Source organism: Magnolia sinica, chromosome 1 (genome assembly GCF_029962835.1).
Source record: "Magnolia sinica isolate HGM2019 chromosome 1, MsV1, whole genome shotgun sequence".
Classification (NCBI taxonomy): Eukaryota; Viridiplantae; Streptophyta; class Magnoliopsida; order Magnoliales; family Magnoliaceae; genus Magnolia; species Magnolia sinica.
In genome coordinates, this window is record NC_080573.1 from 54,554,462 (window position 1) to 54,626,550 (window position 72,089).

Here is a 72,089-nt window from a genome sequence, read left to right on the forward strand (position 1 = left end):
GGCTCTACTTAACCTGGACGGTCAGGATTTCACATACATCACATTAGGCCCCACCGTCCCTTGCTGGACGGTGTGCTTCATGGGTGCAACACACATTTCAGGTGGGTCCCACGTGGTGTGGGCCACCCCATACAATACAATATTTAATTATATAATATTTTATATAAGTATAAGTGTCTTAATCTCCAAACGCCCAGACTCTGGACGTGTTTTAATCTCCAAACGCCCAGCCTCTGGACGTCCATTGACGGACGGTCTGGATATCACACGGCTGCCCTGTGGGACCCACCGTCCTCGCCGCTGGACGGTGGAGTCACACGTGGGAAATCAAGTGAGTCTACACGTGCAACTCACAGCTCTGGACACGAGTTGATATTTATGTCTTTCCCTTTAAACAGGGCAAGCGGGTTGGACGGTCTGCATTGCTGGATCTGGCCAGACCGTGGGCCCAAGCTTGAAATGATCTCTCCACGTGGACAGCGTGGATACAGTACATACTTCATAGCAGGGTCCACGCAGGTGGGCCACCCCACAAAAGGATAAGCTGATATTTATGGTTTTTCCTTAATACAGGGAGTCAATCAACAGGTGGACGGTCCTGCTACTGCTGTTGTAGTGCGGCCCACCAGATGGCTGGATCTGGATGTACAAATGGACGGCTTAGGATATAGCACATATATACGTGATGGGCCACGTGATGGATGGACAAAGTGGATTAAAGCCACAGTCACGCAGTAGATCCAACAGCTGCTGGACGTCACTCCAGTAGCAGGTAAATCTGCCTGACTTTAGACCGTTGGATCTGCCCCTGTGGCCCCGAAACGGGACTGTGTAGATGCTCTACACTTCCAGCAAGGTGGGGTCCACGTCAGTGTGGCCCACCAATCCAACGATTTTGAATCAAGATGATATTTGTGATTCCCTCCCCATTAACGTCTGCTGCTGGACAGCAGTAGGACAGTTGGAAATGGGCCGCCTATCCCATGGTCTGGGCGATCAGGGAGAGGGGTGGACGGTGTAGATAAAACCCATACACCACAGTGGGTCCATGTGGGGTCCACACGGTTGGAGATCAAGCCAATGTTGGTGTTTTCCTCACCATCCAAGCCTGCCTAAAATGACAGCAATGTGGCCTTGGGCGGTCCAGCAATTCTGTCCCATTTGTGGACAGCGTGGATCTTAAATATACATCCATGGTGGGCCATCAAACCAGAAAAAAAAGGAGAAGGGGAGAGAGAGAGAGAGAGAGAGAGAGAGAGAGAGAGAGAGGAAAGAGGAGCACCCACCTATCCTTCTTCTTCCTCCCTAGCCTTCCAATGCTCCAAAAGTGCTCCTTCAACGGTGGAGATGATGATCCAAGGGTGGAGATGGGAAATAGGATGATAGGGAGTGGGCCACACATGGCTCTTCTCATGGAGCCTTAGACATGAGTTGCTTGGGAGGAAAAATGAGAGAGAGAGAGAATAGAAGAGAGAGATGAGAGAGGGATTGAAAGAGAGAGAGTGATGGGATGAGTGATGGGGGTGTGTAAGAGATGGGATGGGAAAGTTGACTTTGGGGATGGTGTTGTGTACTTTGATTGATTGATGGGATTGATTTGACATTTGGTAGAGATTCTCTCGAAGTTCGCAACGCGCAGTGTTTTTCTCGAATTGAACGCAGGCCGACATCTTCTAGCCTGGGTATTGGGTCAGTGCATGAGTCACGGCGTCGGAACCGTGGCGACGGCGCGGTCGCACTGGTACAAGTCTCGGGTCGAGCTGACTCTGGAATACAAAATACGAATCGGGGTCGCGCACAACTGCCGATAAAAGATCGCGGGTTGCCGGAATTCCCAAGAGATTGAGATCTACTCTAATTGTGAAAGGCCTACGAGGTATGAGACCATTGTTGATGATGTTTTCGGCTCGCCCCCTTTGTGGCCCTTGGACCTGCACAAGAAGAAGGAAAAAGGTGACCCTGGCTTTACCAAGGGACCCTCCGATGCTTAAGTCAAAATCTGGGTCTTAGAATAAGGGTTCTATGGTGAGAGTTTTTTCTTATCTTTCACCATGAAGGTGTTCATATTTATAATGGTCTCGTGCCCCGCAGGACTTTTGCAATTAGAATAGATCTCAATATCTTGGGATCCGCAATCCCTAATATTCCTAGATTTTCAGGGATCATAGTTTATCCCCGAAAATCTCGAGTGGAGATCCAGAGTTTTACTAGGTAACTCCTAGATATGGAGCAATATAGCTAGGCAGACTCTTATCTCTTCAACACGTTCGTGCCGAGATAGGTTTTACAGCTAATCTCCGCCCACTATATTGGCCGGCCCAATTTATGGGTCGAACTAAAGCTCGGGCGGCTCCAGGGTCGACTGATCACAGGCTGGTTTAGGCTTTCCTCTATGAGGCTTTTATTAAGCCTTGAGGTGCACTTCCTCCCTTAGAGGTTTTGCCTTATGGATCCGGACATTCAGGCTATAGTCGGGCTAGGTGCCTCACGATCCGAGCTACTACTATGCCAAAACTTTGAAAAAAGGACGGTTCAAAACTGTCTCAAATGACCAAAAAGGACGGTCATGGACCGTCCTTAAAAAGGACTGTCATAGACCGTCTCTGATGAGCCTTCAAAAGGACGATTATGGACCGTCCTTAAAAAGGACTGTCATAAACTGTCTCTTATGGCCCTTCAAAGGATGGCTATGGACCGTCATTTAAAAGGACGATCATAGACCATCCTTAAAAAGGATTGTCATGGACCGTCTCTTATGAGCCTTCAAAGGACGGCCACAAACCGTCCTTAAAAGGGAATGTCATGGACCGTCCCTTATGAACCTTCAAAGCATATTTTCAAATTTGAGAGGATCAATATACACTTGTTACAATATATTTCATTGTATTTTCCTGATATACACCTGTTATATAATATATTTCATCATATTCACATTCATATCCATCTAAACCCAAACTACGTAAATCCAACATAAACTACATTCATCTAAACTAAACTACATCCATCCAAACACAAACAATCTTATCCACATTACATTCATCCACACATAAATACATATAAGTTTAACATCATAAATAAAAAAAGGAAAAAAATCAGCAACAATTTTCTTTTTGTGTCTTTCATCTGAAAAAATAATATTAAACCAACAAAACATTATAATTCAGAATCATGAAGAATTGCATAAACTTCTTCCAAAAAAGTGGGCACTTTTTAAAAATAAAATTGATCATTAAAATAAAACTAATGCAAGCAAATAATGCAAAAAAGTGTTTCAATTCAAGTTAATAGAAACAACAACAAAAATTAAAGCTCTGTAAAAAGGTGCATGTGTTAAAAGGGATACATTCTTGTTTGTTGCCATGTGTTGGGCTACAATTCAAGTTAATAGAAACAACAACAAAAATTAAAGCTTTGTAAAAAGGGGCATGTGTTAAAAGGGATACATTCTTGTTTCTTACCATGTGATTGGGCTACATTATTACAACAATTGGGTTTGGGTTCGGGATTGGGTTTAGGTTTGGGTTTTCAAGCTTAGGTTTAGGTTTAGGTTAGGGAGTTGAGATTAGGATTAGGTGTAGGTCTAGGTTTAAGGATTTGAGAATACATTTAGGTTTTAGGTTTAGGTTTAGGTTATAGGTTATAGGTTATAAGTTTAGGGTATAGGTTATATAGGTTATAGGTTAAGGTTTAGGTTTAGGTTTAGGTTAAGGTTTAGGTTTAGGTTATAGGTTTAGGTTAAGGGTTAGGTTTTAGTTATAGGTTATAGTACATAGGTTATAGCTTTAGGGAATTAAGAATAGGTTAAGGTTAAGGTTTAGGTTTAGGAAATCGGGTCTAGGTTCGGGATCAGGTTTAAGTTTGGGTTTTCAAGTTTAGGTTTAAGTTTAGGTTAGGGAGTTGAGATTAGGATTAGGTGTAGGTTTAGGTTCAAGGATTTCAAAATACATTTCAATTTTAGGTTTAGGTTTAGGTTTTAAGCTTAGGTTTAGGTTATAAGTGCAAGTAATAGGCTTAGGTTTAGGTTAGGTTATAGGTTAAGGTTTAGGTTTAGGAAATCGGGTTCGGGTTCGGGATCGGGTTTAGGTTTGGGTTTTCAAGTTTAGGTTTAGGTTTAGGTTAGGGAGTTGAGATTAGGATTAGGTGTAGGTTTAAGTTTAGGGATTTGAGAATACATTTAGGTTTTAGGTTTAGGTTTAGGTTATAGGTTATAGGTTTAGGTTTAGGTTTAGGTTTAGGTTAAGGTTTAGGTTATAAGCTATAGGTTTAGGGAATTGAGAATAGGTTAATGTTTAGGTTTAAGAAATTGGGTTTGGGCTCGGGATCGGGTTTATTTTTGGGTTTTCGAGTTTAGGTTTAGGTTTAGGTTAGGGAGTTGAGATTAGGATTAGGTGTAGGTTTAGGTTTAGGGATTTGAGAATACATTTAGGTTTTAGGTTTAGGTTTAGATTATAGGTTATTGGTTTAGGTTAAGGTTTAGGTTTAGGTTTAGGTTTAGGTTATAAGCTATAGGTTTAGGAAATTGAGAATAGGTTAAGGTTTTGGTTTAGGAAATCGGGTTCGGGTTCCGGATAGGGTTTAGGTTTGGGTTTTCAAGTTTAGGTTTAGGTTTAGGTTAGGGAGTTGAGATTATGATTAGGTGTAGGTTTAGGTTTAGGGATCTGAGAATACATTAGGTTTTAGGTTTAGGTTTAGGTTTAGGTTTAGGTTTAGGTTTAGGTTATATGCTATAGGTTTAGGGAATTGAGAATAGGTTAAGGTTTAGGTTTAGGAAATCGGGTTTAGGTTCGAGATCAGGTTTTGGCTTGGGTTTTCAAGTTTAGGTTTAGGTTAGGGAGTTGAGATTATGATTAGGTGTAGGTTTAGGTTTAGGGATTTAAGAATACATTAAGTTTTAGGTTTAAGAAATCGGGTTCATGTTCGGGATCGGGTTTAGGTTTGAGTTTTTAAGTTTAGGTTTAGATTTAGGTTAGGGAATTGAGATTAGGATTAGGTGTAGGTTTATGTTTAGGGATTTGATAATACATTTTGGTTTTAGGTTTATGTTTAGGTTATAGGTTATAGGTTTAGGTTTAGGTTTATGTTAAGGTATAGGTTTAGGTTTTGGTTTAGGTTATAAGCAATAGGTTTAGGGAATTGAGAATAGGTTAAGGTTTAGGTTTAGGAAATCGGGTTCGGGTTCGGGATCGGGTTTAGGTTTAGGTTTAGGTTAGGGAGTTGAGATTAGGATTATGTGTTGGTTTCGGTTTAGGGATTTGAGAATACATGTAGGTTTTAGTTTTAGGTTTAGGTTATAGGTTACAGTTTTAGGTTTAGGTTAACGTTTAGGTTTAGGCTTAGGTTTAAGTTATAAGCTATAGGTTTAGGGAATTAAAAATAGGTTAAGGTTTAGGTTTAAGAAATCGGGTTCGGGTTCGTGATCAGGTTTAGGTTTTGATTTTCAAGTTTAGGTTTAGTTTTAGGTTAGGGAGTTGAGATTAGGATTAGGTGTAGGTTTAGGTTTAGGGATTTGAGAATACATTTAGGTTTTCGGTTTAGGTTTAGGTTATAGGTTACGAGTTTAGGTTTATGTTTAGGTTAAGGTTTAGGTTTAGGCTTCGTTTTAGGTTATAAGATATAGGTTTAGGGAATTGAGAATAGGTTAAGGTTTAGGTTTAGAAAATCGGGTTCGGGTTCGGGATCGGGTTTAGGTTTGGGTTTTCAAGTTTAAGTTTAGGTTTAGGTCAGGGAGTTGAGATTAAGATTAGGTGTAGGTTTAGGTTTGGGGATTAGAGAATACATTAAGGTTTAGGTTTAGGAAATCGGGTTCTGGTTCAAGATCGGGTTTAGGTTTGAGTTTTTGAGTGTAGGTTTAGGTTTATGTTAGGGATTTAAGATTAGGATTAGGTGTAGGTTTAGGTTTATGGATTTGAGAATGCATTTAGGTTTTAGGTTTATGTTTAGGTTATAGGTTACAGGTTTAGGTTTAGGTTTAGGTTTAGGCTTAGGTTTAGGCTAAGGTTTAGGTTTAGGCTTAGGTTTAGGTTATAAGCTATAAGTTTAGGGAATTGAGAATAGGTTAAGGTTTAGGTTTATGAAATCGGGTTCAGGTTCGGGATCGGGTTTAGGTTTTGGTTTTCAAGTTTAGGTTTAGGTTTAGGTTAGGCAGTTGAGATTATGATTAGGTGTAGGTTTAGGTTTAGGGATTTGAGAATACATTAGGTTTTAGGTTTAGGTTTAGGTTTAAGTTTAGGTTATAAGCTATAGGTTTAGGGAATTGATAATAGGTAAAGGTTTAGGTTTAGAAAATCAGGTTCGGGTTCGGGATCGGGTTTAGGTTTTGGTTTTCATGTTTAGGTTTAGGTTTAGGTTAGGGAGTTGAGATTATGATTAGGTGTAGGTTTAGGTTTAGGGATTTGAGAATACATTTAGGTTTTAGGTTTAGGTTTAGGTTAAGGTTTAGGTTTATACTTAGGTTTAGGTTATAAGATATAGGTTTAGGGAACTGAGAATAAGTTAAGGTTTAGGTTTACGAAATCGGGTTAGGGTTTGGGAACGGGTTTAGGTTTGGGTTTTTAAGTTTAACTTTAGGTTTAGGTTAGGGAGTTGAGATTAGGATTAGGTGTAGGTTTAGGTTTAAGGATTTGAGAATACATTAGGTTTTAGGTTTAGGTTTATGTTATATGTTAGAGGTTTAGGTTTAGGTTATAAGCTATAGGTTTTGGGAATTGAGAATAGGTTAAGGTTTCGGTTTAGGAAATCGGGTTCGGTTCGGGATCGGGTTTAGGTTTTGGTTTTCAAGTTTAGGTTTAGGTTTAGGTTAGGAAGTTGAGATTAGGATTAGGTGTAGGTTTAGGTTAAGGGATTTGAGAGTACGTTTAGGTTTTAGGTTTAGGTTTAAGTTATAGGTTACAGGTTTAGGTTTAGGTTTAGGTTAAGCTTTAGGTTTAGGCTTAGTTTTAGGTTATAAGATATAGGTTTAGGGAATTGAGAATAGGTTAAGGTTTAGGTTTAGGCTAAGTTTTAGGTTATAAGATATAGGTTTAAGGAATTGAGAATAGGTTAAGGTTTATGTTTAGGAAATCGGGTTCGGGTTCGGGATCGGGTTTAGGTTTGGGTTATCAAGTTTAAGTTTAGGTTTAGGTTTGGGAGTTGAGATTAGGATTAGGTGTACGTTTAGGTTTAGGGATTTAAGAATACATTAAGGTTTAGGTTTAGGAAATCGGGTTCGGGTTTAAGATCGTGTTTATGTTTGAGTTTTCGAGTTTAGGTTTAGGTTTAGGTTAGGGATTTGAGATTAGGATTAGGTGTAGGTTTAGGTTTAGGGATTTGAGAATACATTTAGGTTTTAGGTTTATGTTTAGGTTATAGGTTACAGGTTACAGGTTTAGGTTTAGGTTTAGGTTTAGGTTAAGGTTAGGTTAAGGTTTAGGTTTAGGCTTAGGTTTAGGTTATAAGTTTTAGGTTTAGGGAATTGAGAATAGGTTAAGGTTTAGGTTTTGGAAATCGGGTTCGGGTTCGGGATTGGGTTTAGGTTTTGGTTTTCAAGTTTAGGTTTAGGTTTAGGTTAGGGAGTTGAGATTAGGATTAGGTGTAGGTTTAAGTTTAGGGATTTGAGAATACATTAGGTTTTAGGTTTAGGTTTAGGTTATATGTTATAGGTTTAGGTTTAGGTTTAGGTTATAAGCTATAGGTTTAGGGAATTGAGAATAGGTTAAGGTTTAGGTTTAGGAAATCAGGTTCGGGTTCGGGATCGGGTTTTGGTTTTGGTTTTGGTTTTCAAGTTTTGGTTTCGGTTTAGGTTAGGGAGTTGAGATTAGGATTAGGTGTAGGTTTAGGTTTAGGGATTTGAGAATACATTTAGGTTTTAGGTTTAGGTTTAGGTTATAGATTTATAAAATCATCTGTAAAAATGTTTAAGATACAATAAATTGCAGTCCAACTGGTTGGACTTGAGACTTCTTAATTCTAAATATTTAAGATGCATTAGATACTTTAGTATCGTTGGTTTTTCTCAATCCTTTTGTCATCCTGTCTCTGCAACTTGAAAGTATTTGGCCCATTCATCAGGTGTAACCAACTGAGAACATGCCTTGGAAAAAAAAAGAAGAACACTGGTTTGCTATCAGGTGGGACCCACATGTATGAGAAAAATAGACATGAGTAAGATGGTTCATTGAGTGTTATCCTTTCTAAAGTGGGCCACATGCATACTTTGCTTACTTTGGCGGGAAAGGAAATTTCATGATTCAAGCCCCACATGTGTTCTTTTGGTGCCTTCTTTTATTATCCTCGATGAAGCAATCTTTTTGTGGGGCCCGTTTGGATGAACCAGAAATTTCAATCCTTTGGCCTTATCGTGGGAATGATTTTTTTTCCCAATGTGCTTTTGGAGCAACGCAGAGTAGAAACCAAATTCCATGGATTATGATTTTCTATCAACTTTGATAAAAAAAAATGACTATAAAATGTAAATAACCCAGCAGTTGTTCTTTTGATTTTTTGTAAATGCTAACATCCTGTTTAGCATCTTAGATTTGGTAGTAAATGGGTATATTTCAAATGCAAGTAACTATTTTATTTTTATTTTTATTTTTATTTTTATTTTTAATGATAGGAAAGTCATATGTGTAACAAAAGTGACTTTATGCTTCTAATATATTATACATATAACATGCTAATGATACTTTAATTCTATCCAATTACTCAAACTCTTTGTTGGGGTTAACTGTAAATCATTTATAACTTAAAGCCAAACAAGATAGGTTGTAAAGATGTAAATCATTTATAACTTAAACCATTAACATGCATCCAAAGCTCAGCAATCTCATGTGTCATCTCATCAGGTGTAACCTGCTGAGAATATTCCTTGGAAAAAAAAAGAAGAACGCTGGTCTACTATCAGGTGGGACCCACATGTATGAGAAAAATAGACGTGAGTAAGATGGTTCATTAAGTGTTGTCCTTTCTAAAATGGGCCACATGCATACTTTGCTTACTTTTGCGGGAAAGGAAATTTCACGATTCAAGCCTCACATGTGTTCTTTTGGTGCCTTCTTTTATTATCCTCGATGAAGCAATTTTTTTATGGGGCCCGTTTGGATGAACCACAAAGTTCAATCCTTTGGCCTTATCGTGGGAATGGATTTCTTTTCCCAATGTGCTTTTGGAGCAATGCGGAGTAGAAACCAAATTCCATGGATTATGATTTTCTATCAACTTTGATCAAAAACGACTATAAAACATAAATAACCCAGCAGTTGTTCTTTTGATTTTTTGTAAATGCTAACATCCTATTTAGCATCTTAGATTTGATAGTAAATGGGTATATTTCAAATGCAAGTAACAGTTTTTTTTTTTTTTTTTTTTAAATAATAGGAAAGTCATATGTGTAACAAAAGTGACTCTATGCTTCTAATATATTAGACATATAACATGCTAATGATGCTTTAATTCTATCCAATTGTTCAAACTCTTTGTTGGGGTTAACTGTAAATCATTTATAACTTAAAGCCAAACAAGATAGGTTGTAAAGATGTAAATCATTTATAACTTAAACGATTAACATGCATCCAAAGCTCAGCAATCTCATGTGTCATAGTAATAAATTATTGATCATTGTATTCGAAAAAAAAATAAGAACGCTGGTCTACTATCAGGTGGGACCCACATGTATGAGAAAAATAGACGTGAGTAAGATGGTTCATTGAGTGTTGTCCTTTCTAAAGTGGGCCACATGCATACTTTTCTTACTTTGGCGGAAAAGAAAATTTCACGATTCAAGCCCCACGTGTTCTTTTGGTGCCTTCTTTTATTATCCTCGATGAAGCAATCTTTTTGTGGGGCCCGTTTGGATGAACCACAAATTTCAATCCTTTGGCCTTATCGTGGGAATGATTTTTTTTTCCCAATGTGCTTTTGGAGCAACGCAGAGTAGAAACCAAATTCCATGGATTATGATTTTCTATCAACTTTGATAAAAAAAATGACTATAAAACGTAAATAACCCAGCAGTTGTTCTTTTGATTTTTTGTAAATGCTAACATCCTGGTTAGCATCTTAGATTTGGTAGTAAATGGGTATATTTCAAATGCAAGTAACTGTTTTTTTTTTTTTTCTAAATGATAGGAAAGTCATATGTGTAACAAAAGTGACTCTATGCTTCTAATATATTAGACATATAACATGCTAATGATACTTTAATTCTATCCAATTGTTCAAACTCTTTGTTGGGGTTAACTGTAAATCATTTATAACTTAAAGCCAAACAAGATAGGTTGTAAAGATGTAAATCATTTATAACTTAAACCATTAACATGCATCCAAAGCTCAGCAATCTCATGGGTCATAGTAATAAATTATTGATCATTGTATTATTGGTTAAAATAAAATTGTATGTTGGTCTACTATCAGGTGGGACCCACACGTATGAGAAAAATAGACATGAGTAAGATGGTTCATTGAGTGTTGTCCTTTCTAAAGTGAGCCACATGCATACTTTGCTTACTTTGGCGGAAAAGGAAATTTCACGATTCAAGCCCCACGTGTTCTTTTGGTGCCTTCTTTTATTATCCTCGATGAAGCAATCTTTTTGTGGGGCCCTTTTGGATGAACCACAAAGTTCAATCCTTTGGCCTTATCGTGGGAATGGATTTCTTTTCCCAATGTGCTTTTGGAGCAATGCGGAGTAGAAACCAAATTCCATGGATTATGATTTTCTATCAACTTTGATCAAAAACGACTATAAAACATAAATAACCCAGCAGTTGTTCTTTTGATTTTTTGTAAATGCTAACATCCTATTTAGCATCTTAGATTTGATAGTAAATGGGTATATTTCAAATGCAAGTAACTGTTTTTTTTTTTTTTCTAAATGATAGGAAAGTCATATGTGTAACAAAAGTGACTCTATGCTTCTAATATATTAGACATATAACATGCTAATGATACTTTAATTCTATCCAATTGTTCAAACTCTTTGTTGGGGTTAACTGTAAATCATTTATAACTTAAAGCCAAACAAGATAGGTTGTAAAGATGTAAATCATTTATAACTTAAACCATTAACATGCATCCAAAGCTCAGCAATCTCATGGGTCATCTCATCAGGTGTAACCTGCTGAGAACATGCCTTGGAAAAAAAAATAAGAATGTTGGTCTACTATCAGGTGGGACCCACACGTATGAGAAAAATAGACATGAGTAAGATGGTTCATTGAGTGTTGTCCTTTCTAAAGTGAGCCACATGCATACTTTGCTTACTTTGGCGGAAAAGGAAATTTCACGATTCAAGCCCCACGTGTTCTTTTGGTGCCTTCTTTTATTATCCTCGATGAAGCAATCTTTTTGTGGGGCCCTTTTGGATGAACCACAAATTTCAATCCTTTGGCCTTATCGTGGGAATGGATTTTTTTTCCCAATGTGCTTTTGGAGCAACGCGGAGTAGAAACCAAATTCCATGGATTATGATTTTCTATCAACTTTGATAAAAAAAACAACTATAAAACGTAAATAACCCAACAGTTGTTCTTTTGATTTTTTGTAAATGCTAACATCCTGTTTAACATCTTAGATTTGGTAGTAAATGGGTATATTTCAAATGCAAGTAACTATTTTTTTTTTTTTAAAGGATAGGAAAGTCATATGTGTAACAAAAGTGACTCTATGCTTCTAATATATTAGACATATAACATGCTAATGATACTTTAATTCTATCCAATTATTAAAACTCCTTGTTGGGGTTAACTGTAAATCATTTATAACTTAAAGCCAAACAAGATAGGTTGTAAAGATGTAAATAATTTATAACTTAAACCATTAACATGCATGCAAAGCTCAGCAATCTCATGTGTCATAGTAATAAATTATTGGTCATTGTATTATTGGTTAAAATAAAATTGTTCATCTCCATTCTTTGTTCATATGGTTCTTGCTCAGTGGTGAGTAGTAATAGTCATGTGTAGAATAAACTTGCTCTCATGAAGCTTGATGATCTGAAATTGTTTCTTTGATATTCCATGATTCATCTCACTACTAGGATTCCCTATTATTATATATCATGTGGAAATGCATCCCTGATATTGATTGTTGCAATACCATGGATGATATTACTAATATTACATTTGTTCTACATGATAGAAAAGAAAACCGATAAACAATCAGCACTAAAAATGAAAAGATGAAGAAAATTTGTGTTTTGATTTATATAACATGTTAAATTCATTGGCATTTTGGTTTCCCCGGTGATTCAAAAGAATTTATTTTATACCATCTAATAAGAATTTTCTTGAATCAGTTCACCCTGATCATAACTAGCGGAAGGAATATACCTAATTCACATTCTACATTGGCAAGCTCAACAAAAAGAATTTATTTTGTACAGACCAACAGAGACCAGCAATCCTCATTTTATCCAAAACTCAGCTGGACTACACACAGGAAAGAGTGGGGAATATAACATCCACCGTTGAGACTTTCGTAGGGCCCACAGCGATGTTTATTTGTCACCCAACTTGTTCATAAGCTGACACAGACAAGGAAAACACAAATATCAGCTTGATTCAAAACTTTTGCTGCCCTAAGAAGTTTTCAACAGCGGGTCTTCGATTCCCACTGTTTCCTGTGGTGGGCCCACTTGAGCACTAGATATGCTTCCATTTGGGCTCATGCCATAAAATGAGTTGAAAAATAGATGGCCTGCATAGATAAGACACACACATCGTAGCGGCCCCATAGAGTTTACTCGCATGCTTGAGTTACAAAGTATGCAATCCACTTTCTCCAGCAGAGACATTTCATCAAACACATGTTGTTCACACCTTAAACATTCATAACAAATGATGAGTGACAAGACTATTCTATGTTTGCATACATTGTATACATGGTATACATCTATAGCAACCCAGGCTATCTAGATAATTGGTCCCATTATTTACCAGACATGGCCAACGAACCCCCACTGCGGATTTACAGATCTAAAAATTAAAAACCTAAATAGAGAAATGAGTACCTGGCTGGGGAAGAGATGAAGGGTAGGGACTGCTGGCCGCACCAGATCTAGAGATGATGCAAGTGAGGAAGAAAGAGAGAGAGAGAGAGAGAGAGAGAGAGAGAGAGAGAGAGAGAGAGGAGGGAGGGAGGGAGGGCGGGAGGGAGGGAGAGAGAGAGAGAGAGAGAGAGAGAGAGAGAGAGAGAGGGTGGGCTGGCGGCCTGTTGAAATTGGGGGGGGGGGGGGGACATTGGGCGCGCGGCTCTGTTTTGAGCACGCGCCCAAATTTGGGGGAGGGGGGACCGTGGCTGGTGGTCGATGCTCTATAGGCCCCACCATGATGTACATGTTTCATCCATTTTTACAGATCATTTTAGTGCTTGATGCAAAAAATGATAGGGACATAAATCCTAGGTGGGCCACACCACAGGACAAAATTAATGAATGGATATTCACAATTAAAATCCTCCTAAGGCCCACTGTACTGTTTATTTGACATCCAATCTGTTTATTCGATCGTAAAGACCCAGATGAAGGGAAAAAAATATTAGCTTGATCCAAAAATTTTATGGTCCCCAAAACATTTTTAATGGTTAAAATTCATTCAACACTATTTCCTGTAATGTGGTCCACTTAAGATTGAGATATAACTCATTTGTTTTTTATCATCTCTTAGAATGATATATAAAAATATATGGACGGCATGGATGATACACATACATCATGGTGGGCCCCACAGAGCACCGACCACCAGCTATTGGTCGATGTCAGGGGGAGTAGCCAATCTGCTCCCCACCATAGCAAATACGTGTGATTTAATGTCCATGTTTCCTACCGTATGGTCTACTTTAGCCTTCGATCTAGATGATTTTTGGTTTCATGCCCTATAATAATATTTTAAAATATATAGACAGCTTAGATAAGACATATTTTTAGGCCCTATAGGGCCCCTTATACCCTAAGCGTCCTGTGGGGCCCACTATGATTTATTCAATTTATCCACTCCATCCATCCATTTTAACATATAATTTTATTACGTAAGGTCAAAATTGAAGCCTATAAAAATCTGAAGTGGACCACATCATAGGAAACAATATAAATTGAACATCTACCATTGAAAATTTTTGGGAGGCCACTGAAGTTTTGGATCAAGTTGATATTTTAGTTTTCCCTTCATCCAGGTATTTTTGATCTATTGAATAGGTTGGATGACAAATCAAAATCACTGTAGGCCATAGGAAGATTTCAAAGGTGGAAATCATTATTCCCACTGTTTCCGTGGTATGGTCCACTTGAGCTTTAGATATACTTTAATTGTGGACTTAACCACTAAGGGCCTGTTTAGATGGGTGGATTGGAAGGGATTGAATGTTTTTAGGGTGGATGGCATGGATTTCAAGTTAATGATGGCGTTGCCAATGGATTGTCTTAAGATCCATGGAATTGCTATATTCCCCCGGATTGCTATATCAAGTCTGTTTGGCACACTCGGCCAATCCCGGGATTAAACCTTCCCATCCCTTCAAATCCCTCGAACCAAACATGTCCCAGGCAAATTTGACCGGATTAGGGTGGATTGGATGGGATTTAAAGGTAATGATGGTGTTGTCAGTGGATTGTCTTAAGATCCATGGGATTGCTATATATCCTAGGATCAGATCACCTAGTTTATTTGGCACGCCCGGCCAATCTAGGGATTTAACTTCCAATCCCTTCCAATCTACCTGTCCAAACGAGCCCTAAAATGATCTGGAAAAATGGATTGACGATGTGGATATCATAAACCGTGACTTTGGGCCATGAGCTTAAAAATAAAGTCAATCCATGACTTGGGTGGGCCACACCACATACTATAGTTGAGAGATTTACCCTCCTATTAAAACATTCATAATCATTTATTGGGCCCACCTAGATGTGGTTCATAGATCCAGCCCATTCATTATATACGTGTGTCCCACTTGGATGAGGAGTCAGCCCAAGTTTCACACACATCCAAAACTCATGTGGGACCCACCAATTAAATGCTTTTATATGTTTTAGGGATGTCTTCATATAGTTTTAGATGCTATGGCTCACCTGAGTTTTGTATACGACTGATTTTTGGACTTAAATGGGACACATCAAATGCATGGTGTTGATGTTCTACATACATCATGGTGGGGCGCACACAGATGAACCTCATGGGAAGTTTCCATGAGGTGACCTTATAGTACCATTTCACTATTTAGGTAACTCCTTCATGGGTGTTACTCTAACCGTGTATGGCCCACCTTGATATATTTTTTGTATATCGACACCGTCCATATATTTTTCCATCATATATTTAGGATGTGATTTCGAATCATAAGAACTCAATAATCTCAGGTGGGTCATGAAATCGCTCCTATAATGATTTTTTCACCTTTGAATTTTGCTGTTTCGATGAGGCTGTATGTTGAATTCTAGGGGTTGTAGGGTTTGATTTTGTTTTCTTGTTAAAGATTGTTCGATTCTACTAGTGGTGTTTGGAAACTAACCTCTGATATTAATTTGATTCCATTTGGGAAAAATTCTGTCTGTCTCAATGTCTTGTGTTTCTGCAAGTCCTAGGGTTTCTAGTGAGACTTATGTGTTGTGTTTTACTGTTTTGGAGTCCTTAGAGCTAATATGTGGGGGCCAACTGTTGAGAGCTGGGAATGCCTTTCATGGAACAATCTCTACCGCCTGATTAGTGGACTTGGTACGATTGGATGGATGTCGGTCATCTTTTTTTTTTTTTTTGAGATTCCATTTGGCTTAAACTATATTCCAGTTCCTTTTTAATTAACAAGTAGCTTAAACTATATCTAAGCTGTGCAAGTTTACATCTCATTGCTTTGGAGACGAGTTAATAGCCGAAAAATGATAACATGAGAATGGCCTATACTAATGTATGCATTTGGTACCAATTATTAATGTTTGCAACTCACCCACCCTGCACCTGGTATACCTGTACCTCTCCAAAGGTCACACTGATTGGATGATCTTAACTATTTGAAATTGCCATTGGATTAATTTGGACCATTTTCTTTTTGACTATCCTGAGGAGCATTGAGTTGTACTATTCTTTTTAAACATCTATATGCTTCAATCTCCTACTCCTATTGTGTTGAAGGGCACATCTATTCTGTTGGGTAGAACACTTATTTTAATATCACAATGATTGGACAATCTCAACCATCTGATATTACCGTTGAATTTAGACCATTTTCTTTTTTACCTAGGTATTGAGGAACTTTGATTTGCACTCCTCTTTCTTAAACGTGTATATTTTTTCTTAACCTCGAGTTAACATTCTTCTTCTTCTTCTTTTTCTTTTTTCTTTTCATGTTTACATGTTTTTAATCCCACCTTGTGTATTGTAGGCCACATTCATGCAATTTGGTATAGATCCCTTTTTTTTTTTCAATTTTTCTTGTCAAAATACAAAATCTAGTTTTCTTTTTTTTAAATATATTTTTTTTTACAATTTTTCAAATTTTTCACAATTTAGTTTAATTTCTTAATTTTCTTTTCAAAATATCATTTTTTAATCTCACTTTTATTTTATAACTTTTTAATTTTTGTTCTCAAAATACAAAATCTAGTTTTCTTTTTTTTTAATATATATATATATTTTACAATTTGTCAATTTTTTCACAATTTTGTTTTATTTTTTAAATTTTCCTTTTCAAAATATCATTTTTTGATCAAAATCTTGTTATATAACTTTTTAATTTTTCTTTTCAAAATACAAAATCTAGTTTTCTTTTTTTAAAAATATATATTATTTACAATTTGTCAATTTTTTCATAATTTTGTTTAATTTTTTAAATTTTCTTTTTCAAAATATCATTTTTTAAATATCACTTTTGTTATATAACTTTTTAATTTTTCTTATCAAAATACAAAATCTAGTTTTCTTTTTTTAAAAATATATTTTTTTACAATTTGTCAATTTTTTCACAATTTTGTTTAATTTTTTAAATTTTCTTTTTCAAAATATCATTTTTTAAATATCACTTTTGTTATACAACTTTTTAATTTTTCTTTTCAAAATACAAAATCTAGTTTTCTTTTTTAAATTTTTTTTTTTTTTTTTTTTTTTTTTTTTTACAATTTGTCAATTTTTTCACAATTTTGTTTAATTTTTAAGATTTTCTTTTTCAAAATATCATTTTCTTGTCAATTTTTTTTTCTTCAAAATTATCAACATTATTAAAAGTTCTTAATTTTTATTTCAAAATCTAGACTTTTATAAAATTACATTTTTTTTTTCAAAATCTAAATTTTTTTCTCAAACATTGTTAGTTATTTTTCTAAGCTTTTTAATTTTTTTTTTTTTTGAAATTCATAATTTTTTTTGTTCTTCATTTTTAACTTGAGCATTAGAGACGGTTTAAGACCCTCTCTAATGCAGACGGACTTTGACAGTCTCAAATGACCACTCTAAGACGGCTAAGGACCATCTGTAATAGAGATGGTCTCTGACAGTCTCAAGTAGAGACTGCTAAGGACCGTCCCTAATACAGACAACTCTTGAATGGCTGATAAAACTAGTAAAAGACGGTTGATAATCGTTTATAATTGAGACGGTCCATGACAGTCTCAGATTACCAATAAAAGACGGCCAATGACCGTCTCTAATACGGACGGTCTTTGACCGTCTCAAATGGAGACAACTAAGAACCATCCCTAATACAGATTATTTTTGACAGTCTCAGATTACAGGAAAAGACGGCGAATGACCGTGTCTAAGTGAGATGGTCCTTGACAGTCTCAAATTACCAGTAAGAGACGGCCAATGACCGTCTCTAATACGGACGGTCTTTAACCATCTCAAATGGCGGCATATAAGACGGTCAGAGACCGTCTCTTATTTCATACGGTCAATGGTCGTCTTTTATCTACAGTTAACAATGGTTTTTGACCGTCTTAAATGATTTGTGGACGTTCAAATTTTTAAGACAATATTAAGGACAGTCAATGGCCGTCTAAAAGTTTATAGACGGTTTACGGCAGTCTCTAAAGCGTCTTTAAACCAAGCAATTTTAGAGACGGTCCAGAACCGTCTCTAAATCCATCATTTTTTCCTATTTTTCACGTAGTGTACGTCGCTCCATTCAATGTTTGAGGGCTTTGGGCTTTATTCGGACTTGGCACCCGATGAGTCCGAGCCATTGCTTCACTGACTCTTCTGACCCTCAAGCCGACTCAAGGACTTGTTATATTTTTCTCCCAACAGTGAGCCCCCCTACTCCATGCATCGCCTTAAGGCGGTCGAGGAGTATTTCAGAATTAGGTCGTGTTGTATTTAAGCCGAGTTTATGATGAAGCATTTATTGATTGCTGGGTGGTTCACGTGGCTTCCGAGACATCGTCTCGCTTGACCATGGGTCAGTTCGCTTATCGAGGCAGCACAAGCAGAGCGACCATCGTTTCGGCACCAGAAAGTATGAAGATCGAACACATGGTGGAGTACTTAATGGCTACACATGGGGTGCCACCATGTGTGAAGCTGGGGTGCCCGAGGGAACATCGCTTTGACTCCTCATTTAATGTTGAAGACACATGGTGGCTCTATAAAAAGGGGTCGCCCTAAGAAAGCTTTCACCATTTTCACGTCTCTTTCGATTTTCCCTTCATCTCCTCGCTCCCTCTCGTGGACTCCGGAATAGTAACCCTTTGCTTTGCTATTTTCGGCACTCTTGGACTTCTCCCGGTGAGCTCCTTCTTCCTCCCTTTCTTTTCTTTTAACAATGCCAGGCCCCACAAGTCATAGGGAGGGAGAATGCAGCGGTGAGGGTGAAGCGAGCGGCTTTTGGGCGGCTTCAGAATCACCCTCACTGTTGGCGGAGGTTGCTGGAGAGGCAGATGTCCTGTTCCTCCATTCATAGAGAGTAATGGACCCTTCTGCAGGGAGGCCGGTGGTATCATTGGGAGCGATGGACTCACCTCCTTAACATGTGGCCGTCGATGGGTCCTCTAGTCGTTCCGATCTTGAGGGCGGTGAGGAGTTAGTTGAGGCTGAGGAAAGGATCAAAGGGCTTATGCCTTTTGTAATGACAACAGAGGAGTTGTCTAAAATCCGAGCCAGATATCATATTCCAGACTCGGTCATTTTGACTCTTCCTCAACCAGGAGAGCCACTCAGCCAGCCTCCTCCCAGGGTAGTTACAATTTTCCATGTTGTACTACAATGTGGTCTCCGATTACCGCATCAGAAGATTGCTCGGGACCTACTGGGTAGTCTTGGCATAGCTCTGGGAAAAGTTGTGTTGAACGGGTGGAGAGACTTGTTCGGTTGCGCAATGCTTTGGGCCGAGATGTAGCAACTCGAGCTAAGTGTGAACGAGTTTTTTTACCTGTACTAAGTGCGGGTGCACACTCAGCATCCTAGCTGGTTCTTTTTCTGCTCTAGGCGGAATACCAACGGGGCTTTAATAACCGACCCTCCTTCATTGAATAAGCATTGGAGGGATAGATGGCTTTGGGCCCTCAGACGATGGGAGTCATCCGAAATAGGGCTTATCCTCCCCTTCGTCCCTCGAACTTTTTACGCGGCAGGTAGTACTGATGTTGGACTTATTGCATTTACTCAGTCAAATTTTCATTGAATTGCTGATGCATCTTCTCCCTACCTTTCAGTGATACCCAAGCATCCTTTGAAATTTGACTCGAGCTCCCTGACTCGGATTCAGAATTTCCGATCCTTGAATCCGAAAAGGAGATCTTGTAAGAGGCTTCTCTAACTAGAGCTTCTTTTCGAGTGGGGCCTCGACACCGCTGTGACCGGTGTGAGACTTAGTTTTTTTTTGTTGCACATCTGACTGTACTGACACTTGTCTTTCGACCGCAGACATGTCTAAGGCTTGACCGACTCTTCGTCCCCCATCTCAGGTTCAATCCCCACCCCACTCAGGCTCCTGGGCCTCAAAGAGGCATAAGACAGTCTCGATGGGCCTGGCGAGGGCCTCCCCTCCTGCTCCCCGGGCTGTTATCGAGGTCGAGGAAGGTTTGGAGGTGGTGGAGGCGACGGAAACAGTAGTGACGGAGGCGGCTGCGACGACCTCTGAATAACCTCGAGAGGCTGCCGAGCCAGAGCCGGCCAAGGCACCTGTTGCCCTAAGGACAGAGGAGAGGAGATCGCTCAGGGAGGGAACAACTAAGGATGAGAGGATAACTTTTCGCTAAATGGTTGAAGAGATCCTCCTATGGGCGAGTCGATAGGTGTTCGCGGGAGAGTTCTTTGGCCTTCTGGGGTCACCTTCTGTGGAAGATACGCTTAGTAGGATCGGGACGGTATTGCTTGAGGTAACAACATGATTTTCCTCAATTGCCTTTCTTCTGACTCCTTTTAAAAAAACTTTTCTCCTTGTGCAGTTCACCCCTTGCATGCTGAAGGCCCGTGCTGAGGTGTCTGACATGATCAGGCGAGCCACAGAGGCAAAAGCTCAGTTGTCGGAAGCAGAGGCTCGGCAGTTGGAAGTAGAGGCTCGGTAATCATTTGCTTAGTCTCTGGCTGTTTTTGTAAAGGGCCAGCTCGAGAAGGCAAAGGCTGCTCTTGAGAAGGTCACGACAGAGAGGGATCGTGTGGCTTCGCGATTGGAAAAGGCCAGGGTGGCCTTCGAGCAGGCTGCCATGAAGCGTGCCTCATCTTACAAGAAGCTTCAGGAGCTTGCGTCAGGGACCAAAGCTGCTCTTGTGACCGTGAAGGTTGAGGTGGTGGAAAAGTATCTTTCATCTCCAGCCTATGCGGATGAGCGAGTCACTGTCTATCGACAGGGCTACGTAGAGTGCGTCAGGCTGATGAAAGAGTCTTTCCCCCATCTAGATATGTCCGACTTCGACGAGGGTGAGTCATGGTCTAGTGGCGAGGTTGAGGTGACCCCGAGGCATACACTTATGATGCTTGTACTACTGCTCCTGATGCGGCTCCATCAGCTCCTGATACAGCTCCATCAGCATCTCTTGGGTCAACTCCTGGTGCAGCTGGCGAGGCCAAACACTGAAGTTAGTGTGGTGGGGTAAAATTCCTTTATACTCCCCACATCTACTTCAAGCACTTCAAGCACACCAAGCTTCGGGGCTGAGCGTGTCAACAGCGACGAGCGTCGTCCTTTACCAATGTCTGGGCGTTGAGCATTTATTGGTTTGTCAATATGATACAATTGTAAACACTAAACTGACAATGTAACACTTTACTGATCAATGAATATATATTTTTTGCTACTTATTTGCACATTTTACATTCTTTCCATGATTCTTCTAAGTGTTAAAAGAGAACGAGCCAAGCGTGTATTGCCCTTTGACTGAGCTAAGGATAATATATCTTGAGATGCTCGACATTCTAAGGATGAGGCAGGAGCTGTCCTGTTAAGTCTTCTAGTCGATATGTTCCTTGCCGGATTATATTTGCGATTACATAAGGGCCCTCCCAATTGGGTCCTAGTGTTCTGACACCACTTTCCTTGGTATTCTAAAAAGTTTTTCGGAGGACAAAGTCCCCCACTCGGAATCACCTGATTTTGACTCAGGCGTTGTAGGATCGAGACACCAATCGTTGATAGGTAGCTGTTCGAAGTCAGCCAACTCTCTGACTTCGTCTAGGAGGTTAAGGTTGAGGGTCAGCATCTCCTCATTATCTTGCTCGTTGAACAAACTTACTTGGGCGGTAGGTAGGCCGATCTTCACAAGGATAATGGCTTCTGAGCCATATGTTAGAGAGAACGGAGTTTCTCCTATTGCAGTTTAAGTTGTAGTTCGGTAGGCCCAACTTTAGGAAGCTCTTCAGCCCATGCCCCTTTGGCTCAGTCTAGCTTAGTTCAAAGTTACTATTTTATAACCTTATTAGCGGCTTCAACCTGCCCGTTCACCTGTGGATGACGTGGGGACAAGTAAATGTTCCTGATCCTGAGGTTCTGATACATTTCCCATAATGCTTATTGTCGAACTGTCTCCCGTTGTCAAAAACAATGATCCAAGGTATTCCAAACCGATAGACGATTTTTTCCAAATGAAGTCTGTGATCTTCTACTCGGTTATCTTGGTCAAGGTCTCGGCTTCGGCCCACTTGGTGAAGTAATCTACGACGATGACGATGAACTTAGTCTGACCCTTCCCTAAAGGGAATGGTCTGATGATGTCGATTCCCCATTGGGCAAAAGCCCAAGGACTGACTATTGACGTCAGCTCTTCGGGTGGCTGTTAGGGGATGAAGGCAAGCCTCTAATATTTATCACAACTCTAAACGAGCTTCCGAGCATCCTGCTGAATGGTCAGTCAGTAATAGCCTTGCCAAATGACCTTGTGAACCAAGCCTCGGCTTCCTGAGTGATTACCACAAATGCCTTCATGAATTTCACGCAGGGCATAGTCAGCCTCACTCGGCCTTAGGCATCTCAGGAGTGGTGCATAGTATCCCTTCATGTACAGCACTCTGTTGAGAATGGTGTAGTAAGTTGCACGGTTCTTCAGTCGTCGAGCCTCGGCGTGATCTTCAGGGAGTACGCTGATCTCAAGATATCTGACGATTGAATCAACCCAAGATGGCTCGGAGTTGATGGGGAGAAGGACAGAGGGATTGGTTTCCTCGATACTTGGCTCAGCTACAAATTCAATGGAGATGGACTTGGGGATGTTATCTTCGTCAGTTGCGGCGAGCTTCACTAAGAGGTCAGCTTTGGCGTTCTCGGCTCTCGGGATTCGGGTAACTGAACATTGGTGGAATCCGGCATTAGCTTTTTTGCTTTCGTAAGATAGGCTTTTAACCTATCCTTCCTATCCTTATATACATCTACTATCTAGTTGACGACTAGTTGGGAGTCATTGTACACGTTTAGATGAGTGACTCCTAGGCTGAATACTAGCAGGAGTCCTAAGAGTAGAGTTTCATATTTTGTTGTATTGTTGGAGGCTTGAAATCCAAGTCTCAAGGCATATTGTATAACTGTATGATCAGGAGTCTCCAGAACTATCCCTACCTCGCTTGCCTTAGAGTTAGATGAGCCATCTACGTAGAGTGACCATACGGGGTGGGTAGGTGGTGACTGATCGGACGATGACCCTGGGTGAGTAGAAGGGGTTTCTCTTTGCACTGTGACTTTGACGATGAAGTCTACCACTGCTTGTCCCTTAATTGTTACCCTGGGCTTGTAATGGATGTTAAATTCACTAAGTTCGATTGCCCATTTCGTGAGTCATCCTGAAGCCTCTAGTTTCTATAGTACTTGGTGGAGAGGCTAGTCGGTCATGACGATTATCGAATGAGCCTGAAAGTATGGCCGTAGGCGTCGGGATGATACGACTAGTGCCAAGGCCACTTTTTCTAGGGTCAGATACATTGTCTCTGTCAGGACGAGGGCCTTGCTAATGTAGTTTATGGGAAATTATTTGCCTTCATCTTCATGAATCAGGGCCGAACTTACGGCTGCGTCGGATACTGGCAGGTAAATCAGCAGAGGCTCACCTGGCTCGGGTTTAGAAAGCCATGGAGGCGATCTTAAATATTCCTCGAGTTGCTGAAGGGTGATCTCGTATTCCTCTATCCAATCGACAGTTTGCCGGCCCTTTAATTGTTTAAAGAAGGGGAGACATCTGTTGGTAGCTCGGGACACAAAGAGATTTAAGGCCGCTGTCCTTCCGGTCAACCGTTGGATATCTTTGATCATCTTTAGGGATTCCATGTCGAGCAAAGCCTTGATTTTCTTCGGATTAGTTTCGATTCCTCGTTGGCTGACCAAGAACACGAGAAATTTTCCCGAGACTACGCCAAACACGTATTTGCTCGGGTTGAGCTTCATGTCATATTTTCGGAGGATGAGGAACATTTCCTCTAGGTTGGCTATATGGTCGGTCGCCTTGATGCTCTTGACGAGCATGTTGTCGATATAGACCTCCATTGTCCGTCCTATCTATCGAGTGAACATTTTGTTGACCAACCTCTGATAGGTCGCTCCAGCGTTTTCCAATCCGAACGGCATCACTCGGTAACAATAAAGACCTTTGTCAGTGACAAAGGTCATTTTTGATTTATCAGTCTGATGTATAACAATTTGATTATGACCTGAGTAAGTGTCCGTAAAGCTAAGTAACTCATGCCCCACTGTGCTATCAAGCAGCTGATCGATACGAGGAAGGGGAAAGTTATCGTTAGGGAAAGCTTTGTTTAAGTCAGTATAGTTTATATAGACTCACCACTTCCCATTAGCCTTCTTGACCAACACGACGTTGGCTACCCACTCGGGGTAGTATATTTCTTCAATGAAATTGGCTTTGAGGAGTTTTTTTATGTAACGCCCTGAAATTCGGGGGTCGAGCATAACTCAGCTCCCGAGTTTCAAAACATCACTTATGCAACATATTTGATGATGGATGTATGCTGTCTGTAAGAGTACATAAAACATGGAATAGATTAAGCCAAACTGTAAACATAATTCAGGGATAAGTGAAGGAACGTAAGCGGAAGACTTAAAAAAACATAAGTGTACATGTGCAAGTCCCTGAAATACGTATACATGCCAGGTCATACTTACAAGTGTTGCTATCAAAAGTACAAGTATTAAATGACATTATCTATTATAATAACCTAGAATTCCCCGCACATCAGGACATGGCTAACAAGAACCCGCCTGAGAACTGCATAAAAGAAAATGCGGCCTCATCATCCTCTAACTCCTGCTCTGCCTCAGGGGTCGCATCAACATCTGCATCTAAGACATAGTCTGGTTGGTGTTTAAACACCGTCCCAGAACGTGGGAGTGAGTGATCAACTCAATGGAACAATAAAGCAAAGGTTAACATGTTATCAATTCAATCAAGCAGTAATGATAAAGTAGAACAATCAAACATGTCCTAATTACTCTTATTAGTGCAAGGATGTATGTAGAATGATGCATGCCCTCACCTGTACACCCTCAGCGTCTTCATCTCACGTTACGCATGACAACCGTCCTCAAGTGCTCCACCTCTTCCAGGCACATGCAATGCGGTGCATGAACATGATTTCCAAGTTGTTATTAGTCCTTTTCATACAACAGGATTGGGAAGCTACGGTACTTTCCTCATATCAATTTCCACAAAGTGATCCATTCTAGGGTCGTCAGTCCTAGGCAATCTCATACGATCATATGGTTTTAGGTCGCTGCAAAGGGCTCGTCACCATTCAATGCACGCCTATCATACCTTCGTTACTACTCTAAGGCTTGTCGCCCTAATGCAGTATCCAGGTATGCTCGAGGTCACTACAAAGGGCTCGTCACCAATCAATGTAGGCCGACAGCACGAATATAGTGTCCCATACCACCATAATTAGCTCACGAGTCTGGTGTGCTCACTGGTCACTACGGGGAGGCTCGTCACCCCAGCGTAGGCCAACAGCTCGACCACGGTGTCCCATACCACCATGTCCGGCTCATGAGTCTTAGCGGATCAAGATACCATGGTTAACAGGATTTCATCAGTAAGTTTGGTACCCTAGATTCATACAATAGCGTCCATACATGGTGAACATACATCGGACAATCGGGTTACTTGACGAACTCGACTAACACGAGCGCACGTTTGGTTGAACGACATAGAATGCACAAACACTCTTTGTGGCCAAACCACTGCCGACAAATCTAATATGACTCGGGTTCGTCAAATCACGTCCTTTGTGACGAAAGCAACCTCAGTCACGAATTCAAGGCCGATTACCGATTTCCTGGACTATTCATAGTCCCAAACATATTCCACTACAACAGATATTCATATCAACAATTTAGAATAGTAATGGAACAACAATTCAAACCATGTAGTATGTGAGCATTTGAAGAATATCAACTTAACATGGATTTAAACATAAGTAATACTTGAAGTTAAACAACAAGGAATGCGACTTGCATGTAGGAAAACATCACACCAATAGGAGAGTTGAGAATTGCTCCTCAACGCCCGCAATTAGGATAATAAATTACACTTTAGACCATTCAGACATTTCTACAAACACTTAGACTACATAGTGCAACATACATGACGTATGTTGGAATACACGCATTTGGACAATTCCTTTTGCCAAGGAGTTGTCACACACACAATTAGCATAAATACACGACAAATAATCATGGCAAACACATGTTCATATTTTATACGTATATGGTACTTTCTACATATACATAGAATACACAAATCTGAATATAACACATACATATCAGGAACGCAAAATAAACATAGCATTTGGCATGTGAAATTGCATCCATAACAAGAATAAACCATTATCTGACATTGAAAGCCTTGAAAATCATAACCTATACGAATATAGTCCGCACCTTAAATCAGAAATAGTGCACCGAACTGATTCAGACGATATGTCTTCATCAACGGCGACTAGATAACCCAAGGCAAGAATAGAAATGAGCTACAATAACACATAAACTATTCTAAGCTCTAAAATAGATTAGGGTTAGGTTAACTTACCCAAGAAGGAACTTAGAATCGCCGAAATAACGATTCAAAAGTGATGGTTTAAGGATGTAGAGTAATAGGAAAGAATCTAAAAATGATTCACCAACTTCTCTCTCACTCTCTCTCTCTTTTCCCCTCTCTTTCTTAGCTAGGGTTAGGAAATTCGTATGGAAAAGAGAGTGAGGGTTTTAAGGTCTTTATATAGGCCTAACATTGATGAAAATAACCCCAGGGCCAAAGTATACTTAGGTTATAACCAAATTAGGCATCTCTCAATCCAACGGAGCACTTTCGGTGGTCATTTTTCTGCGTACGGTCGGACTTAAGCTCACTGACCATGGATCTAGGTCAAGCTGAGTTTTTGTACCGATCGACTTTACAGATCAATCGTCGCGGACCACACTCAATTCAACGGTCACCGAAACTCGATCAGGTCCACAAGCACTATGACATGCCTGGGCTATCTTCTCTGATCCGAGGGTGAAATTGGGTCAGAATCCAACAGTCAGATTGCTTAAAATCATCGCGCAAGCGACACGACTCAGATTTCATGAAGTCACATTTAATTTCTCACCGTTCTCACAATCTTCACTCCGGACTTAATCAAATCAACCCAAGACATGATCTGGACTTGATTTTTGAGGTGATGGCCAAGTCCAACATGGTGACCAAAACTGTCTAAGATCATCGCTTTCGGACTTTCGACGCGCGGTCCAAGTCCGATCCAAAGCTTCTAAAAATTTCCAAGAGCAACTGGACTTAGCGATGAATCTCAGATTTCAGAGTAACATAGCGCTAACGATTTTACAAGTTTTGTGTCATGCAGATCAAATTTAAAGTGATTGATGCTAATTTCACAAGCAATCGAGTTTAGCGCTAATTAACCCATAAATACTTTTAAGGGAAATAGAGGTAGTACTCGGGTCTTGGTACAAAAATTTTCGGGTCATTATAATCTACCCCCCTTAAAGAAAAATTTCATCCTCGAAATTCGTACCTTCTCATATTCCTCAAGGATCTGAGGGTAGCTCTTTCTGACCTCAGCTTCAGTTTCCCAAGTAGCCTCTTCTTCACTATGATGTGTCCATAGTACTTTCACAAGAGGGATGACCTTGCTACGCAATACCTGCTCCTTCCTGTCTAGAATACGCGTCAGTTGCAGTACATATGTTGCATCCTCGCTCAACTGCACCTGCTCCCAACTGATAATATGCGAAGGATCAGGAACGTACTTCTTCAGTATAGAAACATGAAATACGTTATGCACATCTGCAAGTGGTGTGGGCAAAGCAAGGCGGTATGCTACCGCTCCCACTCGATCCAGAATTTGAAATGGACCAATAAATCTCGGGGTGAGCTTTCCCTTCTTACCAAACCACAGAACTCCCTTCATAGGGGAAACCTTAAGAAATACATGGTCTCTAACTACAAACTCAAGCGGCCGCCGCCTCGTATCAGCGTAACTCTTCTGCCTGCTCTAGGCTGTCAGAAGTCGACGTCGAATAATGTCAACTTTCTCTGAAGTCGCCTGCACCAACTCCGGGCCAATCAAACTGCGCTCGCCAACTTCTGCCCAGTAATGCAGTGCTCTACACGGGCGACCATACAATGCCTCGTAGGAAGCTATGCCAATACTCACCTGAAAACTATTATTATACGCGAACTCTGCATAAGGGAGACAATCATCCCAACTGTCCTTGAAATTCAAAACACAGGCTCGAACATGTCTTCCAGAATCTGATTCACACGTTCCGTTTGCCCGTCTGTCTGCGGATGAAACGCGGTGCTAAACTTCAATTTCACACCCATCACTTCCTGGATACGAGTCCAGAAGATAGATGTGAAGCGCGTATCTTTGTCAGACACAATCTCCAAGGGAACTCCATGCAGACGTACAATCTCCTTGATGTACAACCTACCCAACTTGTCTGCAGAGTTTGTGACTCTGATCGGTAAGAAATGAGCCGACTTCGTCAATCGGTGGACGATCACCCAAATAGAGTCATGTCCCTTCCTCGTTCTTGGCAACCCTGAAATAAAATCCATACAGATGAAGTCCCACTTCCATTCTGTTATGGGCATGGGTTGAAGCAGCCCAGGAGGTCGGCGATGCTCTGCCTTGACCTACTGGCACGTGAGACAACGAGATACAGACTCAGCAATATGAACCTTCATGTTGTCCCACTAATAAGATCTTCTCATATCTTGATACATCTTCGTGCTACCTAGATGCATCGCAAGCTTAGAACTATGGGCTAACTCGAGAACCTCCCGTCTCAAGTCAGGAATGTCTGGGACACATAACCAGCCACTAAATCGTAGGCCCCCATATGATCTAACACTCCACTCGGAGTTCTCATCTGTACCAACCCGCTTTCTCATCTTCTCTAAAAGCTCATCATCTGCCTGAGCTACAACGATCCTCTCGTCAATGAGGGGCTGTACACGAATGTGTGCAATAACCTCATATGGCTCTTCCAACGTAAGTTTCTGCTCAAGGTCTCGCACAAACTCCATCATATCCCATTCTGCTATCATTAGCAGAGCCGCAAACTTTATAGTCTTCTTGCGATTCAACGCGTCTGCCACAAGATTCGCCTTGCCCGGATGGTAAGAAACATCGAACTTAAAGTCGTTCAATGTTTCCATCCATTAGCGTTGCCTCATATTCAAATCACGCTGCGTGAAAATATACTTAAGGCTCTTGTGGTCGCAAAAGAGCTCGAACTCCTCTCTATAGAGGTAATGTCTCCAGAGCTTTAATGCGAAAATGACAGCTGCCAACTTCAGGTCGTGTGTAGGGTAATTCTCTTCGTGTTTCCTCAACTGTCTCGAAGCATATGCAATCACCTTGTCCTTGTGCATAAGGACACAACCCAGGCTAATGCTAGAGGCGTCAGTATATATCGTATACTTAACCCCTTGCTCTAGTAATAGTAGCATAGGGGCAGACGTCAACTTGTCCTTCAGCTCTTGAAAAGCTATCTCCGCCCTCTCATTCCAAGCAAACTTCTAATCTTTCCTTGTCAACTGAGACAACGGTCTGGCTATCTTCGAGAAGTCTCGTATGAAGCGTCGATAATAGCCTGCTAGACCCAGAAAGTTCCTCACCTCAGTAACTGAACCAGGCTGCTTCCAGTCCTGAACTGCAGCTACCTTAGCAAGATTGACAGTTATCCCTTCCTTGGAAACCACATGTCCCAGGAACTTGACTTCCTCTTTCCAGAAATCGCATTTCTTGAACTGCGCAAAAAGCTGATTCTTCCTAAGAGTATCCAAGACCGCTCTTAAGTGCTCCTCGTGCTCTTCCCGACTCACAAAATATATCAAAATGTCATCGATAAAGACAATGACGAATCGAAACAAGAATGGCTGAAATACCCTGTTCATCAAATCTATGAACACAGCCGGTGCGTTTATAAGACCGAACGACATCACCAGGAACTCATAATGGCCAAAGCTAGTCCTGAAGGCGGTCTTCTACACGTCCTTATTCTTGATGCGCAACTGGTGATACCCTGACTGCATATCAACCTTCGAAAAGTATCGTGCCCCCTTCAACTGATCAAACAGATCATCAATCCTAGGCAAATGGTACTTATTCTTCACAGTTACCTGATTTAACCTGCGATAATCAATACATAATCGCAAGGAACCATCTTTCTTCTTTACAAACAGGACAGATGCTCCCCAAGGAGACACACTAGGCCGAATAAAGCCCAAATTCAACAAGCCATTTATCTGCTTCCTCAATTCCTCCATTTCACTCGGAGGCATACGATAAGTGGGTAAAGAAATGGGCTCCGCACCAGGCATGAGATCGATGGTAAAGTCAATCTCGCGCTGAGGAGGTAATCAAGGAATCGACTCGAACACATCTTCAAACTCCCGAACTACAGGCGTGCTTTCAAACGCCGATCCAGCCATACTCTCCAAGAGAGAAGTATAATAACCAAGACGAAAAGGGTAACTGACCTAAACTGGGAAAGTAACTGTCTCGCCCTCAGGTCCATGGATTGTCACTGACCTTGCTTCACAATCAATCTTTGCTGACATCCTCGTGAGCCAATCCATACCCATAATGACATTGTAATGGTAAAGAGGTGCGACAAAAAGGTCAACAAGAATCGATCCACTTCCTAGATCAATCAAACAATCCAAACAACGCTTGTTCAGAGCAGAGGAGATCCCTGTAGCGGTAGTGAGCATCACTCTTTGCATAGAAATAGTGCCCAAGCTCAGACGCCTAATTGCCACATACGATATAAGAGAGGTAGTGAACCCTGTATCCACCAACATAGAAACGGGAATACCTTCAATGTGAGCTGTAACCTCGAAGGATCTCGACACCAAGTCAGCCACATGCGCTTCAGCTGAGAGCGCGTGAACTCGAGCCTGCTGCTGACGATTCAGCGGAGGAACCATGGGCCGCTGAGGTGGCCTGAAGCTAGGTACAGAAGTTCTGAAGGATGGATGGGCTGGCGCTGAACGAAGAGGTGAAGGTGATATAACCTGAGGCATCGGGCGGCTGATCCTCTGCGGTGGAGTAAATCCACTATCCCGCATATACGAAAAGTAAGTACGATCCAAATGCCCCATCTTCCCACAGTTCGAACAGCGAAGATCAGCTCGCACTTGCTGAGCGGTTGGTGCTGAACACCTCGGAGGAGAATCTGCCCGCGGCCTCTTGCCGAGAAATGGTGCACTCTGAAAGTCAGGTCGTGGTCTGGGAACCATAGGTGCTCGGATATGGGAGGACCTGTCCTCGTCCTGCTCAGCTCACAAGGAGATGCTCACCAACTCCGCATAGGAAGATATGCTAGCACAGCACATCTTCGATCAGATTTCAGGCCTCAATCCCTTAGAAAAGCACCGCATACGCATCGGCTGATCACTCAGAATCAAAGGAACATAGCGGCCCAGCTCAGTGAACCGGTTCTCATACTCCGTCACCGACATCCCTCCCTGGCGGAGGCAAAGGAACTCACTCTCCTTCTCATGTCGGTACGTAACCAGAAAATACTTCTCGTGGAAGCGTGCCTCAAACGCCTGCCATGACCACTCATACCCTTCCTCAACAATGCGGAGAACAGTCCCACCATAAACTGGCCTCCTTCTCAAACATGAAGGAGACAAGCTCGACCTGCTCAACCTCAGAATAGTGCAGCAGTCTCAGCATCTTAGAGATGCGATCAATCCAGTACTCGACCTCCTTGGGTCTATGAGAACCCGCAAATGTGGGAGGTCGTAAGCGCTAGAATTGCTCAAAGGTGCTACTCGCACTAGCGCTCCCAGATGGGTGCATAGGTGAAGCAGGTGGAGTCGCCCCCACCGACTGAGTAAAGATGCCAGCCATGGAAGATAAAAATTGTTGCTGCTGCTGAATCTGCTACTACTGCATTAATAGCATCATCTGCTCAAACCTATCAGAAGGCGGAGCAGACGAAGATGCATATGGCATCGACACAGATGCACGGTTCGGCTCAGGAACCGAAGGCGTGACTAGAGGAGCCATAGGTGGAATCACAGGTGTCGGTCCAGCACCAGTATGAGACGGGCCCGACTGTGGATCTGTCTGACTATCGCTCAGGGGAGAATCCCCGACAAGCGACTCAACCAAAGAGAGACAGGCCGAAGTTTTTGAACCCTTAGGAGGCATACCCTACATTCAACAAAAGATGCAACCTGTAAGATTCAACATCCACATAATTCACCCACACAACATTCATAGCACAACTTCAACGATAACAACATGCATTCCATTTAACAAAATCGTCACAATACAAGAAGTGCAGCATTACATGAATCACGACAGGGAAAACATGTGAACTAAACATCTAAAGCTGCAAATAACAAACAACTTCCAACCACTATGCCAACAACGGCTACACATAAAAGCAAACAATAAAATAAAGCAAAGGACGACTACAACTGCATCTACTCGTTGGAATCAGGAGATGGAGGTGGGGCACCCTTATCCTGCAAACAACACAGGATAGACTTTAAAGTTTGAGTCTCCTTCTTAAACTTATGCTTCACAGGGCCTCGAAGATCCATGATATCCTAGCGTAGAACAACTTGCCCTTCCTCAAGCCGTGCGATACGGGCATCCCTGACAACCTGATCTGCGCTCTGCTCTAGTGCCACAGGAGGAGAACTCTCACTCGTATCCTGTGCCTTTACCTCTTCCTCGTCCTGCTCTATTTTTTCTTCAATCTCAGCTCCACCCTCGACATAACTCTCTTCCTCATCGCTCTCTGACTCATCCTCACTTTCTGAGGCTTATCGACGAGGACTAATGTCCATCTGCTTAAGGGTCCTCAGATTAATGTGGTGAATAGGTACCGACTTTTCTGCCCCAAGCCTATAGCCAAACTCATGTGCAAGCTTACAGATAAGTCGGCCAAATGGGAGCGATTCGGTCCTCCTAGCCGAACGAGCGATAAGGATAATCTGACGCAAGATGTACGTTGGCACACATAGCTTCGTTCCTTGCCCCACCTGATACAAAAAATCTAACATCAGGCGCGTACACTCGCTACGGTTGCTCCACCTTGGATATACATTGAATGTACACATGTGGTGAACCAAGCGGAAGTCATCCATCATGTTGGTAGCTAGAAGGCTTCTATTAGGCTGTCATTCGACCAGATGACCACACAAGAGCCGGGTGCGACGATCCCTCTCGCAACACATTCAGGAGTCGGGATATCAAAGCGACGTTGACTGTGGCCTCCTGACCGCTTCCACAAGAAATCTTGAACTGCAGAGGCTCCAGTGAAGGATCACGAATGTTGGCATAAAAAGCTCGAACAGTGCTTGCATTGGCGCGATATTCGCCCTCAAACAAGGGACACCAACCGGCCCCTTTCAGGCACTCTAATAACAGAAACTTGCTAAATAGGCGCGGATCTACATGAACCTCTAAAAGGACCCTACGACCTTCATAAACTCCATTAGATAGCTCCGCCAACAAGTTTCTTCCAATGGGAGCTTGAGGATCAAGGTCCCACTTGGTCTGAAACTCAAGGGTGGCGGTCGTGCTCACGGCGGCACCTCTCGGCCTCCGTGCACGGGTTGGGCGGCTAAGCCCGACTTCATCCACCGGCGCTCTCTTCTTTCCCATCAAAGAGAGAAAGGTGGAGATGGAAAAGATGGCTGTGACAAACTCAAACAAGGCCATGAAAAATGAGAGAAAGGGAGAAATAGGAAGAATGGTGAAGCTTCCACACACTTGAGATCCTAAAGGAGGATTTGAGAGCTCAAATGAGAAGAAAAGTGAGTGAAGATAGCAATGGGGATGGGTTTTTGAGATGGGTTGAATGGGTGTGCATGAAGCTTCCACACACTTGAAATGGAAGAAGAAGGAGATTGTGGAGGGATTTTGGTGGAGTTTTGAGAGAGATTTGAAGAAAAGGAGAGCTTGGGAGGGTATTTTATGAAGGAAGTAGGGTTTATAATCGAGCAACCATGGAGGAGTGGGTCACACTAGGCCCCACATGTATCGGCCCGAGCCGGCCCGCCCGGCCTGGCCCGCTGGGCGGCGAGGGCTCGCCGAACCGGCTAGGTCATCACCGGTCTCTAGACCATCCGGTGATGAATTGCCATTTGGGTGAGGTCCTCCTGGCCCCTAAGCTTGAAAATGAAGTGAGTCCCCCCTTGGCCCCCGTGAAAATGCCCCAATCGGCCCCTTAGTCCGATTCGACGCCTATCGAGCCATTTGGGTTAAAATCAGATACAAACAGAGGTTTATTGACATTTGAAGGGCGGAGATGGAAATATAAACCATCTAAACTCGTCAAGGGACGATCTAGAAGACATTTTGAGTCACTATGTGTGATCAGGAGTGCGCACGGACTCGATCTCGATGATCATTTTCAGTAAACTTTCGCCGATAGAAGCAACGGAACACATACACAAATTCTACGATAAACTTGCACCCAAATACACTAAGGTGGCAACAGCGTGCGGTGTGTGACCATAACCCAGGTCCGGTTTAATCCAATTCATGCTCTGATACCAACTTGTAACGCCCTGAAATTCGGGGGTCGAGCATAACTCAGCTTCTGAGTTTCAAAACATCACTTATGCAACATATTTGATGATGGATGTATGCTGTCTGTAAAAGTACATAAAACATGGAATAGATTAAGCCAAACTGCAAACATAATTCAAGGATAAGTGAAGGAACACAAGCGGAAGACTTAAAGAAACATAAGTGTATATGTGCAAGTCCTTGAAATACGTATACATGCCAGGTCATACTTACAAGTGTTGCTATCAAAAGTACAAGTATTAAATGACATTATCTATTACAATAACCCAGAATTCCCCGCACATCAGGACATGACTCACAAGAACCCGCCTGAGAACTGCATAAAAGAAAATGCGGCCTCATCATCCTCGAACTCCTGCTCTGCCTTAGGGGTTGCATCAACATCTGCATCTAAGACAGAGTCTGGTTAGTGTTTAAACACTGTCCCAGAACATGGGAGTGAGTGATTAACTCAGTGGAACAATAAAGCAAAGGTTAACATGTTATCAATTCAATCAAGCAGTAATGATAAAGCAGAACAATCAAACATGTCCTAATTACTCTTATTAGTGCAAGGATGTATGTAAAATGATGCATGCCCTCGCCTGTACACCTTCAGCATCTTCATCTCATGTTACGCATGACAACCGTCCTCAAGTGCTCCACCTCTTCCAGGCACATGCAATGCGGTGCATGAACATGATTTCTAAGTTGTTATTAGTCCTTTTCATACAGCAGGATTGGGAAGCTAAGGTACCTTCCTCATATCAAATTCCACAAAGTGATCCATTCTAGGGTGGTCAGTCCTAGGCAATCTCATATGATCATATGGTTTTAGGTTGCTGCAAAGGGCTCGTCACCAATCAATGCACGCCCATCATACCTTCGTTACTACTCTAAGGCTTGTCGCCCTAATGCAGTATCCAGGTATGCTCGAGGTCACTACAAAGGGCTCGTCACCAATCAATGTATGCCGACAGCATGAATATAGTATCCCATACCACCATAATCGGCTCACGAGTCTGGTGTGCTCACTGGTCACTACGGGGAGGTTCGTCACCCCAGCGTAAGCCGACAGCTCGACCACGATGTCCCATACCACCATGTCCGGCTCATGAGTCTTAGTGGATTAAGGTACCATAGTTAATAGGATTTCATCGGTACGTTTGGTACCCTAGATTCATAGAATAGCGTCCATACATGGTGAACATACATCGGACAATTAGGTTACTTGACGAACTCGACTAGCACGAGCGCACGTTGGGTTGAACGACATAGAGTGCGCAAACACTCTGTGTGGCCAAACCACTGCCGACAACCTAATATGACTCGGGTTCGTCAAATCACGTCCTTTGTGACGAAAGCAACCTCAGTCACGAACTCAAGGCCGATTACTGATTTCCTGGACTCTTCATAGTCCCAAACATATTCCACTACAACAGATATTCATATCAACAATTTAGAATAGTAATGGAACAACAATTCAAACCATGTAGTATGTGAGCATTTGAAGAATATCAACTTAACATGGATTTAAACATAAGTAATACTTGAAGTTAAACAACAAGGAATGTGACTTCTTGTAGGAAAACATTACACCAATGGGAGAGTTGAGAATCGCTCCTCAACGCCTGTAATTAGGATAATAAATTACACTTTAGACCATTCAGACATTTCTACAAATACTTAGACTACATAGTGCAACATACATGACGTATGTTGGAATACACGCATTTGGACAATTCCTTTTACCAAGGAGTTGTTGCACACACAATTAGCACAAATAGCCGGGGGAGCAGGAGGGGCGGCCCTTGTCGGGCCCTTCGAGACCATCTTATGCCTCTTTGAGGCCTGGGAGCTTGAGTGGAGTGGGGGTCGAAGAGTCGGCCGAGCCTCAGACATGTCTACGTTGGAAATACAAGCATCACTACAGTCAGATGTGCAACGAAAAAAAAAAAACTAAGTCTCTCACTGGTCACAGTGGAGTCGAGGCCCCACTCGAAAAGAAGCTCCAGTTGGAGAAGCCTCTTACGAGATGTCCCTTTTAGATTCAAAGCTCAAAAATTCTGAATCTGAGTTAGAGAGCTGAAGTCAAGTTTCGAAGGATCCATAGGTATCACTGAAAGGAAGGGAGAAGATGCATCAGTAATTTAACGAAAATTCTACTGAGTAAATGTAATAAGTCCAACAACAGTACTACCTGTCGTGCAAAAAGTTCAAGGGACGAAGGGGCGGATAAGCCCTGTTTCTACCGGTATTCTGCCAAGAGCAGAAAAAGAACCAGCCGAGATGCTGAGTGTGCGCCCGAACTTGGTACAGGTGAAGAAACTCGTTCACACTTAGCTTGGGCTGCTGCATCTCAGCCTAAAACACTACACAACCGAACAAGTCTCTCCATCCATTCGGCACAACTTGTCCCGGAGCTATGCCAAGACTGCCCAGTAGGTCCCAAGCAATCTTTTGAAGTGGTAATCAGAGACCGTATTGCAGCACAACATGGAAAATTGCAACTGCCCTTGGAGGAGGCTGGTCGGGTAGCTCTCCTAGCTGAGGAAGAGTCAAAATGACCGAGTCTTGAATATGATATCCGGCCCAGATTTTAGACAGCTCCTCTCCTATTATTACGGAAGGCATGGGCCGTTTGACCCTTTCCTCGACCTCAACATCCTCCTCACCACCCTCAGGATCGGAACGACCAGAGGACCCTTCAATGGCCACATGTTCAGGAGGTGAGTCCATCGCTCTCACTGACACCACCGACCTCTCTGGTGAAGGGTCTATTACTCTCTGTGAATGGTGGAATAGGACATTAGCCTCTCTAACAACCTCCGCTAACAGTGAGGGTGATTCCGAAGTCGCCCAAAAGCCGCTTGCTTCACCCTTATCGCTGTATTCTCCCTCCTTAGGACTTGCGGGCTTGACATTATCAAAAGAAAAGAAAGGGAGGAAGAATGAGCTCACCAGGAGAAGTCCAAGAGTGCTAGAAATAGCGAAGAAAAGGATTACTATGCTGGAGTCCGCGAGCAGGAGCAAGGAGATGAAGGGAAAATCGAAAGAGGCGCGAAAACGGCGAAAGCTTGCTTAAGGCGACCCCTTTTTATAGAGTTGCCATGTGTCTCCAACATTAAATGAGGAGCCGAAGCGATGTTCTGTCGGGCGCCCCAGCTTCACATGTGGCGGCACCCCATGCGTAGCCATCGAGTACTCCGCCACGTGTCCGATCTTCATATGTCATGGTGCCGAAACGACAACTGCTCCGCTCATGAGGCCTCGATAAGCAAACCGACGCATGGTCAAGCGAGACGATATGTCTCGAAAGCTGCATGAACCGCCCTGCAATCGATAAATGCTTCATCATAAACTTAGCTTAAATACAACTCGACCCAAATCTGAAATACTCCTCGACTGCCTCAAGGCAATGCACGGAATAGGGGGGCTCACTGTTGGGGGGAAAATATGACAAGTCCTTAAGTTAGCTTGAGGGTTAGAAGAGTCAGTGAAGCAATGGCTTGGACTCATCAGGCCCCGAGTTTGGATAAAGCTCAAACCCCCCAAATGCTGAATAGAGAGACGTAGCACGGATCTTGAGGCGCCTAGCCTGATCGTACCCTAAATGTCCGGAGTCATAAGGAGAAACCTCTAAGGGAGGAAGTGACCTCAAGGTTCAATTAAAAGCCTCACAGAGGAAAGCCTAAACCAACCTATGATCAGTGGGCCCTATAGCCGCCCGAGCTTTAGTCCGACCCATAAATTCAGTCTACCAATAGAGTGGGTGGAGATTAGCCGTAAAACCTATCTTGGCATGACTGTGTTGAAGAGATAAGAGTCAACTGAGCTATATTGCTCCATATCCAGGAGTTACCTAGTAAAACTCTGGATCTCCACTCGAGATTTTTGGGAGATAAATTAAGATCCCCTAAAATCCAGGAATATCAGGGATTACGGATCCCAAGAGACTAGGATCTAATCTAATTATGAAAGCCCTATGGGGTACGAGACCATTATAAATAAGAACACCTTCATGGTGAAAGGTAGGCAAAAACTCTCGCCCTAGAACCCTTATTCTATGACCAAGATTCTGACTTAAGCATCGATGGGTCCCTTGGTAAAGCTAGGGTCACCTTTTTCCTTCTTCCTGTGCAGGTCCAAGGGCCACAAGGGGGTGAGCCGAAAATAACATCAACACGGACAATTTGGAATACAAGAAATGATTCTTACAGTCGGTCGTGAAGGATAAATGCGGAACACATTTTCGATGGATGAGTGGAATCCAGCGTGGGAGCTTAAACTTAAATTACAGGTAGAGATTACTAGCTTCTTGGCTAATGCTACGGATTACACTATGGAATGTAAAACAACAGGCTTGGAAGGTAAAGATTACACTAAGAAATGTAATCTGATTAATAAGGGAAATAAGAGATTACACTATGGAATGTAAATCGCTAAGATAATTGAATGGATAATTTGAAAGATAGATTCGATTTGTTTAATTTGGTATGAAATAATTTTCTTTGTTACATTGTTTTAGATTTATATCTTTGATCCCATCATCTGGATCCTTCCCACTTTCTGACGGTTGCCATAATTGTTTGCCACTATTGACTTTTGGATGCTTCTCACATCTTAACTCCACTAATTGGCTTCCTCTGCTTCTCCTCTTATCACCTGTCATGTAACCATTAGAGCATGATTGCTCCTCCCTTAGCCATTCAAGCAGTGCATGACACCGCCTGATATGTTTTGGCTACACTTATCGAGAAATCTCTCCATACGTATCTGTAGATCTCTAAATGCACCATGCGAATCCGGACAAATAACACACAATTCCTCCTAATTGGCTATTGTAGGGTATGGAGATAATGAGGATGAACATTTCCCCTCATGTTGCTTTGCCTTTGGTAAAAAGGTCATAACAATGTACGACCCCTCATTAATAACACATTTATTGCATACACACATCACTAGGGCATTAACCCTGTTCTGCCGACTTGTTGCAACACGTCAGCAACGATCACACTTTATCGAAATGAGAGGGAACCCCATATTAACACATGGACTTTCATCGAACTTAAAAAAACCATAATGATGCCCTAATAAATACTTTATTCCTTTGATTGATATAAGCGTCATTTCAACTTCTTCTTCTCGAAGCTTTCATTTCTTCTTCTATTCAAAAGCTTCCTACTCCGAAAACCCCATGTCTCTGTCTCAATCTCAAACAATAGCTTCCTCTTCGTCTTCTACTCTTTCCTCTAACAAACATATCTAATGGCCATGATGGACATTGTTGCTGACAAGTTCATCGAAAAGACTGTCTTCAAATCGCCCTTAGGTGATTGATTATATTTGTTTGGATCCTGCATTTTCTCCTCGGACAGAGATAGGGGAGGTTCAGGAAATGGATCCTTTATTCTCCATCTGCCCTGTCAAGATGCTTTTGATCAATCCAAATCGATCCCTGATGCTATGAATGCTTTGAAGAGTCCCAGGACGTGGCTGAAACCACTCCCAGACTGGGAATCCTGGTTTGTTCATGTGTCTTCTCAATACGAGGAAACTTGGAGAGAAGGTGACATCTACGAATGCATTAAGCTCTCTATCCATGAGTATCTATTAAGGGTCAAATATTGCATATTGGACCTATTAATTACTTGGTTTTATGAACATGATAATGCTTAATGTTCTATTTTAATCATATTTGTGTTGCAAGGTGAATTTAAGAGCTTGGATTGAAAAGGATGTTAAAACAATGATTTAACCTCAAGAATCACCAAAGCTAAGAATGGATTTGATGAAACCAAGAATGAAGAATGCACACACTGAAGATCCAAGAAAATTAAGTCAATAATGAAGAAAATCGGAGCTTTGAAGTGAAATTGTGTAATCCTCGACCAGTCCTGGCCTCTGCTCGACCAATCGAAGCTCGACTGGTCGAGGTTCCTCGACTCGAACTCCAGCGAGTAAAACAATTCATGCTCGACCAGTCGAGAGGGTCCCACGACCGGTCAAGGATGGCCCACGACCGGTGGAGCGTTACACAAATCTTGCTCGGACTGCGTAAATTTGAGGCAGTTTTCAAAAATTTTCACTCGATGCGAAAGTTTAAGACCTAAAACTATAAATAGGAGTCCCTAGGGAATCCTTAAGGATCTTCCAGGGATTGGGAAGTGGAGCAAAAGGATGAAGCCACCGTCTGGGAGTTATTCTTCTTCTTCATTAGTTGGTCTTTTTTATTTGTTTATGTCTTTAGTTCAATCATGTCTATGGTTGGCTAAACCTCTTAGCTAGGGCTAAGAGGTGAAGCTTGTAGCATAGTTGGGATGTTTGCTTTATTTTGATTCATATTTTATTAAACTCTCTTGGATTCTAGTTTGATTATGAAGGAATATTTTTAGTTTTTAATGGTTTGTTGTCACAAATTATAATGGATCTGTGATAGCTTCAGATATCTTCTTTTCCTGAAATGAGATTGTGAAATTAACAAGACTTGTCGTTCACCATCGTCCCTTAGGCATGGTTGGGTGACGGATCCTTCCTAACCTTCACAATTATCCTATGATTGGTTGTGGGATTGGTAAAACCTGTTGTTTGCCTTGTCTCCTGGGCATGATTAGGTGATGAAATCACTTCCAAATCCTCACAACTTTCGTCCATCGATGATTAGATCCATGAGAAGTTTAGAGATATGAAAAATCTCTTTTTACCAATTGGATAAGATAGGACTCTGATTCCAGTTGTGTCCATGAATCAAGCGAGGTAGCATCCCGAGAACATATAAGTGGATCCTTGGAAACCCTAGTTCCCACCTTTAATTTCTTAAGTTTCTAATTCCACACATCACAATTACTCCTTTTATTTCCAGATTTAGGTTTACATCTAGTTCTAGTTCTAGTTCTAGTTACTTTCAGAAGACTCACAAGTTCAGTCCCTATGGATTTGACCTCGGTCTCACCGAGATTATTACTACATAGTGACCCTACACTTGGGGTTGTGAACAAGTTTTTGGCGCTGTTGCCGGGGATCGACGATTGTATTTTTTTTTAGATTAGCTAGTTTTGGAATTAGGTTAAGATTAGGGTTTTCTGAATTATTTTAGTAACTAACTTGGCTTTCTATTTCTAGGTTTAGAACTTTCCTAATTTGTTTTTAGAAACTAACTTTTTCTCTTTTAGAAACTTTCTATTTTCTGTTTTTAGGAATTTTCTTGATTTATTTTAGAAATTAATTAATTTCCTTTTTGGTAGGAGTCTAACATAAAACCTTCTAATTCGGTAACCACTTTCTAATTTCTCTATCTTTCTATTTCTGGATTAGTGTTTGTGTTCTAGGTTTAGTTTTTAGAAACTTTCTAATTCTAGGAGCTACTTTTTTTTAGAAACTAACTAATCTTTCTATTTTTGTTTTAGAAACTGACTTATTTTGCTTTGTTCTATAGGATCCTAACATAGATCTTCTCCAATTTAGTAACTTCCTTCTAACTTCTCCTCTACTTACTTTCCATATTGCTGTAAGATTTTTCTTTTATTTTAGGAGTAGACTCAAAGTTAGGGTTTCACCATGCAAGAGTAGGAACGTCAGTATGCTTAGATAGCCAAGAGATATTGGGAAGGGATGTATGATGATTAGATAAAAATCAATCTATATCTCAAATTTTTTTGAAACCATCATTGAGAACTGACTGGAATATAATGTTCCACCGATTAAGAAGTCCTTACGTGATCATATGCAGGAGAATAATTATACCCTACGAAGTAAGAAAACAGTACATGAATGTTGGGGTTATCATAACTATGGGAGTGAGAATTATTATCACCCACCAGACAAGAAGAAAACAATGAGAGACTATATTATGGCTGATAATATGTATTAACAACCATCGGATTCTCCCACCTATGATCTGTATGACTATGATCAGTGGAAACATCAAAATTGGAAAGATAAACCAACAACATGTTATAATGATTATTCTCTTGAATCCCCTACCTTTAAGATCCAACCAGAAATGATCCAAGAGGATTCACTTCAGAGTTACATGGACTATCTTGCAGAAATTAGAAAAACACTAGAAGCGCTTGATTTGCGCATCGATAAGATAGTGAAGGCTCGTTCATCCCAGCCACAACTCAATCCAGAAACAAAATATGAAGAAAGTGATCCTAACTCATTTGTGGAGAGTTCTGGAATTTGAAATGAAGAGTTGGATTGTGTTAATGAGCATATGGTTCAATTTCCCGAAGAGATGATCTCGTTGATAGTCCAAAGGAAGGATCAAGAGACATGGGTGTCTTTCAAATATGATGATACTGACACACTTCACTTACATGACACCCTTATTTTCAATGATGAGGAAGAGGTTAGTTTATTTGAACATCAACCTAATTTAGGAATAAAATATGAGAAAAGTGATCCCATCCCAAGTGTGTATTACATTGAATTAGAAAATGATAAGTATTGGGATGACGATCATGAATGTGCAGCCCAAATTCCCATGGATTCAATCTCAAGTTTGGCCCATATTAATAATTAAGAGTTTCAGGAAGTTGTCGACCATAGTGATCTACTCCACCCATCTGACATGACCGATTTAAATGTGGAGGATGAGTCGTTTTCCTCCGACCCTTCCAACCTTTATGAGGTATGTTTAGACCACTCCCCTAAATTGAATGATGATATGATTTGGGAAATGGACGAGTTGCTCTATTTGACTTTGGAATTTGAAATAACCCAGTTTAGGCTACCATCTGAGCTGTACACTTCTGACGATTCAATGCCTCTGCTAAGAAGCTTCAATGAACAGAGTCTTCACATCAATGCTTTGCCTATTGATCCTCAATTCGTCTGTGTAGGACAAGCGTAAGAGAGCAGTGAATGTCTTGATACAACTGAATTTCCCAACTCTTCGAAAGATTGCTTGGCACACTATGCAGAGTCAAATGACCCGATAATATAAGAAATAATAGATGCCTCGCAAGACAATACCTTGGTAGTTGTCACTGACTGAGAGAACCCTTATTCCGAAGCCCCTTCTTCCTCAGATCCTGAATGTTTACTATCACAGGAGGGAGAGCTGACAATTGAATCGAAGTCTGAAACTTCGAAGTGTGTTGAGATCACATCATCTACTAAGAATTTTTCTGAATTTTATCTACTTGTAGTCTCTAATTCACCATGGGGTACTAACTCTGAAATGTTTTCTGTCACAGGTGAATCATATATACTTTGGACGCCTCAGGAAATTAAAAGGAAATCTTATGCTAAGGTCTATAAATTTCTTTGGGAATTCATGCTCCAGGGCATCCAAGCCTGTTGCAAAAAGGGCTTTTAGATGATCTTGTTGAGAAATCCATTGAGAAATTTATCAAGATATTGGCCAGAGGAGGAACCTTGCGGCATGACTGAGTAGCTTTTCCCTTCCTTTCAAAGAATTTAGGATTAGGATAGTTTTCTTTCAGTTGTTTTAGGATAGTTTGCTTTCTGCTGTTTTAGGATAGTTTGCTTATCGTCTGTTGAGTCCTCCTGCTAACCCATCTTCACACTGAGATCATTGGAAGAGCTTAAAATTCCTTCATCAAGTACTACATTTCCATCACTTCTCCTTTACTTTTGTTGTCTCATGTGTATTGCATGCTTATATCTTTTACATTGAGGACAATGTATACTTTTGTTGTCTCATGTGGATTAGGCAGGCTAATCAGTTATTTTCTTAGTCTTTGAACAAAATTTGTGAAATTTGTTTTTTGGAAATTTTCTAAATTCGAGTGATTTTGAAGTTCATCCATGATTTAGAAGTATACAATACTTAACTTCGGTGATTTATGACTCTTAATTCAGTTACTTGTTAAATTTCACAGTTAAGTTTGAACTATTGATCCATGATTAGAAGTTTTAAACATTGATTGAGTCATGATTTCACATGTCATATCTAGCTTACACATTAAGGGGTCAATTTGATATTGAATTGTTGACTTGGTGATTATTAAGTATGTAAGGAACTAACTTGGGCAATTTGTCCATCATGTTCAAATAAGAAGAATCGAAAAAATAAATAAATAAATACCTAGCTAAAAAACAGTGGTCATCGAAAACGGCTACCTATTAAAGATCTTTAAAAAGGTTGACATATCATGAAAGCCATCGATGGAAAAATCAAAAGCTGGAAGAATGAAAAGATGAACCGTAAGGCAAGTTTTGTTGTCCGAAATGCTCGTCCGGTTATCAATGTTATCATGAAAGTTGATAATTGGATCTTAGATTGTGATAAGTTTAGACTTCAATATACACCCATGGAACTCGATGTTTAGAATTGCTATTAATACCTTGAACTTGATTATGAAAATTACCAAGTGCTAGAGATTAGGAGAAAGTAATGCTCAACATTGTTGTATTTTAGAATTCTATTATTTGGATTATCTTTTTAAAAAAATTACTTGGGTTTATAGAAATTATCCTATGTTCTTGAAATATTTTTTGCATACTTTGCTTGGGACTAGCAAAATGCTGGTTGGGAATTATGTTGAGGGTTAAATATTGCATATTAGACCATATTTATTACTTGATTTTATGAACATGATAATGCTTAATGTTCTATTTTAATCATGTTTGTGTTGTAAGGTGAATTTAAAAGCTTGGATTGAAAAGGATGTTAAAAGCAAGGATTTAACGCTCAAGGATCACCAAAGCCAAGAATGGATCTGATGAAACCAAGAATGAAGAATGCACACATTGAAGAACTAAGAAAATCAAGTCAAGAATGAAGAAAATCAGAGTTTTGAAGTGAAATTGTGTAATCCTCAATCAGTCCTGGCCTCTGCTCGACCGGTCGAGGTTCCTCGACTCAAACTCCAACGAGTAAAACAATTCATGCTCGACCAGTCGATGGTGTCCCACAACCGGTCGAGGATGACCCACGATCGATTGAGGACATCCCACGAATGGTCGAGCATTACACAAATCTTGCGCGAATTGCATAAATTTGAGGCAGTTTCCAGAAATTTCCACTCGGTACGAAAGTTTAAGACCTAAAACTATAAAGAGGGGTCCCTAGGGCATCCCTAAGGATCTTCTAGGGTTTTGTGAAAAGGCCGAGCTATACGTGTCATGCCCCAAACTCAGAAATTGGGCTCACTAAATTCCTAATTGCCAACAGCCTCCGTAGTACCCCATTCTCGGCTCCTAGCGCGCATACGCCAGATTCCGATCCTAGGATCCTATAAGGAGGATTTTCCAATGTACATTTATCTCGTAAGAAGCATAACCATAAGTTTACCCAATTCACAATGACAACATCATCATCACATATCTATTATTATAAATATTGAATACAATACTGAAAGGGAAATGCATATGTTAAAAAAATATATCAAAGCTCCAAAAGTCCGCTGCACGTTCCAAGCTTAACGCTGCTGCGACCTAACACCACCTGCACACATCTATCGTGCATAAGCTTATAGAAAGCTTAGATGGTGGTAAAAGTGTGTGCAAAAGGTAAGTGCCAAGTATGCAATACAGTGCCATAAATCATACAATATTGGAATAAGCGGAAATACTGACAAAATCATGAATCATACGATATCAGAGTAAGCAGAAATATACTGGTAAGTCCATGAGTGCCATCAGTCGTACCAAGGCTATGCGATGCAAGGCATGAATGCTAACGACCATATCAATGTAGAAACATGTCCACCCAAAATGTTAAATGCTGTGGATACAATGCAATATACGGTGCGAATGAAATGAGCAAGCTAGAGTGAAGTCGGGATGATAGTACGTAGTATCGTAGGCTATGGGGTCCATCATAAGGGACTTCTATCCAAACTAATCCCATACATAAATTTTAATAGCCAGACTCAATGTAGTAGACTCCTGATTATAGGTTAGTCGCGTACCCTGATCAAAATCCTAGCCATTGCGAAGGTACACATAACAATGAGTTGCGCACCACCAGCCGAGTGGATAGTGAATGAATAAATAAATAGTTAAAATGTTGAGTATGCAACTCCTACTCGATAATTCCACATATCAATACTGTACATCTCTGGGATCATCAACGGGGTGTAGTACACTCCAAGTTGGCTACTGCCCCGGCTAGCCGCACAGCCTAGCGAGTGAAAAAGACCTCACTACTCGTCTACCAGTAGTATACCAATGCCTACCCAGCTCGTTAATAGTGGACCTATTTGGGAGTTGGTCCAACTCAACCTAGCTTACAGCCCCCTCACTTGGGCGGATAAGGCCACACCCCCTCTCAACCGACCACGACATAGTGGGAGATGCGGTCTACTAGTATTCGACACTTGGGTGCTCATGTATCCAATTAGTTTAGACGTTGGGGGACCTCCTAACCATGGAGATTTAGAGACTTTCACCCACGGACATCCGAAGTGCCCAGATGCTCGAACCAAACATTTTCGGTGTCCCATCTAGCAATCTATAACATGCCTATGGAGGTTACGACCCTGATGTCGCTAGGGCGTACAATAATTACAACACACAATGCAAGATGCATGAGTCAAACAATCCAATCATGCATCAATCATGTGCATACCGTGCACTCATGCAGACAATCTCCGCCTATCGACTCTCATAACAACCTGCCCAATGACATATGTAATGGTCAACCACATCTCATAATAAACATGCAGATGATGCATATGGGCATGTACATGATGCTATGGTGTCACATACTCATAATCAATATCAATAATCAGCACTGATAATTAGCATGGAATATTGGCCTTGATGATCGGCCTATACAATTGGCCTAATAATCGGCCTCAACAATTAGTCTCGGCAATTGGAATCGGCCTCGACAATCAGCCTCGACAATTAAAATTGGCCTTGATAATCAGAATCGGCCTCGACAATCGGAATCAGCCTCGATACTCAGAATCCGCCTCGATAATCAGAATCGGCCTCGACAATCGGAATCGGCCACGACAATCAGAATTAGCCTTAATAATCAGAATCGGCCTCGACAATTGGAATCGACCTTGACAATCGACCTCGATAATCAGCCTCAATAATCAGAATCGGCCTCGATAATCAGAATCTACCTCGATAATCAGAAGCACCTCGAAATTTGCCTCGACAATCAAAATCGACCTCGATAATTAGAATTGACAATCGGAATCGGCCTTGATAATCGAAATCGACCTTGACAATCGGAATCGGCCTAACAAAGGGCCTATGGGAAGGTCACAACGTGGACATTTAACCATCATCACCCATCAATGTGGACATTTAACCATCATTGCTCTTAAGGAATGGCCTACGTAGAGCCAAACGTATAATGGGCCCAAGGCCTCACACAAAGGCCTAATATACATCGGATGGGCCTCATCACATCACAATGGGCCTAATCATATGGGCTGAAAATATATCACAATGAACCACGACATATGGGCTGAAAATATATCACAATGGACCACGACGCATGGGCTTCAAATACACAACAGGTGGGCCTCATCACATGGGCTTAATATACATTACAGGTGGGCCCCGCATATGTAACAAATGGGCCTCATTACATCAAGTGGGCCACATCCATGGGCCGCATTACGTGGGCTTATATACACATCAAGTAGGCTGCAAATATATATAGTAGGTGGGCCTATGAAACATATATATCAGCAGGGTCCATGTCCAGGGATGGACGACCTAGATATACATATATACATATAAGGTGGGCCACACATGCCATCAAGGTAGGACCCACCATACGCTATTTTCCATCCAGTCTGTTCATAAGGTCACAAAGACTTGGATTAAGAGGAAAAGCAAATTTCATATTGATTTAGAACTTCTGTGACCTTAAATGGCTTCAATGGTAGGCGTTCCTCTCTTCACTATTTTTTGCAGTGTGGTCCACCTGATAAATCTGCCTCATTTTTATCCCAAGCCTTAGGATGAGCTCACCAAATGGGATGGATGGTTTGGATGTAAGACATTCATTAGGGGAGGGCCCATGTGATGGACAACTAAGATAAAATACAAGTCCCAAGGTGGCATGGTGCTGATAGGGCCCATACATCAAGGCAAGTCCCACACAACACCGTCCATGGGTGGACAGTGTGGATACAGATATATACATTAAGGTGGGTCCCACTTCTGTGGCCCACCAAAGATTTGTATCTGCCTCAATTGGGATGGTGTGGATGCACCACACGTGCCCAACAGGTGGGGCTCATAATTTGGACGGCATACATAAAGCACATACCTCATGACAATATAACCAACAATATAGCTGTTGTGGAATACATTAACCAATCTACTTCTAAAGTAGGTGGGTCCCACATGGAGCCCACCATATAATATAATATAATATATATACTAATATTATTATTATAATAATATGTTGGAGTCTAGCATCCAGACTATGGACGGTCTGGATATACACGTACATAGAGGTGGGTCCACACGGTGGACGGTGTGGATCAAAACCCACATCATGGTGGTCCCACATGTGGATGGTGTGGACCAAAACATACATCACGTGTGGGTTTCATACCTAACAGATGGATGGTATGATGAAACACATACATTAGGGTGGTGCCACGTCAGTGTGGCCTACCCATTTAGGAATCAAGCTGATATTTGTGTTTTCCTTTCACACAGTCCAGCAGCCTCAGCTGCTGGATGATCCACTACTGGACAGTGGATCCCATACGTCCATAAGGTGGGGTCCACATACATGTGGCCCAACCGCTACATCCATCCATGTGGGCCATTAAAAAGAAAAAAAATAGAGAAAGAGAGAGAGAGAGAGAGAGAGAGAGAGAGAGATCGAATGGCAGAGGGACCCTGCCATTATGGCCCCACATTTGATCACAACACATACATGAAATGGGTCCCACTTGTCCCAAACATCAAAGGTCAAGATCCACTCTAGAACAAACCACCTTTGATCTCCTCTTCCTTCTTCCACCTATAGCCTCTAGAGCTCCAAGGGAACAATTTCAATGGTCGAGATGATCTTTGGATGGTGGAGATGGGAGGTAGGAAGGTGGACCACACTAGCTTCTCTCATGGAGCTTGGATGTGGGTTGCTGGGAGAATGAGGAAGAGAGAGGTTGTAAGAGAGAGAGATATAGGTGAGTGATGGGTGTACTTGGTTGTAAGAGAGAGTTGACTTTTGGGAGGGTGCTTGTACTTGGGGATGAGAGTTGTTCTTTGACTAGTGATGTGATTGATGGGATTGATTTAATTATCGTTTCTCTTGCATGGCTTTTTCCTCAAAAAAAACGCGGGCTTACAACTCCTAGCCAGGGTGTCGCATTGGTGGACAAGATGTGGCGTTGGAACTGTTACAATGGCGCAGTCAGTAGGTTACAAGTTTCGAGTCAAGTTGACATAGATATATAGTTCGCGGGTTACTGAAATTCGACCGGGAGGATCGCGGAAGTCTACGAAACGATATTGTTTAAGGTACGAGTCGTACAATATGTCCTAGAGGGGGGGGGGGTGAATAGGACTATGCCAAATTAAAAAATAAATGTGAAATTTAAAGAAAGATAACACAATTCAAATAATAATAAAGCACAAGTAAAGAACAACCTCAAATGCAATAGTCTTGAGAGGTTGATACAAACTTAGTTCTGAGGACAACCTAACACCAAAAACCAAAGGCTTATGGAATGACAACCTTACTAGAACGTTTGTAAATATAAAAAAACCAAACCAATAAAGAGGTAAAGGAAATAATAAATAAAATAAACTAAGTTATTACAGCATTCCCACAAGTGCATAAAATAAATTACACCATTCACCACAAATGCTTAAAATAAATCACAACATTCACACACATAAGCACATTCAATCATTCACCATAACTTCAAGAATTATAGTGGTTCGCTTGTTTATACACCAACTATTTGAAAACAGCTACACAACTACTCCACTCCTAATATCCACTCCCTCAGGATATTAACGTTCACTATGAAAAAGGTTTTCTAAGGTTTACCTTAAAACCTTCACAATTGTGTCTTTGATTGGACTTACACAATTCCAAAAACCCCACACTGAGATTTTCTGGATCACCTCAGATAAACCAAAGAGAGAATATTATCTGGAAATTCTCCTTTGAAGAAGCCCGATAGAACTGATCCGATGTAGACGAAGATGTTCAATGTCCAGTCTCACAGATGAAAAGTTTCTAGTTCTAAATGATTTTTAACTAAATCAACCTGGGCTAACTTGATTTAATTTTGATCTCAATAGAGGAGAAAACTCAAATCCCTTTTAAAAGTAAGATTGGAATAAAGATCTCAAAACTAAATAACAAAGGCTAATTAAAGAGAATATTAAATAAGCACAATATGACTTAAAAATATCACAAACTTATCTCTTAGAGTGGTGTCTTGATCTTGCTTTTATGAATGAATATTCTCTAAAATTCGTGCTTTATTTATAGGTGAAAATACTGTGCACTAGACTGGTCTAAGGGTTGGTTCGACTAGTCGAAGGACCAACAAAATTTTAAATTTTCTGGCATGATAAGATAAGGCTGTTACTCGATTGGTTGAGTAGCCTACTCGACTGGTCGAGCCATGCACTTGACTGGTCGAGTGGGATCCAAAAAATGTTGTTGGACTTTGAGTCGAGCCTACATGATCGGTCAAACACCATTCACTCGACTGGTCAAGCAGTCTCCAGGACTGGTCAAGATCCCAATAGTAAATTCTGAAAATTTACAATAAACTTTCGACTGGTCAAGAAAACTCTTCGACTAGTCGAGCCAATACTTGGATTAGTCGAACAGGGTCTAAGACTAGTCGAGAAAATAACTTGTAAACAAAAGAAATGACCCACATAAAATATGTAAAGAATTTGACATGATCTAAGGTGATCCAAACCAGTTTGTGAGTAGGAACACTTGAAACATCATTTGCTTCAAAATATTGAATACTTGAGATGCTTGAAGTTTGAGTTTGATAGCTTGAGTTACGCTGAGTTCTTGAGTCTTTAACGTATTGTAATTGAACTTCAAACTTGAACTTGAGTTCTAGAATTTGATCTTGAAACCATGAACTTTAATACTCTCCACTTCAACTTGAAGATGTAAGCAAGTTCGATGAAGATCCACAGAACTTAAAAATGTACGAACCTGATCACTTCAACTCAAAGCAAGATGCAAATACTAAATGGTTTGACACAATAAAATTTGACAATACAATGGGTGCTAGATTTTCACAATAGCATTTACAATCTCCCCCTTTGTCAAATTTGTGACAAAACCAAATAAAGAATATTGCACAATAATGAATCATGCACCAGTCATGTACAATAAAGAATTATGCACCAATGATCAATGGATATCTCCCCACATCTCCCTCTCATTCCATTACTCCCCCTCAATCCAGGAGAGGTGATTTACAGAACCTGTAAATACACACACACACACACACACACACACACACACACACACACACACAAACCACACTCCATATTCCACAATCATCACACATCTCTACAATTTCTCCCCTTTTTTGTCACAATAAGACAAAGGAAAGATGTATATAAAGAAGAGAAGCAAATGGAATAAGATAGGAAATATCATTATGATAAGCAAAATATCAACTCAAAGCACAATATCATGACAAAATACTAAGAAGTAAAAGTATGCCCATGAAATATCCCAACAAACATGATTCCAAAACAAATCCAAGAGTAAGAAGTATTGATACATGTCTAAAAAAAAACTAATCAGATCCAGTAGAAGTAGCAGGAATAGAAGGATCTATCTGATAAAGTCCCTTGTTAATGCGCATAAGATACTTGCGCATGTATCTAAAGTGATTATCTTAGGACAGATGAAGACCCTCTACCTTCTCCTCAAGAGATCGCAAACGCTCATCAAAGTCAGAAGGCTGAAAGTTAGGATCAGCCGCAAAGTCTGACTCATCAATCTTATCAAATAAGTCATCCATGTTAACATCATCTAGAGGCAAAGCATCCTTCTCTTTATTTGCTTCAGTAGCTCCACCAGCACCCACATTAACTTGGTTAGGAGCCAACCTCAGATTCATCTTATTTATGTTCGAGTTGTTTAAGGGAAGATGGTTAATGGGAGCTTCTCTAACAGGCATAGCCATAAGACTATGTGTCGCTAGAGCAGTCATAAGATAGGTAAAGGGAATATCACTATGAGTAGGATGGAGACGAAACTGAGTAATGATGTAACAGATAAGAGATGGAAGACATACAGGAACACCAGTAAAAATAGAATGAAGGATGCGAGCCATGAAAGAAGTAAGCTCAATCTTGTTACCAGACCTAGGATAGACATTAGAAATGAAAATCCAATGGAGAAGCTTGTATCTAGGTAACTTATATTTAGAACTAAGCGCCACACCCGTGTTCCAATTAGCATCCATGTTGCATAATATTGTAGTAAGCATTCTTTTCTTAGACTCAGATGGTCTTGCTACTAAAGTAGAGATAGGAATACTGTCATCATTAACTAGAAGATCCATCAATCCAAAAATTAAGTGACAGTCCACATCAATTGAACCTTCTCTGGTTGTAATAGTAAACGTCAGATTCTCAGTAGAGAAGTCACTAATGTACGCAAACATGGCCTGCGCTATGGAACAGTATGCCGAACTGCCCCAATGTAAAATGTTAACCCAACCTACAGATTGAAGGATGAGAACAATACCAAAAGGTGCCAAATGATCAGAGTTGACCGTTCGTTCAACAATCACGTTGCGTAATCGAATATCCCTCACATACTCGTGATCTTCTTCGAGTGACCGAAGATGGTGCGCCGTGATTAGAGCGGAACGAGAAGAAGAGGGACCATGAGAGGTTTTCTTCTTATTTCTACTATCTATTGCACAAAATAGACAAGGAATACAAGCAATGCAAGAAACAAAAGTTGGGTTTCAAAGAAATCATATTTTTAGCTAGAAAACCAAACAAACTACCATAAACCTTAAAATAAATGACAAAAACAAGTAATTGGAAGAGCAAAGAACTCAAATCTACAAGGAAATCGAAAAAGATGCACTAACCATGGAGGAATCGAAGGTGGGTTCGATTGGTCGTGGTAGGGCTAGTTGGGGAAGATGAAACAATTGAGGAAAAAATACTTTTTGCAGAATAAAAACCCCCAAACCCGAGTGGGTCGACTGGTCGAGTACATACTCGACTGGTCGTGCACCTAAAAAATTTAGCATATTTTTGAAATTTAAAAATTTGTAAAAATAAATAAAATAAAAACATGCACTATATTACAAATAAAAGCTTAATTCATATTGCACATACCCATATCCATTTTCAACTTAGCAAACCTGTTTCTGTCAAGCGATTTTGTAAATATGTCTGCAAGTTGATTTTCAGTCTGAATATAATCCATAAAAATAATCTTATCTTTTACTAATTCACAAATTTAATGATACCTAATGTCAATATGCTTAGTTCGTGAATGCTGAATTGGATTTTTAGAAATGCTAATTGTGCTCAAATTGTCACAATATAATACCATAGAATCATGCGCAAATCCATAATCACTTAACATTCTTTTCATCCACACAAGCTGGGTGCATGCATTACCAGCTGCAATATACTCAGCCTTAGCTGTGGAAAGTGATACGGAACTCTGTTTCTTACTATGCCATGAAACTAGGTAGTTCCTAACATAAAAACATCCAGCGCTGGTAGACTTGCGGTCATCAACATTACCAGCCCAATCAGCATTCGAATAATTGACTAATTAAACATTAGTATCGTGGAGATACCAAAGACCAAGCTTGGCAGAACTTGCGACATATCTCAAAATGCGCTTTACAGCAATCAGGTAGGACTCTTTAGGGTCTGATTGATATCTAGCACAGATTCCTACGCTGAATGCAATATCAGGTTGACTCGTAGTTAAATATAATAAACTACTATCATACTGCGATACAACATAGGATCTACACTCTTACTTGTCGAATCCTAAGAGAGTTTAGTGTCTTACTCATAGGAGTATCGAAATTTTTACCGCTCTTAAAGCCAAAATTTTTAACCAAATTTAGAGCGTATTTGGTTTAAGAAATAAAGAAACCATCAGGAAGCTATTTTACTTGTAAACCTAAGAAATAGTTCAGTTCTCCAACCATACTCATTTTAAATTTCAACTTCAATAAATCTGCAAACTTAACAGTCATGTTTAGAATAGGTAGATCCATAGATAATGTCATCAACATATATCTGTACTATTAATATGTGATTATTGTGTTTCTTAACAAAAAGTGTCTTATCAACACTCCCCATTATAAAGTTATGACTTAGTAAAAACTTAGTCAATTTATCGTTCCATGCCCTGGGAGCTTGTTTCAATACATAGAGTGCCTTTTTTAGGTGATAAACACGATCAGTATGTTTAGGGTTTTCAAAATCCTTAGGATGTTCAACATATACTTCCTCATGTAGATCACCATTCAAGAAAGCACTCTTAACATTCATTTGATAAATTTTAAACTTTTTATAACAAACAATGGATATAAACAGTTTGATAGATTCAACATGAGCTACTGGGGCAAGGGTTTCATCATAATCGATGCCTTCTATCTGAGTGTATCCTTGTACAACCAGTCTAGCCTTGTTTCTTATAATATTACCAAGTTCATCAGACTTATTTTTAAAGATCCATTTAGTTCTAATAATATGCTTATCATTAGGTCTAGGAATTAAATACCATATATCATTGCTTATGAATTTATTAAGTTCATCTTGCATAGCAATAATCCAGTTTCATTAGCAAGAGCTTCTTTTACATTGGCCAGCTCAATATGGGATGTGAAGTACACATAATGACAAATGTTTTCTAATTGTCTATGAGTGCGCACACCAGTGAGAGGATTGATAGGAATCTGATCAGTTGGATGATCTTTAATTGACCGTAGTTCAGTGTCATTTTGACTAGATGAAGAGTCTAGTTTATTAAATAAAGGAACTTCATTATCTTCTGAACTTGGAACAGGTGTATTCAAGTGATCATCTATAACCATATTAATAGATTGTTGAATAACATTGGTCCTCTTGTTGAGAACATGATATGCTCGACTATTTAGAGCATATCCTAAGAAAATACCCTCCTCACTTTTATTGTCAAATTTTCTCAGATTTTCTCGGTCACGTAGAATGTAGCACTTGCTACCAAAAACTCGAAAGTATTTAACATTAGGCTTCTTATTGAACCATAATTCATATGCAGTCTTATTATTAGACTTTCTCATATAAACACGGTTAGTGATATAACACGTCGTGTTCACAGCTTCAGCCCAAAGATTTTTAGGAAGTTTCATATTATTTAACATTACATTGGCCATTTCTTGAAGTACTCTATTTTTCCTTTCAACTACTCAATTCTGTTGAGGTGTCTTAGGTGCAGAATACTCATGCGATATTCCATGATCGCTACAAAACTTCTCAAAACTGCTATTATCAAACTCGGAACCATGATCACTACGGATTTTAGTGACATGTGATTCTTTCTCAGTTTGGATACGCTTAAATACCCTTTTCACTTCATCGAGAGTCTCACATTTCTCTCTCATGAAAATAACCCATGTATATCTGGTAAAATCATATAAATTACCAGAATATACTTCTTACCACCTCGACTCTCCATTCTAGTTGGTCCAATGAGATCCATATGAAAGAGTTCAAGGGGTTTGGATGTGGCACTGAAGTTCACTTTTTTTTAGCACCCCTAGATTATTTTCCAATCTAACATTCGTTACAAATTTTATCCAATTTCTTTAACACGGTAATTTAGACGAGCTTGAATCACTGACTATATAGCAGTTCTCAGATGTTCTGCAACCAGTTAATATCACAGAACCATTCTCATTAGAAATCTCACACCCTTAGTTGGTGAATTTTATGTTGTGTTTATTATCACAAATTTGAGAAATGCTTAAGAGATTATGCTTAAGGCCCTCTACAAACAACACATACTCAAATGAAGGAAGATTAAAGAGTTGAACCATACCTTGGCCAATAATCCTGAAGTTGCTACCATCACCAAATGTGACTGAGCCATCAGTCATATATTTAAGATTGGTAAACAAATCTTTATCACATGTCATGTGTCTAGAGCAACCACTATCTAGGTACCACTTTGATTTACTCGAAGCCTTGAAAGCAGTGTGCGCAACCAAACAAATAACCTCAGGAACCCTTTTCATTACTGTTTTGGGTTTTGGAGTATAGTTGGTCTTTCTATGCTTGTAGTTGTTGTATATTCTACCATTCGAGTTAGATTTTAAAAGCTATTTAAGTAGATCCACAATTTTCTCAGCTAAGGGGTTATGATTCTGATTTCTATAGTTAATATGGTTGTTTTTAGGTTTCATAGCTTGAAAAGTTTTAGGATTTTTAAAACTATTTTGATTCAGACTTTTCCCTTTTGAGTAAGAGGACTCCCCTTTAACAAACTTAGGAGGAGTGGACTTACTTTTGGGAGGAGTACTTTTATCATAGCCTAGACCAAATCGATCACCACATTTCCTCAATCTAGTTAATAGTCTTTCTAGTTTAGGATCACCCTGGGCATACCTCCAAGTATCCTTTATACTTAAGAAAGGAGACTTCTAGTTTTAGTTTTTCATATTCAGATTTTAGGTTTTCAATTTGGAAAGTTTTGAAATCTAAATCACATTTAGCTTTTTCAAAATAATCTGAAAAATATGATTTTTCTAAGACTAGATTATCAAAAATTTCTTTTAACTTTAAAAACTTTTCTTTTTGAAGTTTTAATTTTACAGCTATCTTACAACTTTCCTTGTATAGGGCATCATAGGCATCTTGTAAATCTTCATCATTTTTAGGATCACTTCTCATATTTTCTTCACTAGTTAATTCACAACTATCTGAGAAAGTGAATTTAGCTAGAGTCATTAAGGCTTTGACCTCATTAGTAGACTTAGGTTCTGAATCATTTGACTCAGAAGAGGCTTCAGAGTAAGACGATTCATCCCATGTGGCTAACATACCTTTCTTTTTAGATTTGTCCCTTTTTGGACATTTGTTTTCTAGATGCCCGTATTTAGCGCAGTTGAAACAATGGCTGTCTTTAATAGATTTCCAATTTTTAGTTCTAATTCTTTTCTTTTCTGAAGGTTTTTGAAAATCTACCCACTTTTTACTTTTGAAAATCTTATAAAACTTCTTGACTAATAATGTCATATCATCTTCAGAGTATTCACAATCAGAATTACTAACATTTTCATGAGAAGTATTTTTAAAAGACTTAAGGGCAATGGACTTACCTTTAGGAGCTTTAAAGTTTAACTCATAGGTTTGTAAAGAACCAACCAGTTCTTCAACCCTCATATTATCCATATCACAGAGTTCCTGAATGACGGTGACCTTTGAATTGAACCTTTCAGGCAATGAGCGTAGTATCTTTGTACAGACTTTGCTTTCTGGGATATTATCACCAAGACCCCATATAGAATTGACTATGTCATTTAATTTAGTATAGAAGTCCATGAAATTTTCACTTTCTTCCATACGTATATCCTCAAACCGAGTGGTGAGGATTTGAAGTTTAGATTTCTTGACAATAGTCGTACCCTCGAGTGTCATTTCGAGAATGTCCCAGGCTTGCTTTGCAGAATCACAAGATATAATTCTTTTGAATTCATCCAGTGATAGTGCGCAAGTAATTGCATTTAAATCCTTTACATTGGTACTACTCTCATTTTTCTGAAGTGTGGTCCAAGAAAAATAAGGTGCAACTTTCATAAATTTGGTTCCATCAGTGCCTAGAACTTTATTGGTAGGAGGGGTCCATCTAGTCACTGTGGCTTGCCACACTCTCTCATCTATGGACCTTAAAAAGATCTTCATTCTGGCTTCTAATAGGCATAATTAAAGCCATCAAAAGGTAGAGGCCTAGTGATTGAGAGGCTATCAAAATTTGACATCTTATTAGCTCTGATTGATTAGCTTAGAAATTAAATCCAAAAATGAAAGCTATTAGGCTCTGATACCACTTGAAAAGGCTAAGCTATATGTCCTGGGGGGGGGGGGGGGGGGGGGGGTGAATAGGACTATGACAAATTAAAAAACAAATGCAGAATTTAAAAAAAGATAGCACAATTCAAATAATAATAAAGCACAAGTAAAGAACAACCTCAAATGTACTAGTCTTGAAGGTTAATACAAACTTAGTTCCAAGGACAACTTAACAGCAAAAACCAAAGGCTTATGGAAGGACAACCTTACTAGAATGTTTTTAAGTATCAAAAACCCAAACCAATAAAGAGGTAAAGGAAATGACAAATAAAATAAACTAAGTTATTATAGCATTCCCACAACTGCATAAAATAAATTACAACATTCACACACATAAGCACATTCAATCATTCACCACAACTCCAAGAATTAGAGTGGTTCGCTTGTGTGTATACCAACTATTGGAAAATAGCCACACAACTACTCCACTCCTATTATCCACTCCCTTGGGATATTAACTTTCACTATAAAAAAGGTTTTCCAAGGTTTACCTTAAAACCTTCACAATTGTGTCTTTAATTAGGCTTACACAATTCCAAAAACCCCACACTTAGAGATTTTCTGGATCACCTTAGACAAACCAAAAAGAGATTTTTTTGGCACATTCTCAAAAACCAAAAAAGATATATAAAATGTAAATGTACTTATCTAGAAATTCTCCTTTGAAGAAGCCCAGTAGAACCGATCCGACGTAAATGAAGATGTTCAATGTCTGGTATTACAGATGAAAAGGTTCTAGTTCTAAATGATTTTTAATTAAATCAACCTGGGCTAGCTTGATTTGATTTTCATCTTAAGAGAGGGGAAAACGGATGTAACACAAGCCTCACGTGAGGCCCACAGAATTTGCTGATGTTAAGACCAGTAGTTAACTGCTGCTGGTGCGGCCACAGATGGATGGTTTGGATCGAACACACCTCATACATCACGGTGCATCCCACCATTTGACGGTCAGTATAAAACACATACATCACAGTGGGTTCCCACTGTCTAGTGAGCTGGATGGTGCAGGTAAACCACATGCATCACGGTGCTTCAAATAGCAAGGATAAAATATATATATCATGTGTGGGCCCCACAGAACTTGTTGACGTCAATACCTCAACTACTGGTGGAGACCACATAAATGGGTGGTCCGGATGAAACTGGATGGACGACATGAATGGAATACATATATCATGCGACCCACAAAACTTGGTGACGTCAATACACCAGCTATATAGCTAATGTGAGGTACGTCAGCCAATTAGCTTCCACAACTGGTGGGTCCCACGTAGGGCCCACCATATATATATATATATATAATATCATATTATTATAATACTTTATTATTATTATTATTGTTAAATGGCAGCGTCTAAGCCTGCCAATTCAAATAGGGCCCACCCACGAATGATCTTGGAAAAATGGGTGGACTGTGTAGATACAACACACACGTTAAGGTGGGGTCCACGTCAATGTGGCCAATCAGTTCCGGATCAAACGCATATTTGTGTTTGCCTTTCATTAGCAGTTGCTACTAGACAGTAGTAGGCCTAGCTGATCTCACCCCTTATGGCCATGCATGGACAAGCAAATGATGGACGGGGTGAATATAGATCACATACATCATCAGGTGGGCCATCATATAAGGGAAAAAGAGAGAGAGAGAGAAAGAAACATGAAGGGGAGGGACCCCACCACTATTGGGACCTCCCTTATACAATGCATACATCAAGTGGGTCTCACAACAAGTGGGCCCTTAAAACAAAAATCAATGGTGTATCACCCACCTATTGGCTTCCTTCTTTAAATCCTTAGACTCCTAGGCTCCTTAGCTTGCTCTTTTATGGTAGATGATGAAGATTGGATAACTAAGATGGGAGATTGGGGTAGGGAAGTGGGCCACACTTGGGTTTGGCTTGGGAAGCTTGGACGTTGGATGTTTTCCTTAGGAGCTTGAAAGTGAAGAGAGAAATGAGAGAGAAGTGATGGGATGAAAAGAGATGGAGTGATTGGTGATGGGTGATGTAAGGAGAGAGGAATGGGTGTGAGTGACATGAGAGTTGACTTAGGGAAAGAGGGGATGGGTTGCTTGTACTTGTGATAGGGTGTGTACTTGATTGATTGATTGATTGATTAATTGATTGATTAATGGGATAAGTGGTAGAGATTCTCTTGGAATTCGTACATGCGGCATTTCCTCAAAATGAACATAGACCCACATCTTCTGGCCTGGGTATCGCATCGGCTTTCGAACTGCGGCGATGGCGTGATTGCTAGGATAAATTTTTTGAGTTGAGCCGATATAGATCTTCGGGATGCGACTTAGGGTCGTACATAAACATCGATTACAGGTCGAGGGTTGCCAGAATTTGACCGGGAGGACTGCGGAAGCCTAAAAATGGTACAGTATAGGATACGGGCCTTACACCTCCCCTCCTAATAAATATTTCATCTTCAATGTTTCGACAAGAAACAAATGTATTTGATTGGGGAGATCATCTTATTTAAACATAACGAGGAAGAATAGACATAGAATCATCATCATATTATCATTGTTGAGTTCATTTGCATCCCTTTAATATCCCTTGATTCTAAGATAAATTATTAATAATGAACAACTTGTAATTAATTAAATCTTATATGTCAAATCTTGATTTCGGCAGCCTTTTAGCAGCTGTTTTGATCATCTCCCAATACTTAGGAGGAATATAGAATTTAATCGAAATCTCTCTTTTGAGCTTGTCCTTCGGGCAAAGGAGAAAGCCTTCAGCAATTCCAACAACACTTCACTTGATTTGCCTTGATCACCTGGGTGACTAGGTTGCACGACCTATGCAACCGATTTATTCGTTGCGTGGTTCGCGCAACGAATGTGAGGGTTGTACGGTCTGCACAACAGTTGTGATGGTTGTGCGGTTCCAAGCAACAGACCCGTCCTTCTGTTCCTCACCTTCAACCTTCCTTCAGAAATTCTATCTCCCCCCTCAATGAGAGGGGAAGCGGGGTATTTATATACCTCCCACACCTATTAACCCTCAATCTTCATGCCATGATGTACCGGTTGCGCGATCCGCATAACACTTCGACTACACACGATCCGTTAGGCGATCCGCGTAACACTTCAACTGGTTGCACGACCCACGCAACTGCTTTTGTTGCGCAATCTGCGTAAGTGATCCAATTGGTTGCGCGATCTGTGCAACAACTTCTTTTGGTTACGCGGTCCGCATAAGTGATATTCCTATTGCGCGACTCGCACAACTGCCAACCCAAATTCCTTAGTTCTTTCTCCTCTCTTTCACTTACTATCCGATTCTTAATTTTCATCCTTTCTTGATTATTTTTCATGCTCCAACTGATGCCCCCTTTTGATTGAGAATCATTATGCTGATAATATTCTTGATCAAAATCAGTAAGATCTTCATGGATGATATCTCTTGATGAAGCGAGCATTGACCGGTATACTTATACCTTGCCTATCTTGATTTACAACTTTGTATGCGCCATTGCAGTATACTTCTTTTATTATGTACGGCCCATCCTATTTAGGCTCGAATTTGCACCCTGTTTGACGAGTGACCACTATAGGTCTTTTCAACATCAGCACCATATCCCCCTTCCTGAAGGAACGATACTTAACACGTTTGTTAAAGGCAGTTGTTACCCTGGCTTGATATGATTGCAGTCGTTGTTGGGCTGCCAGGCATTTTTCATCAAGTAGATCCAACTCTTTCAGCCTTATCTTTGCATTTTCATCATTTGTTACGGATTGGTGCACCGCCACTCTGAGTGATGCTACTTGTATTTTAATCGGGACCACTACTTCTACACCATAGACTAGAGAATACGGTGTTGCTCTCGTCGCTGTCCGGTGAGTAGTTTTGTATGCCCATAAAGCTTCTTGTAATCTTTCATCCTAATCAAGTTTATTCCTGGTCACCATTTTCTTCAGTATCTTGACCATTGTTTCATTAAATGCCTCCACTAATCCATTAGCCGGTCGATAGTAAAGCGTTGAAAATGAATGGTGAATGTTGAATTTCTGACACAACTTTTCATTCCTCTGTTTTTGAAGGGAGTGCCATTATCTGTAATAATCTTCTTCAAAATACCATGGCGGTATATTATTGCATGTCGGATGAAAATAACCACATCCCTTTCTTTGACATTATGTAATGCCACCGCTTTTGTCCACTTGGAGAAATAATCGGTTGCTGCCAATATATACTACTTTCCTCTGGACGAAGGCGAATTGATAGGTCCAATGACGTCAAGTCCCCACGCAGAGAAGGGCCATGAGGCGACCGACTGATGTAGGTTTATGGAGGAACGTGTATAACATCTCCATGAATCTGGCATTCATGACACCGCTTCGCGTAATCTATCGCATCTTTGAACATGGAAGGCCAATAGTATCCCATTCGATGTATTCTATGGAATAGATTACGGCCAGCTTGATGTGCCCCACATTCTCCGAAGTGTGCCTCTCTCAATATCTGACCTACCACTCGTTTGTCTAAACAACGTAGTAGCATTCCATTGTAAGATTTCCTGTAAAAGACTTCGCTGCATATGATGAACCTTTTTTACCGTTGCTTGATTTGTTGTCTCTGCACTGGATCCTCTGGCAGGATGTTATTTTGAGATAATCAATGAAAGGCTGAAACTAATCATTTGTCGTTATCTCTAAACACGACACTGGAAGTGTTTCGATGAGGTCTTCAATGTCCTCTGAAGACGTTAAAAATCGTCTTTCTTCTATAGTTATTTGGAGAAGGCTTCAATTTGGGCAAGAAAGGCTGCTGCCATGCTAGCCAAAGCGTCTGTTCTTGCATTTTCAAACTGCGACACATGCTTGATTTCTACATGACAGAATTGCTCTAGCAACCGCTGTGCTTTTCTGCAGTACGGTAAAAGTTCTTGCTTTCTCACTTCGAATTCAATTGTCAATTGATTTATAATCAATTTAGAATCCTTGAAGATATGTAGCGTTCTTATTTCCATTTCTTGAGCCATTTCCATTCCAATAATGAGGGCTCTGTACTCAGTCTCATTGTTTGTGCATGTAGCACCCAACGTGAAGGAATAAGGCAGAAAATCACCTTGAGGAGTAATGAATATCACTCCTGCCCCCGCTCCTGATGCTCGAGCGGTGCCGTCAAAATACATTTTCCATGGGCGTTGCGACTCGGCTAGCATGACTAGTTCATCTGGAAAGTCATCACTGATGGTTTTACACCCTGCTACGATGCGTGCTGCAAGGAAGTCTGCCACTGCTTGTCCTTTCACTGCTTTTGCCAGGTCGTACGTAATAGTATATTTTGAAAGAATAACATCCATTTGGCTAATCTTCCAGACAACATTGGCCTGGTCATTAAAAACTTGATTGGATCTACTCTTGAAATTAGAGTTATGTCATGAGAAAGACAATAATGTCCCAACTTCTGGACTACAAATATTAGCGCCAGACACTCTTTCTCGATCAGAGAGTAGTTGCATTCTACGCCCATCAGAGTCCGGGTTAAATAATAAAGAGCAGTTTCTTTCCCAGCTTCATTCACCTGAACTAATAATGCTCCTAGAGAATTCTCAGCCGCAGATATGTACAAGATTAGCAGCTTCCCTTTTATTGGAGCAGTCAATACCGGCGTCTGTTTCAATAATTCTTTGATTAAATCAAACGCATTCTGGCAAACTTGATCCCACATAAATTCTGTATCTTTCTTCATCAGATGGGAGAACGGCTGACATCTCCCAGCTAAATTTGAAATGAAACGAGGAATGTATGTTAGCTTTCCTTGCAAGCTTTTTAATTCCTTTAGCGTTTTCGGCGGTGGCATAGTCTGAATAGCCCAGACCTTCCCTGGATTGATCTCAATGCCCTTATGCCGGACAATAAAACTGAGAAATTTTTCTAAGGATACTCCAAATGCACATTTAGCTAGATTCATCTCCAGTTGTTTCTTTCTGAGCCAACAGAAAACTGATGCTAAGTGTTTACGATTCTCCTGATGATTTCCAGACCTAACCACCAAGTCATCAACATAACATTCAACATGTTTGTGCATCATGTCTTGGAAGATGTTCTGCATCGCCCTCTGATATGTCGCCCCGGCATTTTTGAGATTAAACGGCATAACTTTATAGTAGTAAATTCCCAGTGACGTCCTAAATGTTGTCATTTCTTCATCTTCAGGTGCCATCCTAATCTGATTATACCTCACGTATCTATCCATGAAGGACATGATGGCATATTGATTTGTACTATTTGTAAGCCCCGTATCCTAGACCGTACCGTTCCATAGGCTTCCACGGTCTTCCTGGTCGAATTTCGGCAACCTTCGACCCTTAACCGGTATTTACGCGTGACCTGGATTCTCGTGCCGACAATCTGAGTCGACTCAACCTAGGACTTATACCTTAGCGACCATGTCGTCGCCGCGGTTCCGATGCCGCGACTTGCACGCCGAGGCGATACCCTGGTTGGGAGATGTGGGCCAACGTTCGGTGCGAGGGAAACGCCGCGCGTGCGAATTTTGAGAAAATCTCTACAAGGTGTCACATCAATCAATCAATCCCATCAATCCCATCATGTCAAGTACACATCACCTTTCACCCTTTCCCAAGTAAACCCCAAAGTCAAAAAGTTCTTACACCACCCATACCTCTCTTACAACTTTTGCCAAAAAAGTCAAAAAAGCTTCTTACACCCATCCCTCTCTCCCATCCATCACTCCATCACCCATCACTCCTTCTCTCTCTCATTTTCAACTTTTCCAAGCAACAAAAATCCTATACGTATGAGCCTCTCCCATTCCTCCCAAGCTACATGTGTGGCCCACCTTTCCATCCTTAGATCTCTCATCTCAACCATCCATTTCTTATCTTCCTCCATCAAAAGGAAGCACAAGGAGCTAAGGAAGACAAGGGAGCAAGAAGATCAAGTGGTGGGTGTTTTGCTAGGGTAGATTTTGATGTTTTTAAGATGGGCTAAGTGAGGCCAACCGATCAATGGTTTGGATCTCACTTTGGACCCTAAGATGTGGCCAATGGCCCACTTGGATCATCATGATCATTCCATGATGGGGCCATTCTCCATGGACCCCATCATGATGTTTATTTCTTTGCATGCTTAGGGTCATCTAGACCGTCTATTTTAGTGGAGAAGGGATCTCCACCGTTGGATTTCGATTTCATGGACCCACATGTAATGGGACCCACTTGATGTATGATTTAGTGCAAGGGAGGGCCCATAGTGCCGGGGTCCCTCCATCACGCGGGTCTCACTCTCTATCTCTCTCTCTTTTATTTTATTTTATTTTTGTGAAGATATTGAGGTCGTGTGGCCCACTTGAATGGACCCCACTATGAAGCATGTATTTTGTTTAAGACATCTATAAGTGGGGCCCATCTTATATGTGTAGTACCCACACCATTCATCAGTGGTGGCCCACCTGAGCAGGCCCACCTTGTATGGCAGACCGTCCAGCGTCCCTGGACACTGGACGTTTATTGGGAAAATACAAATACTAGCTTGGTTTAAGACTTTGGGTGGCCCACTCATGTAGGCCCCACCTTGATGTATGTATTAAATCCATGCTGTCCATTCCTTTCCCAAGATTGTTTTAGGCGTTGAGCCAGAAGATGGGACCAATTAGACTTCTAGGCGGGCCATAACATGGCAAATAGTGGGCTTACCATTGAAACATCCCCTATTGCTTCTATACACTGAAACAGGCCCAATATTGGGCTTGTTTTGCCTGTCGTGAGGCATGGAGAGCCATTGGATAGAGTGGATTTGCAAGATGTGGACCCCACCTGTAAAATCCATGAAAAAACATAAAAATAAAAAAAATAAAAACCATAACATAGCAGCAACGCTGCTGTGTCAGGGACGGCAGCAGGCGCTGCCTGCGCCCAGCAGCCGGGCAAACGGGCAACGTACAGCCACCCACGGCTGTAGCCGTGGGCCCCACCTCCTGACATGGGCCCACTCCAAAAATCAGCGTGATCCAAGACTCAGGTGGCCCACACTGTATGGAACAGTGGGATTGAACCTCTACCTTTGAAATCCATTTAGGGTCCACAGAAGTTTTGGATCAGGGTGAAAATTGTTCCCACCCTCCATCTAGGCCCACTTGGCCTTATCAACTGGTTGGATGGCATATCAACATTGTGGTGGGCCCCACATGGAGCCCACATAGATGTATGTGTTTCATTTCCACCGTCCGCCTGGACGGTGGACGTGGAGCCCACTGTGATACTTACAGTGGGTGTGTGTGTGCGTGTGGGTGTGTGCGTGTGTGTGTGTATATATATGTGTATATATATATATAATATTATATTGTATATAATATTTTATATACTATATATATATATATTATATTAGATTATATATGTAATATAATGGTGGTGGGAGGCCCATCTCAATTATTTTTGGCCCATGGGTCGAGGCCCATTTGATGTGTTATGGGCCCATGGGTTGAGGTCCATTTGATGTGTTAGGGGCCCATGGGTTAAGGCCCGTTAAGATGTATCAGGACCTATGGGTTGAGGCCCATTGATGCACATATGGGGCCCCATTTGGTGAGGCCCATTTGATACTCATAAGGCCCAGGAGATTAGGCCCATTTAATGCATTCCAAGGCCCACGGGTTATGGCCCATTGCAATGCACATAAGGCCCATTGGTGTGGCCCATTGATGTGGCTCACTTGATGAACATGAGGCCCATATGATATGGCCCATTTGATGTATTGAAGGCCCAATGAGATATACTTAAGGTTCATTGCAATGTGCAGTCCCAACATGATTTATGTAATGATGTTTACGTCAGGGCTATGCCTTGGGAGCAATGTTGGTTTGACGTCCACATTGCAAGTGTAGTGTGGTTAAATGTCCGCATTATGACTTTTCCTAGGGCCCATTGTTAGGCTCGTACGTCTAATGTGTAGGCCGTCTAGGCCCATCTTTGTTATGATTATCATACATCCCATATAACATGTTTAATTCCATGATTCATAATCATATGCATCATACGTATGCTTGATATGAGAAATGACTGATCATAGCATATGCCTTCGGGCAGATGGTTTAGGGGCTCCCGTACAGGGGGTGTTGCCCTACATGAGCGCACGATACGCGCAGGATTGATGCATGACTGGATAGTGTAATTCATGCATCGCATTGTGTGATATGGTTATTGTACGCCCTAGCGACATCAGGGCCGTAGCCTCCACAGACGTGTCGTGGTTGGCAGGATTGGATACTGGAAATACTGTTCTACATGGGGTGCGATAGATATCCCTGGGTGAAAGTCCCTAAACCCTTATGGTACCAAGAGGTTGCTCCAACGTATAGACTGAGTGGGTGCATGAGCGCTGAGTGCCGATTACCAGACGGTTGCGCTTTCCACTGTGTCGTGGTCGGTTGGAAGGGGGTGCGGCCTTATCCGCCCGAGAGTAGGGGGCAATGCTAGGCTGAGTCTGACCAGCTCGAGGAATGGGTTCGCTATTGACGAGCCGAGCCCGATACTGGCAGGCGGATAGTGAGGTCTTTTCCACTCACCTTATTGTGCGCGATGGGGCGGCAATCTGGCTTGGAGTGTACTAGACCCCGGTGATATTCTAGATTTTGAGCTATATTGATATGTAGACTTAGATGAGGATTTGTATGCTTAAGTTGCATTTCGCATTGCATTGCCTTGGTATGGCCGACATCATTCTTTGCACCGCATGGCCTTGGTATGGCCGACATCATTCTTTACACCGCATGGCCTTGGTACGGTTAATGGTATTCTTGGCATTTATCAGCATGTTCCGTATTACTCTGATACTGCATAGCTACATTACTACCTTGAGCATACACTTTCACCACCCTCTAAGCTTTCTATAAGCTTACGCACGACCGTTGCGTGCAGGTGACGTTGGATCGCAGTAGCGCTGAGGCTTGGGCGCGTAGCTGATCTTTTGTGGAGCTTTTGGTCTATCATCATTGTATTTCTCTTATGCTCATTGTACTTGTAAAGTTTTTTATTATAGTGGAAATGTGATGGAGTTTTTGGTTGTTGTTTGTGGGTTATGCCTTTGGTTATGCTTATTACGAATCAAACTGATGTTGAAAATCCTCCTTGTAGCATCCCAGGATCGGAACCTGGCGAATGGGCGCTGGGAGCCGAGAATGGGGTTTTACGGAGGCTATCGGTGCCGGATTCGGCGATCGGGAATTTTATGAGCCCGGTTTCTGAGTTTGGGGTGTGACACTATCAATCAGCAATTCAGTTATCGATAGAGGAAAATCATCTTTCGGACAGGCTTCATTTAGATCCCTGAAGTCAACACATACCCTGACTTATCCATTTTTCTTTTTCATATGGACGATGTTTGATATCCACTTGGGATATTTGACCTTCCTGATAAACCCAACTTTTATCAGCTTGCACACTTCTTCTTCTATCAGGGGAACTAAGCCCGGGTGAAATCGCCTTTACGCCTGTTTAACTAGTCTTTTCTCTTTAGATATGGTTAATTGGTGCATTGCCACGGAAGGTTCCAAACCTAGCATTTCTGCATACATCCAAGTGAAGATGTCTTTATTTTCTTTAAGAAGTCGAACATACTCCTCATATTCCTGTCCAGAAAGACTGGCACTAACAAATGTGTTTCTTGACTCTTCTTCTGTACCCAAGTTTACTTCTTGCAAACTATCTATCGTCGGGTGCCCTCCATCTTCTATCTGCTTTAGGGCCATTTTACGATATTCGATTGTCTTGAAATCCTCTTCTGATGACTGCGTGACCGTAACTGTGTTCATTGATGATTCTGCCCCCAAACCTTGAAATTTCCGTCACCTTTCCTGACCAACCCCAATAGGAATTTGAATTCGTTTCCCACGATTCAAATTAGTGGGCTCTTCATAATAAAAACCCATATTTTTCATAATCTTCTTGCTTGCTGGGCTATACTTTTTAAAATCTTGCAGTGTTAGCATACTGTAGTATGCATTATTCTTGGTCCCTTCTTCAGCCTTTGCTTCCACTGTAGTGACGGCATTGTATAATTGGACTACAAAGTTCTTAACTGCTCATGTGATAACAGGGTTAATGGTGGTTGCTCCGGTTGTCTCAGACGCTTTGGAACAAAATAAAATTTCTTCTTTGTTTCTGCGACCCTAGATGATTCTACTTTCTCTTCTTTAGTCTCATTTACTTGAACGTCCTTCAGGACTCTGCTTTCATCATTCATTCCTTCTTTTTCGGAGAACCCTTTATAGTAGCTGGCGTCCGCAAAGAAAGACTCGGCTTCCGTATATGGCTTCACATCAGCCATCACTTTGTACTGTATTCCATCTTTACAATATTTAAAATATTAGTGTAAAGTAGAAGGTACAATACTATATTGATGTATCCAAGGCCTTCCTAATAGAATATTTTACGTTGTTACAACATTTATAACATGGCATATGACGTCAGTAGCTAGTTCTCCTATCTTCAACGTCACTGTAATCTTACCAAGTGCGTGTTGCCCATCTTGATTAAAGCCCTGTATCATCATTCCACTAGGGCGTAGATCCAAGCGACGATACCCTAACTTACCCAACATTGAGAGTGACAATAGATTCACCACGGACCCATTATCTATCATAACCCGCTTGACCTTCTTCTCATGGATGTGGCCTTCTATCATCAGTGGCATGTTGTGCTTTACCTCACAGATCAGATCATCATCAGAAAAGGAGACGACCAGGAGGCAATTTTCTCGCTCATCATACTCTTCACGTTCTAATTCTTTCAATAAAGTTTCCCTGATGTCGTGATTGGACAATGCTTGGACCAAACTTTTTCAAAATTCTTCGGACAATTTAAGCGCATCATATACGCTTAACCGGGCTGGTATACCCTTCGAATGACTCACTATATCATAGGTCACATTTACCACCCCTCTCTTCTTTTCTTCTTCATCAACATTGCTCTGTTTCTTAATGGTTTCTTTTCTTGTAACTCCAGACCTTTGCTTTGCCAGACTTATCATCTTCTTTCTTGATCTTAGCGTAATTACTGCTACCTTCTCTGTCATATCACTGTCCCCTTTCTCTTTTATATCCTGAATCTTTCCTCGAATCGTGAACATGTTCACTATCGCCATTGTACCCCTTTCCTTTTCTCTTCCGATTACTATGTCACCCTTATCTATCATTCGTTGTATTATGCACTTCAATGTATAATAATTTTCTGTTGGATGTCCTACTAGACGATGATAGCGACAAAAATCTCTCTCTAGTTTTCATCACATCTTCAGGGCGCTTAGGTTCTGGCAATTCAATCATGCCAGCTTTTAGTAATTGGGTCATCATAGGAATAACATGCTCCTTGTTGAATGCAAACCCCTCGTGAGAATTAAGCATCTTGGACCTCTTCCTACTGTATCTATTTCTTGATTGATTCCATTCTTCTTTTCATTCCGGTCTCTTTTCCTTTGAGTCCCTTGTATATCTGCTCTTTTTGTCACACTCGATAGCATTTATGGCCATCCTGCTGGGTACTCTCTTAGCTATCTCATGGTGGAATGCTGGCATCTTGCGAGTCATCAATTCCAAAGCATGAGCCTTGGTAGCTAAGTTGTGGAAAGTTCTAATATCGGCGCTGGTGAGTCCAAACACGATTCCTGTTTCCATAGAATTCAAACACTTTTTGACTTGTTCTTTTTCTTCCAACAGTTGTCTACATGAGGCTCCCAATGTCTTCCACTTGTCTATAAACTTTTCTACCGGTTTTCCTTCTCTCTACTTCACGGAGGCCAATTTCGTAATACTAACATCACGTTTCGAGGAGAATAAATTTAACATAAAGGCATCCTGCATTTGCTCCCAAGTACATATGGACCCTGGGGCCAGACTAGAGTACCATCGAAATGCCTTGTGTGTTAGTGAGGACCCGAACAGTCGTAAGCAATACTGTGGTATCGTAGAAAAATTCCCCATGCTAGTAATGAAGTGCATTAAGTGTTCTTCTCGGGATCCTTCTCCATTGAACTTCTGAAAATCTGGATGCTTGAAGTTGGCTGGAAAGGGGATATCTTCTCCCTCCCTTGGGTATGGCATTCGATACCTGAAATGGCTAGTGTTTTCACGTTCTCTCTCTATTCTGATAGCTTCCTCGACGACTTGTCTTACCTCATCTTGCATTACGATTCTCGCGGCTGGAACAAACTCTCTTGATCTCGTCCCTTGGGGTTGAGAGCCTTCAGGCTGGTTTTCTTGCCCATTCATTGTGCCCATCGTTGGTGGAACTGCTATCTGGGCTACATTATGTGCAAGGGTTGTTAAGGCCTCTCTAAGGTTTCTGCATTCTTCCATTAATGGTCTTTGTGCTTCTGCCATTACATTCACATGATCTTCTGTAGTCGGCATATCATCTTGATTTGTCCTGGCCATATGTACTGCAACTTCTCCACTCTTTGAGGAAATTGTGGTTGGAGTGGGGTGGGAGTATGCCGATGTAATAGGGCTTACGAAGAGGGGAGAGGAAGGCTGAAGGTGAGGAGAGGATGGAGTTTCATTCGACTTCTATATGCTTCTGGTACTATTGATCAATTAAGACATTACAGACATCAGTGAACTTGCTTGGGGTGACACGGGCATTAGCAAGCTCGTCATTAACGCC